The sequence below is a fragment of the Apium graveolens genome, chromosome 3 (assembly GCF_009905375.1).
Source record: "Apium graveolens cultivar Ventura chromosome 3, ASM990537v1, whole genome shotgun sequence".
Lineage (NCBI taxonomy): Eukaryota > Viridiplantae > Streptophyta > Magnoliopsida > Apiales > Apiaceae > Apium > Apium graveolens.
The window spans coordinates 79,825,417-79,897,505 of NC_133649.1; the positions used below are offsets into that span (position 1 = coordinate 79,825,417).

At 34.4% G+C, this 72,089-nt stretch overlaps 2 protein-coding genes across 4 annotated transcripts; both read right to left on the reverse strand.

The window, feature by feature from the left end:
• Nucleotides 1-12,347: 12,347 nt before the first annotated feature.
• Nucleotides 12,348-30,281, reverse strand: LOC141712489 (protein ENHANCED DISEASE RESISTANCE 2-like). Of its 3 annotated transcripts, none has more exons than XM_074515459.1 (22): nucleotides 29,841-30,281; nucleotides 29,379-29,453; nucleotides 29,129-29,182; nucleotides 27,296-27,361; nucleotides 26,636-26,694; nucleotides 26,337-26,413; nucleotides 25,025-25,147; nucleotides 23,678-23,712; nucleotides 23,006-23,106; nucleotides 22,832-22,927; nucleotides 21,626-21,690; nucleotides 20,363-20,434; nucleotides 19,722-19,886; nucleotides 18,220-18,425; nucleotides 17,720-17,786; nucleotides 17,412-17,587; nucleotides 16,946-17,047; nucleotides 15,947-15,994; nucleotides 15,085-15,228; nucleotides 14,686-14,781; nucleotides 13,776-13,877; nucleotides 12,348-12,642 (listed from the first exon to the last, which is right to left on the reverse strand). In XM_074515459.1, exons 1-22 carry the CDS (start codon nucleotides 30,027-30,029, stop codon nucleotides 12,550-12,552), a joined length of 2,211 nt encoding a protein of 736 aa, XP_074371560.1. In that variant the 5' UTR covers nucleotides 30,030-30,281; the 3' UTR covers nucleotides 12,348-12,549. The 3 variants fall into 3 exon arrangements, with proteins under 3 accessions (XP_074371560.1, XP_074371559.1, XP_074371561.1); XM_074515458.1 differs by having other exon boundaries at nucleotides 21,626-21,702; nucleotides 29,841-30,280; XM_074515460.1 differs by lacking the exon at nucleotides 29,129-29,182 and having other exon boundaries at nucleotides 21,626-21,702.
• Nucleotides 30,282-42,879: 12,598 nt separating this feature from the next.
• On the reverse strand, nucleotides 42,880-47,931 carry LOC141712490 (uncharacterized). Its single transcript, XM_074515461.1, has 4 exons — nucleotides 47,648-47,931; nucleotides 45,288-47,020; nucleotides 44,888-45,032; nucleotides 42,880-43,740 (listed from the first exon to the last, which is right to left on the reverse strand). The coding sequence occupies exons 1-4, from the start codon at nucleotides 47,835-47,837 to the stop codon at nucleotides 43,115-43,117; spliced, it is 2,694 nt and encodes an 897-aa protein (XP_074371562.1). The 5' UTR covers nucleotides 47,838-47,931; the 3' UTR covers nucleotides 42,880-43,114.
• Nucleotides 47,932-72,089: the final 24,158 nt, after the last annotated feature.

Genomic DNA, 72,089 nt, shown 5'->3' on the forward strand with positions numbered 1-72,089 from the left:
ATACCGAAATTGTTCGACAAATCAAAGCTCAGGTTCTAGAAATCCCTTGTCTACACCTTGCTGATCCAAATGCTTCTAAAGTAGTTGAAAAAGATGCTTCTGAGTTAGGATATGGCGGTATACTAAAACAAGTAGTCAATGGTAAAGAACAAATAGTCCAGTTTACATCTGCACATTGGAATGATTGTCAAAGAAATTATTCTACTATAAAAAAGGAAATACTTTCAATTGTTTTATGTATTAAAAAATTTCAAAGTGATTTATTAAATCAAAAATTTCTCCTTAGAGTCGATTGTAAATCGGCAAATGAAGTTTTACAAAAAGATGTCCAAAATATTGCATCAAAACAAATTTTCGCCAGATGGCAAGCATTATTAAGCATCTTTGATTTTGATATTGAACACATTAAGGGAGATATGAACTGTGTCCCTGATTTCCTGACCCGTGAGTTTCTACAAAACAGATAAGTTTCATGCCTCGAAAGAGCAGAGGTGGGGGAAAAACCCCAGCCTTTCCCGGACACCTCCCGGCCACTCAACAAAGCAAAGCGAGTACTTCTTCAGGAAAACCGATCACATCCTGGATCGATAAGGTAATTAGAGATGAAGAAGACAATAACTTATTTCTAGCCCTTCAAACCATCAAAGCCCATGGCCTTAACATCCAAAATCCCTCAACAATCTCCCATAGCTCCTCAGAAAAATCAACTAAAGTTACCCAACAAAACACTTCTTCCAGCCAACCTACAAATACTCCTTTTCAAACTACACAAACAGTCAGTTTTCAAAACCCAACCCTCTTAGTTCCTCAGAAATCCATGACAAAACTAGATATAGTTACCCCAACAATGCAAAACCAGGAGGTAGTAGTCAACAATTCAAACTTTTTAAAATCTAATTCTGATTACTATACCAAAAGAAACCACCAAAAAATAATGTCAGTCGAAAGAGGATTTAACAATGTTGATGCCTCCTTAGCAATTTCAAATGTTTTCCCTAAAGGATGGCTGTTCAAACCCTGGGATCTATCAAAAACTAATGACTATTATCAAGCCATTCTCTTGTCTACTGAATCAGTCACGTTCAAACATTTTTACAATGCCCAGGATAGAGAACACTCAACGCCTTCATACACAACATGTCAAATACAAAAGGTCATCCACCCAAGTCAATGGGGCCAAGAACTCCACAGTCCAAAATTTTTTCCTTCGAACTTCAAAAGACAAGTAAACCACTGCTCCTCATATTCTTACTGGGATTACCAGCAAGCATGGCATAATTCATTTTTTATCCAAAATCAGAAAAATAGTCATTCCTGGTTATTTTATTTCAATACCAAAATTCAAGTCCAGGAACTCCCTATTTGGTTCCTTCAATGGTGGGATCTCTTCGGAGCAATTGAAGACATTCTTACTCCAAATGCATCCGAATGTCTAAAACTATTCAAAACACACTTCAAACCCTCAGAATACGAAAGACGTTTTCCTCCTCTCTTAATGTTATGTTCAAAATTCTTCCTTCCATGGGTCTGTTCTTGGGAATTTAAAATTCATTTCAACCAAATACAGTCCTGTATTGTTCGGTCCTTTAAAGTCTTTCTATATTACTCTCCCTATTCTTTCTATTAATATTTGTTGGTCCTATTGCGTCCTTTTGGTATCAGAGCCATAAGGGAGTTGTATTATTGTTGTCTACTGTATCTCTGTTCTCAGTTCTTAAACTTTTGTAGTTAAGCCTTTGCCGAGTCGTTTTGCCTAGTTTATCGGTTATAAGTCCATAGGAGGCAGTAAACCCGTTTTTTCTAGGATTGTAAGCAAAAGCTTAGCTTACGTCTTTTTTGATCTTAGAACATGGATTCTGTATTCTGCAGAACTACATCTCTTTCAAACTCTTCCACTAGTACGTTAGATTCAAGAAATATTACACATAGTGCTGAAACCAACGTCGAAAACCTCCAAAAAGCAATAGAGCGTTGGGACATCCCAAAAATCCCCAAAAGCCAAGTTTATGATACAAAATGGTATAGTTCAAGTTCTTCCATCAAAACCGAAGAAAGGGACATACACCTATCAAAATCATTCGAAACAATTCACCTTCTCACCAAAAGTTCCCTAGAAAAACTAGCAAAATCATACAATTACATCCATATAGGTTTAGTCCAAGTCGGAATTAAGCCCTTAACCAAAGAAGGATTAGACACCTCAATACTAGCCATTTTAAGAGATGCCAGATTCCTTGAGTTCAATGACTCTCTGTTAAGTTCCATGGAATCAAGTCTATGCAACGGACCCATCTCTTTTAGTTGTTATCCAAATTTATCCATTTCTCTTAAAGACAGGAATGTTATCCATAGCATGACACTCCAAGTTAAAACTCACAACTATAAAATGTTAGAAGGATCAATTCCAGTGGATTTAATCTTTCGAATTCATTACAAAGCAATAATGTCCATTGGAGATGATGGACATAAAAATGCTTTCGTCAAAGGAGAAACCATCCTTCTCCAAACTGACCTTTCAAGGTCTAACACAGTTATTCCTCGATCCATAAAATGGCAGGACATTTCCCTTCCCACTGAATGGATTTTAGAAGGAGAAGCCATTCTCTTGTCTACTGAATCAGTCACGTTCAAACATTTTTACAATGCCCAGGATAGAGAACACTCAACGCCTTCATACACAACATGTCAAATACAAAAGGTCATCCACCCAAGTCAATGGGGCCAAGAACTCCACAGTCCAAAATTTTTTCCTTCGAACTTCAAAAGACAAGTAAACCACTGCTCCTCATATTCTTACTGGGATTACCAGCAAGCATGGCATAATTCATTTTTTATCCAAAATCAGAAAAATAGTCATTCCTGGTTATTTTATTTCAATACCAAAATTCAAGTCCAGGAACTCCCTATTTGGTTCCTTCAATGGTGGGATCTCTTCGGAGCAATTGAAGACATTCTTACTCCAAATGCATCCGAATGTCTAAAACTATTCAAAACACACTTCAAACCCTCAGAATACGAAAGACGTTTTCCTCCTCTCTTAATGTTATGTTCAAAATTCTTCCTTCCATAGGTCTGTTCTTGGGAATTTAAAATTTATTTCAACCAAATACAGTCCTGTATTGTTCGGTCCTTTAAAGTCAAATGGTGGAGCAATTTCAAAGAAGACCAAAAGATTTCCAAAGAGATCATTCAAAAATGGTTATCAAGTCAAAATTTTATTACCAACAAAGAAGTTACCACTTTCTTTGCCCAAAAGTCAAATGCCCAGGCATTATTAGCCCAAACAAAAACCAGAAGTCAATACAAAGAATCCTTACTTCAAATCGCAAATTCAATTTATGATTCCGATGACGACAGCAGTCCGGTTCATTTAGGAAATGACAACGAAGATGACTGTCACGGGATATTTTCCCCTGTAGTTTCCACTGATTAGAAAAAAAAAAAAAAGAAAGAAAAAGTCCAAAATACCCCCCAAAAATTTCATCCAAATTTTCATCATTTCATATTGTTTAGTTTTCCTTTATTTAATTATTGTAATCAGTTTGTATAGATACTTTTTTACTCCAAATTATTAGGGGTAAAACGGTAAAAAGTACTTAAAAAAAAAATTGTACATCATTTAAATTTTTATATCAGCATTTCTCCCGAGTTCACAAAAGAAGACACTTCCCACTGAGACTAACTCAGCATTATTCAAAAGAAGACAAAGAGGACACAAAAGAAGATTCCCACTGAGACCAACTCAGCAATATTCTCCAAACAAAGCAACTTTCGGTGGAAGAGGAATCATACTCAAAAACCTGTGAAGAAAGCAGCCTCCCACTCAGGAAAGCAGCCCCTCCACTAAGAAAAAGAGAACCTCCCACTCAAGTCATGATGTCCACTCAGGAAAGCAGAACTCCACTACAAGAAAAACAATGATGCTGTTTCAAGAAATTAGACTCCTCATCCTTCTATAAATAGGAAGAAGAAGAGAGTAATAGACGGAACTTGAAATTAGAGAGCAGATAATATACATCTTGTACCAGTGATAGCAGTTCATATTTCCGAAGTTTATTCTCAAGTTTTCTCATATTGTAACACAAAGACTGGCCGATTGCTTTCAGTTATATAATCAAAAGCGTTTCCAAGTAATTTCAAAACCTATTCTTGTTCATACCATGTTTTAATATTTATATTTCCTGTTTGTGTTAATATGCATACCATGTCTTAGTCTTTCTATATTACTCTCCCTATTCACCTCTCTTTTTCTTAGTGGAGGGGCTGCTTTCCTGAGTGGGAGGCTGCTTTCTTCACAGGTTTTTGAGTATGATTCCTCTTCCACCGAAAGTTGCTTTGTTTGGAGAATATTGCTGAGTTGGTCTCAGTGGGAATCTTCTTTTGTGTCTTCTTTGTCTTCTTTTGAATAATGCTGAGTTAGTCTCAGTGGGAAGTGTCTTCTTTTGTGAACTCGGGAGAAATGCTGATATAAAAATTTAAATGATGTACAGTTTTTTTTATATTTTTATATATATATATATATATATGAATAGTTTTCAAAACTATTATTCGAATAAGGTTTATTTGATAATTTTATGTTATTAATGAATATTATTTTGAATATTCATTGAAGGGCTTATGACTCCGTATATTTTATTAACGAATATTATTTTGAATATTCATTCGAGGACTTATGACTCCGATTATTTACTAATTATTATTCTTAATTTTATTAAAGAATAATGTGTCGATAATCAAACTTACTTTTGATTATTCAAATAAAGATAGTACTTTGTATAAGTATATCTTTGGTTATTTAATATTCATTGCAAGTATAAGTTTTAAAACTTCAACTTCAATTATTTTTATAAAGATTATTCTTTATGAGAATATTATTTAAATAATAATATTCGGATATTTTCTAATAAATTGGGACTGATTTATTCCATTAAATCAGCACTACTCCAAACATTCTTGAAAATGTTTGCGAGCCTTCAAAATGATTTTAAAAGTTAGAGCGGACCCCAAAAATCATTTTTTTATATATTTAAGATCTTCCTTTCAAAGGGGATTTAAATATTCGCTCAAAACCTGAGGGATCCGACTCTGTGGTGTGTTTATATTCGCAACCAGGTTGCTATTTTGATAAAAGAGTTTTGATTACTTACCCAATACTTGGGAAGTAGAATTCTTGGAACAAGTTAATCCATTAACAGGCATCACCTGGGAAATATCGGTGAGTTTTCCTTTCCAACTAGATACGACTTCTTGGTGGAGCCGTATCAACAAGTTTCTACTTGGGGAAAGGGGGGACGAGCTTTACGTTTCAGAGTCATAGATTTCATCTGAACTAGGAGTGGCGTAAGTGGTCGAGTAGCCCCGGCCCAGCCTTATTATATTGGCCCAAATGGCCTGGAAGTTCCGCTAAGACGGTCCATTCCTTAGGAGTCCAGTGTTCGGTTGACAAGTAAATCCGACGGGTTCTCCTCTACATGTAGAAAATGGTGGGGTTGTACTACTACGACTGATCATCGTAAGTGGTCTTCCTGGCGCGACAAAACTCCCGTGATGAGTTCATCATCCAATTGGATATTTCTGCAACACTACCCAGAGCACTTCGATAGGAAGGCTACGGTTGGGCGATTGTTGAGTGTTGGCAGGGTCAAGCTTTCAAAATGATGTTTGCATCAAATGAAGTATCTCGTAACTTCATTTTATTTTGATGATATTTTAAAGATTGATTCTATGCAAGTTTTGTCTTGTAGCTTAATCTATGGGATGAACTATTTATACATTGAACGGTGGTAGTTCAAGTAGTATTCGGAAAAGATATAAGTATATTGGAGTATCTTGTAACTTCATCTTTTAAACTTATATCTAGTTAATGATTGTCTTATGAATGACAAAGGTTTCAGATTAACGTTGAGACAAGGTTAGATATAGGAGATCACCTTGCAACGATTTTTTTTATACAGTTATACACTGGAACTCTGTCTGTATTATGCATGGAAGAGGACTTCCAAGAATTTGAAAAGTATATATGTATATATACTGAATATTTTGCGACTTCATCGCATTAAGATATCAGCTTGGTTCATTTCTTCTTGACCAAGACTTTCTTGAGTACTATGAGAATGCTCATATATTGTTAATTATTATACATATTATTTCGGTGGGCTTGTTGCTCACCCTTGCTTTCTTCTTTCATCACACAACATCAGATAGACAAGATGAACAGGACTAAGCTCCCAATTCGCGAGCGGATAGGAAACGTTCCGCAGTTTCCTATAGGCGTTGATGTCGCTGTAGCTGAGGTAGGAGCTACCAATAGGCTAGGCTTTCAACTTTTGATGTACCAGACTTATGTATCTTTATCAATTGTAATAATGGCAAAGAAATGTAAATTTACTCAGAAACCCTTTTAAGGTGTAATGATATATAATTTTGGAATAAAATGCCTCGTGTTATTTTTGGATATTCATCTCTAAGATTATAACTTGTGGTGTGTGTGTTTATTGTGGGGTCACAGTACAGAGTAGTTGATTGTTTATTAAGATTGTGTGTTATTAAGGGAAATGGAACTCGTGACAACCCGAATCCCCGACCCCGGATTTGGGGGTGTTACATCTGTTGAGATCAGAGTAATCGACACACATTCTCCATTTTCCATTACTTTTCTTAACCATGACAACATTAGCAATCCATGTAGGAAATTTCACCGGCTCGATAAAACGGGCCACTAAGAGTCGATCAAGCTCTTCGTCGATAGCTCAACACTTTTCTTCTGAGAAAGTGCTCCTCTTTTGTCTGACAGGATTCTTTTGGCGGTCGACATGCAGGGAGTGTCTCGCGACGTCGGTTGGAATTCCAGGCATGTCAGATGGTGACCATGCAAATATGTATGAGAACTCCCGAAGCAACCTTGTTAATTCATCCTTTATCTGAGGATTTAAATCTTTTCCAATTTTAACCATTTTACCGAGGGAATTCTCATCTATCGCAACCTCGAATATTTTACCGACAAGTGAGAACGAGGAATCCCTGAGAATGTCGATGATGCTACTGGTGTCTATCTGAACGACTTCGTTGACAGATTGAGAATTATTATCTTGCTTCTTATGCACGACGGTAGTAAGTAGCATTGTCTTGACACCGCTTGGTCGCCACACATCTCTCCCACTCCAACCTCAGTCGGGAACTTCATCTTCAAATGGGGGATCGACGTAATGGCTTCTAATGCCGAGATTTTCGTTCGACCTAGTATGGCATTGTGGCTTGAGTTTGCACTTATTACGTGAAACTTAACTATTTTCCATACTTGGCAAGCCATTGTGCCGAAAAGCACCGGCAAGTCAATTGTCCCGACCACTTTTACCTCATTACCTGTGAAGCCATAAAGAGGCGAATGGGTATTTTCAATCTTTCTATCTCCTGTATCCATTCGCGCGAAGGCGTGATGATAGAGGATATCTACGGAACTACCATTATCGACAAAGATCTTTTTACTGTGTTAGTGCCAATTTTGGCAGTGATAACCAGCGCATCTTGATGACCTCGTATGATATTTGGAGCATAATCCTCATCCGAGAAGGATATGACGAGAGATGGAGATGGTTTGTATCTCTTGGGACATTGGGGATTAGCGTTACACACCTCTCGGGCGTATGACTTACGAGAGTTGTTTGACATGCCTCCAGCGGCGTAACCCCCGAATATTACATCGACTACTCTATCGTCTTGTCTCTGATGAGTCTGGCCTTGTCCTTCAATATAATGGATGAAATGGCCTTTTATGATTTTGGATTCAATGAGATTGCTTAGTTGGTAGCATTGTTCAGTAGTGTGTCCAGTATCTTCATGATAGTCACAATACCGACAACTCGGAGGACGACCCGACTTCATCGGCCTCGGGGGTCGAAAGTCAGGTTCCGTCTTTAAAATTGCCAAAATCGTTGCTTTATCGACTGTGAGTTTGGTAAACTCTTTATCTTTCCTGACACGGGGCTACCATTTTTGGTCTGAAATAGACTATCGCTGATATTCCTGACCTCTCGGGGTTCGATGTTCTTCCTTTCTAACATCTCTTCTTGACGGTGAACGTCGAGGGGATTTGGAGTTATATCTTCGCGATCTCGGAGTTCGGGGACTATGAGTTCTTGACATGTCATACTTGTAACTAGAGCGTCTCAGAGATCTTATACTACCCAATGCTTCTTAGAGTGTCATAAGGTGTTCAACAATTTGGAATTCCGCATGAAGATGTTGAGGATGTTTTTTTTATGAGTTCTTCTAGTAAAATGCCGTGTCGGCTTCCATCAATGCCTGCTGCTAAATAACTCACCGCAAAAGGCTTCTCTAGGTATGTTATCTCAGATATAGCTTGACGAAAATGAACTAAATAGCTTCTCAGGGATTCGCTAGGCCATTGACGCATCGTAATCAAAGATGCTGTGATTTTGCCCCATTTGTAGTTTCTTGAAAATCTTGTCTGAAATTTATTCTCAATGTAGTCCAAGAGTCGATTGACCTAGATGGGAGATTGTTGTACCAACGTAGGGTTGTGCCTTGTAAGCATGTAGATAAGAATTGGCAACGGCCGACTTCTGAGTGTCCGTAAAACGTCGTTCTCTCATCAAAGGTGTTAGGGAAACCCGATGGGTCGGTTGATCCGTCAAATTGGTCGAGTGCCGGAGTTTTCAGAGTCCTGTCTATCTTTGCTTTCCCGATGTTTCGAGAGAGAGGGCTTTCCACCGGGGCTTCGAACCTTGATTGAGTTCGAATTAGATCTCATAACTGAGCCATATCTTCCTGCATTTTTCAGGAACTCCTCCTATGATATCGAGTTTGTTGACATCGACCCTTGCAAAGTTCCCCCTGAAGAGACTATCTCGGGGTGTCGGGGTCTTGAATGTATAGACTCAGTAGAAACCTCATTTTCGTCATAATTGTAATCCTCATCATCCTCCGAAAGCTCCACATAACCGAGTTTCTCATCACCACCTTCCTTAATCGATGCATGTTTTAACTCTTGCTGCAAACGTTGAATTTCCCTTATTTTCTCCAGTTTCGCCTCTAGTCTTTGGGTTTTAGCCTCTAAATCTTGAGCTCCTCATCCGAACCTTCCACACCCTCTATCTCTTGCTCTCGTAAGAGCTTCTTCTGCTTCAACTTTTGTAAATGCAATCTAGCATCACTGGAGATCACTTGTTTTCCCTTTTCTGTTAAAACACGAGAATGAGTATCCTTAACGATTCTCCTCTTGCGTTTGACTGGTGGTCTCTGTGCCTGAGATCCTTCATGTGGGGGGTTTTCCTCCACCGGAAACAACCTTTTTGGCTTGAGGGTCGACGGTACTTTATCATTTTCTGCTGGAGCAACATGTTCTGATTTTTGAACAGTCTGGATCTCAGTCGTATTTCCGCATTTCTTTGGATCTGTTTCTTCAATAATCATGTTGGAGTATCAAATTTAAGAGCTCCTTCTAGAGCCAAATGATGACCCTAACTATGAGCCATATTTATGTAAGGAACAATACTCTTTATTGATACTTATTTTTCCAACCCTTTACAAGTAGGACAATTAGCCTATATTTATAGGGAGCCTTTAATGGCATTTTCCCTTACAATTGGACCCCTATTGGGCTTTTATTACAAACATATGTACTAAGGTTCTAATTTCCTATTTTAAGTCTTCTTCTTTCCTTGGCCCATCAGAAATAATCCTGACAAAATGAAAGATACGGGAAAATATATTGGTAGTTCGGAACATAAATTTTATTTTTGTTAAAGAGCGTCAGTACAACGGTACCATATTCTATTTCTCATTACGAACGATATCACATATTATCACTAACTCGAAGTTGAGGGTTTAAATATTAAATTAGTTATATAACCCGTGCAATTCAGGTGTATACTCTAGATTCTACTAATTGTTGATGATATATTTATGTTGTTAATTAATGGGTAAATAATTTATTTGTTAGGGATATAATTATGAGTGACTGTGGTATGTTTGCAATGATGCATTCGCATCAATGGACAAATTATGTTAGTATCATTTTTTGCTAATTTATAATTAAATGATATTTGTAATATGTTAATGTTTTGAAGTAAATTAAATACAAGTAATTATGTACGTCTGATGTATATTAATTACTTTAAATATAAAATAATTAATAACTTGTTTGTAATTGTTTAATGTGTTTATGTGCTAGAAATGTGATTGAGGTCAAGCGATATAGCCAATTGATGTAGTACTGTAGTTTGTAGTTTGTAGTTTGCTCGTTGAATGTGATATGATATTCTCCATCCCAATAAATTTCTATTTTGAGATGTTCAAACAAATTGTTAACATTTCCTATAATAGCATATTATCTTTATAATGGATCCAAAATATACCCCCATTTATTTTTTACTCTACATGTCTAACAATAATGGTAACAACGTATGGGTAGGTAGAAGTATATGATAAATGTCATAAAATAATTAATAATGAAGTATAAATCGTACATAATATTTTACCATTTTATTATGTTGGAGGACGAGTTAATATATATGACAAATAAGAATATATGAGTATATATGTGTATGCGCGACCTGTATTAATTTATATTTATATATATGTATATTTATCGTGTATACATGTATGTATATGTATGCATGTATGTATGTGTGTGTGTGCGCATCTATTAATATATATATAAGCATATATTTATTTATATATGTATGCATGTATGTAAACATTAATGTATGTAACTAATTATAAAATTATTAATAATTTTTAATAAATGAATGGTGAGCTGGAATAAATATTATATAAATATTAATACAGAGGTATAATTGTCCTATTAATTAAAATGCTTATTAATCCATGTTGTTATATTATATATATAATATACTCGCTCCGTCCCATTTTAACCGATATTTAATTTTTTTAACACGCATTTTAAGGCGACAACAAATATTACTTATACTTGATAAACAAATATAAATTGTATATCAAATTAAAGCTTAGATTCTAAACTTTAATTTGATATAAATATTAAAAATAAAAAATATATGTAATTATGATTTTTTTAACATCTCAATTTATGTAAGTTTAAGTCAAAAGCGGATGGAGAAAGTAATAGATAATGAAAATATACGTGGGGAGGTTAATTAATTAAACCATTTTTAGCGGTTTGAACGTCTCTAAGAACCTAAGACTGTTGGCCAAACTTGAAGTTTAGCTAAAATTTTGTAAATCTTGTAAGAGCATTTCCAAGGCTAATAACTAAAATGGTTAGTTAAATGATTATTATCTAAAAATTTGTTGAATCTGTAAGAGGTTTTACTCCAGTGGTAATAGGTATAATGGTTAGCTATTTTCAATAAAATTATTTTTTTACTATATATATATATATATGAAAATTTTATATGTTAAAATAATTTTAGTATATATTTAGTTAAATACACGTGAAAATATAAATAATATATTCAATGAAAATATATTAAATATAATAGTAATTTAATATTATTTCAATTGAAATATAATAACATATTTAAATATAATCAAACATAATTAATAAACATTATTTATATATCTATTATAAAATATATAATTATATTATATTATATTATTTCTATTTGTATTCATAAAAATATGCATTGTATATTAAAATAAATATAATAAAGTTTAAAATATTAAATATAAAATAAGAATTTTAATATATTTTGATTTATATATATATATTAAGTGTAATATAAATATATGTATATATTAATGTGCAGAGTATGTTAAGTTTTAAATAAGGCACCGTGAATATTTTAGCTAATGGTTAGAGGGTATAGAAGAAGACGGGATGAAGGATATTAAAATTATTGCTGACAGGTCTAATGGTTGAAGTGATATATTTTTTAACTAATATCTAAATCATACTGCCGCCTAGACTTTTTACGTAACGGGTGAACATGGTTGGAAAACACTTTTATTTTAGTGGTACTCGTTATAATCATTAGCTATATTCAAATTTTTTATTAAATTCAAATATATATTAGTGAAAATAAAATTATAATATTTAATAAAATATATTTAATACTTATAGTAGAACATTTTTATATTTATTTCAATATTTTAAAATAAAATTTATAAAAAAATATATATAATTATTAAGATTGATTGAAAATGTAATAACATACTTAAAAATAAATGGAAAAAAATAAACATTACTACATATAAATAAAATATATGATGACTAAAACATATCTTTTATATTAATTTTTTTATAAATTTAGTTAACAATAAAATAACATTTTTATACTTCTCACTTTCCAGTGAAATTCTCTTCAGCACAATTAACATCACATAATTTTCCAGTGAAATTCTCTACCTTTTATAATATGTATTAATAAAATTGTAAAAGTACAAACTTCTCACTTTGCTAAACTTGTAAGAATTACTAATACTGGAGTCTACATGTAACTAATTTTCACATCTGAATCTATAGTTTCTCATCGGTATTATAGTTGCAAATCCGCAATGGAACTTTTGTTGGACTGGAGCTGTACTGAATATTGTTTTATCTACTAAAATCTATATGCCGAACGGCACAGCAGAGTCGGGTTTCACACGGTTTAGCCTCACAGTGCCAAGAAGGTATTCTGGAAGTTCATTCTCTTCTCTTCCCTGTAACAGTAGTAAATCAGGCGGGAAAAAGGCAGGCAATATATGAGTAAAGTGTGCATGATGAGCTGCTGAACAAATGTTTAATTTAAGAGAAGTAGAGGCACAACATGAAAAAACACAAAAAGGAGAAACTATAGGACAAGGCGATCTGACTGTCTTCATGTAAAAATAAGCAACTAATTATGCAGTCTGAGACATGCTTTCACATTATCTTAACGTCTACCGCAAGTTCAGTTCAAGGGCGTCAGTAGTGTAAAATTTCAACGATGAGCAAATTCCTACCTAGAAACAGAAAACCAATCCATCGTAATATGGATCTATCTAATGACAAATTTCTCCTTCTACTCCGCATGAAGCATACATTTATCACTCGTGCATTCAAAAAAATAAAATAAAGGAATAGCATAACATCAATATTATGCTCTTTCTTGCTCTTCTATAGAACTTCAAATTTTACATTTTACTTGATTCTGTTGCCTACCAATCCTTTTTCCTCGCAGAAAACCTCTTGCTTAACAGCCATGTTAACAGCCATGTTAATACATAACCATGTCAGCTTCTCGATTACTTAGCTAACAATACCCTATTCTTAAATCTTGCCGGCTCATTATCTACTTAACTAATATTACCTTTTTCCCTACAACTCTTGGTCATTGTTCAATCTTACCTGGTCATGCCTCAGTTTAATCTCAAAATTAATATTCTAGTCTTACTTGCATCGTAAAATTTCAAATTTCACACCCTTATTCTCCCTGAGAAACTTTTTCTATAAATGAACACCCTCCACATCCTAACCTGTTTCTATATCTCATTTATGACCACGTTATATCCAACCTACTATTAATATTATATCTACATACATCAGCAAGCACTCTCAACCTGCTTGCTCAATCTTCATACGAGGAACATTAAAATAATTCCATATAGGTATCACAATCTGAGCAAGCAAAAACAATCTGTTATAATCATCTACCTATCCTACAACAGGCACCAAATTTCCCAAGTCAGCAAAAATAACAAAATGAGCACGTCCATATCAAGGTGAGAGCACATGATGTGCATTGATGAGCACATAGACAACAACTGCAAATTTGCAATAGAAATAAAAAAGCACGAGAAAACAAGATGTTGACCTCTATCAGTATTGCAAGATCCACTACGATACTTGTTACATATCCGAGCACCAGACCAATGATGCTCCTTGCAACGGATGATGAGCCAATATCAACATCAATCTGCACATGTGATGTCAGTATTACAAATATAAATAAAGAGACAATTACTTGCAAACATCTTAGTGCTGGTAGCCCATTTACCTTTTGCAGAAACACTATCAACTAGATATGAATTTAATCATATAAATGTCAGGACTAATTAGCCAAGGAGAACAGTAAATACTTAAAGCTCTTTTTAACCTAGCATAATCATGATAGAAATATAACTATAGAGCATACAATAAATTTACATAGTGTTGCAATCGATTTGAATAGTAATGCAGCAATATATGCAACCTTATACAACATAATATCAGTTCACCACATAAAAATGAGCAAGCAAGTAACTTTATAACCAATGTACTTCAGTGTCCAGGACAAGGTCAAGAGAAAAGCTTAAAAAATAACACACTGATTATTTTCTTTCCCCAACAGAACCTGGTAAACCAGATCCCCTCTTGTAATACTAAAAATTCAATAGGTAGCTGGAAACTAAATATGTTAGTTATTTATCTATGTATATACCTAGTAAGTAGTAACACTTCCCTATCCCTTCGCTTTTCAAATTTTATAAGTTCCAAATATATACTATATATAGCTAAAGGATGATCTCGACTAGAGTGTGATACTGAATTTCACCACATTCCAGATAATGAAGCCCATTTTATGGTGCTTGACATGTATGTAACAACCAGGTGTATACTAAATGTCATGTAATTATAAAATTTTATATTCTAGGTAAGTAGTGTCTATGCATAATTTACCATGCCTAGCAATCAAAGATCAGAACATGTCTAGCACAAGGAATAACGATACTTCTGCTTATTACCTCCAAAAAGTTGTCCTGTCTAAGGTATTTGCATGTTACCGCTTTCCCCAACAGACAAGCTTTCGTTCCAACTGCACGCTTGACCATCCAATATCCCTGTCAATAAAATACACAATTAGCACAACAGAATACATAATACTTGAGCAGAGAAACAAACAAAACTGGTAATCCTCAAAACTAGTAATATAATGGCAGACTAATGTAATATGTTTAAATAGCATAAGGAGATAAGAAATTTATTTTATTGTTCATTGTTCTTTGGTCAAGAAGTATGATACTTTCATCGTGATTTCATAAATTATTACAGAAATTGATCCCAAGTTAAACCTTTCTGTGTTTTGCAAGTCCAATTGATCATATGTGTAAAAGATCAGTCGTGGTTTAAAATGCTCATCCTACCTCTTTTATACTTGGAATGAGTTTGAATCTTGAATCACGAAACAAGTCAGTCCCGTCCACAAATTGACCTAGCAATGAACTTCCATTTATAGGCCTGTTGGCAGCAAAGTAGAGTACCAGACTGTAGTTTGGTTTAGCAGGAACCTGAAACAAGCAAAACTGTAACTATCTTCTTTCGTACTGAAAAGTTAACAGCAACATAATAACGGAATAAAAACCTCAAATTTTACTTTCCTCCATAGTAGTTCACGCTTGTATAGACTTTCACAGAAAATGCCAATCGAACTGGCTGCTAACTAATAAATCATTCTGGTCCTTCCAGTTTTATCGAGGAAAAACAGTTAACATATATATATTGACATTAAAATTCCCCAACTATTATTAATGTCATTCCATAGAAGCTCAGATACAGTTAAATCTCTTTAAAGTAATATGGTTGGGACCAAGTAAAAATGTTACTTTAGTGAGTGTATTACTTTATCGGGAGTAAAAATATAATTTGTCCATTATGTTGGGACTAGAGAAAAATATTATTTTAGCGAGGTCATTACTTTATCAATTATTACTTAATCGAGGTTCAACTGTATACATGACATAACATCAGAGAAATGCAAGCCAAAATTAACTAGATAATTCAGACATAACTCTGGCTCCCCAATAATATGTTACAAACTAAGACTTTCACAATAAATACATGTGTCTGCTGTGAACTAAGGTCTATCTCGTGCACCTTGCCCCTACTAATAACAAAATCGAGCATTATTTAAGAGAAAAGTACAATATCGTAAAATATATTAAATGAGTCAGAGAGCATGTTAAACATCTCAAATGAATGACAGGAGACTAATAAATGACCACATACCTGCAGGTTAACAACAAGAACAAATGGAAGTTTTCTGCCAGCTTCGGACTGCATATGGGAAAAGTAGTATAAGATACAAAGAAAGCCAACTTATGAAAAAAGTTGGATATCAAAGCAATGTCAAAAGACATAAGATGCTCCATCTGTACAAAATAATATTGAGGAATATAATAATGTCGACCACGTTAGCGTACTGAAGTCTCTTTGGAAAATTATGAAAATAGAAAATACTGGAACAAAAAGAAAGTTCAGGAGATGCAGAATGCAATTTAAGTACTTAATAGCAAATTCAAGGGCCTGGAAATATTTTGCTAGCTTTTCTCACCCAAAAGTCTGGAATACTTAATTTAAGAATAAGGAGGAAAAAAGTAGTTTATGTCAAACAAGTTTAGCTTCTGATATTACTATTTAAGAAGATATCTCAAGATAAATGCGTGTTACAAATTTGACAATTAGTCTCCAAAACTATCTCATATAAAATATTATTTCTGCATTTCAATTGGCTCACTTTCTTTGCAACCAAGATGAAAATAATACAGAAAGGAAATAATGCTTATAAAAGTATTAATCAGCTTGCAACAAATATTCTTGAATTACTCTAGTCCCGTTGAAACAGTTCACAGGTAATTGCTTGCAAGTCCCTGTTAGAATTAGATGTAATGGTCTTTAGATGGATTGTTCAGGTTGAAGGCAAAGCAAGTCTGAATCTAAGAAAAATAATATTAAAACAGTCCTTCGTGTTCATAACCAAAAAATATGTGAAAGTTGATCATGTTAATAGGTCATCAAACCAAATTACTCAATCCATGTTCACCCAGTATCAAAATCAAAGGACAGTGCAAGATATTGCAGTATGTGGAATTAATTATTATTAAAATAAGTGAACTACATAGGCAAAGCTAATTTCACCTGTACATTCATTCGTCCTTAACGTATTAAATTTTCCCATGATTGCTTCACTTGAAACAGATAAATTATAGATGTATGCATTTAAATTACCTGAACAAGACAACTGGGATGTAATGCAATGTTATTGATGCAGCCATCATCCTTGAACCAGTCGACGGCTATAAGTTTAAGAAGAGGTTCTCCTCCTGCAATCTGGAAAGAGTGCACATACTTAAATGAAGTCAAGTGGTATCGGGAAGTATAAACTCGCATACATGAGTAAGAATCATAATAAAATGACACACGATCACCAAAAAAGAATTTACTCGACAAATACAAAAGAAAATTTATTATGTACAAAAATCTAGACTCTCCACAGCTTAAATACCAGGTGCTAATTTGTTCTTGGGAAACTAATAAATATACATACACATATATATAGATGCTCTTCGTCAGTTATAACAATCATTTTCAAAATTTTTGGCAGAACTGCTAGGTCTTGCTTTGATTACTGTATTAATAATTTAGTACAGATGATAAACATTGAGTAGTGTAATTGTGTGGTATATAGATCAACCTTAGTATTATCTTTTAAGTACGTCTTCCCTCTGATCTTAAAGCCAGCACCATCCGGAGATGTCCAGCAATCACCATCAGCCCCATCCTTCCCCTGACGCATTGAGCCTTGGTATTGTGTAGGATCTAAAGCAATAGGATCCACGCTTGTATCAAGTTCCTTACTGGCAAATGGATCTACACAAATAAAAAGCGGAACAGTCAGTCAGATAAGTTTAGGGAGAAAAGAATAAAAAGCAAGCCAGTTGTAATAAGATATATCTGGTAGTGATAATAGTTCTCAAGTGGTGACACTTAAGGATCAGGTACCTGCAGTTCGCTTCCTTGAGAAGCCTGCAATAGCCCAAGACACATTCTTCAGCCTCATTTTTCTCACCTGATAGAATATGCAGAGAAAATTCAAAACATGAATAGCAATAACAAATTACCTCCCAGGAAATAAAAATTGGTATTATGAAATGTTTTAGACTCATACGTCGACCAAGTTTGAGATCCAAATAGATTACTGTTAAAAAAGTGGGAGGAAAAGGATAACAACAGAATAACAATTCCAATCACTCATTAGGTTGTTACAAAGGCAGATGCATCTGATTTCATGAACATGAAATGTTCGAGTACAGAATTAGACTTGCAATACTATATGTCGGGTTAGTAAACTTAATATTTTGTCTTCTAATTCATTTACAGGCTTCTATCTACTATTCTCGAAAAAATGATATGCATTGGGTAGCAGCAAATTTACTAATGCAAACAGTCTAAATTAACATGCTTGCTATCTCAATGGAATAAAAAGCTAGAAGTGCAGATACCTTCTTATCACATTCTACTTCTTTATCGCTATCCTCGTCGGACGACGATGAATCAGAAGATAAAGCATCATAGAATTCATCTGTAGCTTCTGCTGCATCCACGAATTCACCATCTGATGCAGAGTAATCAGAATTTTTCGAGCAGAGTAACATACTGGATGATTCATTGCTGAATGCGGGGTTTGCTCCAATGTATGCCTTCAGACCTGAATGATACATAATAGCGCGTATAAGGACACTAGAAAAACAATCAGATTGTATAACAACTTTATTTTAATATAATTAATATGATGTGCTCTTTAGGTTAATACTTTGGTAATATTTTAGCTACTTTCACCCATAAATGTACCAAAGGAATTCTGAAGAAAAGACAGGGCTGCACTTCTGCTAAAACTACACCCTTCTCACTTACAAGCTGCAATACCTACGTACATCTGATTTACTCAGCATTATGCGGAACATTTTCCTCCTCTTTAAGTACAGGCTTTCGCCTGTTCATCATACTTACAATTTAAGTCTCAAATTGTCACTTGATATAAGAATAGAGGGTACAGAGGGTCAGACGAGCATACATGCCTTTGGATAGCTGAAACACCATTTCCAGCATTCCCAACATGTGAGGGTCCCTGACTCTCCGGCCAGACGAAACATGAACGCCAATACCAATAAGTCCAAATTCGTCTAAATTCTTCACTCATGTTCTTCCACATTTGTGAAGGTGTCATCTTTCCCAACACCTTGTTAGTAGACATATATTCAGATTGCAAAATTTGCTTCTGGGTTTGCCAAAAAAATATTCTTACTCTCAAATATTTATAATAATTTCTTTGGTCTTCAAAGATTTTTATTTTGACATTGTATTTCCTTTTCTGGCTGCTTATATTTTCTTTTGGACTAACAAATATGTCTTAATCTGTATTTATTACCTTTCTAGAAAGATATTACATATACTTCTGCCCAGAGGCGGATCCGGGGGGGGGGGGGCAGAGGGGTCCTTGGCCCCCCTGAAATTCTGAATATCAGTAGTCTAGTATGCAATTTGTCAGGGTTCAATTCCCATCAAGAACCATTTTACTCTTTTTCACCCTGATCTTTACTTTATTTTTATTTTTTGGGTTTTTTCTTAATTCTCTCTTAGTTATTTTTCTTTTGGTTTCATATACTTTAACATATTCTTAAATTTGGAAACCTTTTAATCATTATTCTAATAAATCTAATTGTTGATAAACAAGTGATATAAGTTAAATTTCTTATTTTTTGTTTTACAATTAAAATTTTAAATTATCTTTTAATTTTTAAATTGTATGGTAAATTTGGCCCCCCTAAAAAAGTTTTCTGCGCCGCCACTGCTTCTGCCTACGGGTAGTTTATGCTGCAATAGTTTATGTTTATTAAATAACAGATATATAAACTAAAATAGTTAGGAAACATGTCCCTCTATTTTCAAGAAATAAAGGGAAAAAAGAAATAGAAAGTGTAAAGACTAATCGTGCTTCACCAACCTGCAACTTGGCTCAACAATGCATATGGAACAGTTTTTTCAAACTTTGATCTTTGATTCTTCTTCCACCCACGCCAGACTTTAGAATGTACCTCCAACATATGTGTTACAAGACATTTGGAATTGCCTGCTGTTGTATTTAAAATTCTCATCTCCCAGGTAGAAGCTACATAAAATAATGTAGAAAAGTTAAAATTTGTAGCACCAATACTGTACAAGAAACACAACTAACAATTGTAGAATTTCGCTATTTAATTTTTGGTCGGGCATGCAATTTAATCTGTGATGTATACAACTGACTGCGCCAAAAAAAGTAAAAAATATGTATCTTCTTTCTTCGATACCAACTTGAAATTTTAATTTGAGAATCTACAACCTTCATCATAGTTGGCAATAGCATAATATATGTATTTATATTTGATAAATCTTTTATAATTCAAACAAAATTAGAGTTTAAAAGTATTTGACATCATGAATTAGCGTATGAAACATTAAGCATGACTATGTCATGAGTATCCTTATAAAAGCTTTAAAGTTGAGACATATTTCAGTGGCAAGAAGTTTGTCAATAACAGTATCTCCACTAAATATAAAAAACTTACTGTAGAGATATAAAACAGACTAGCATAAACTGTTTCTTACGGTTAATTTTTATACGCCGATAACCCGCTTTTTTGGGACGCTTCTTATGCATAGCAGGAAACTGCAATATTGCTGCATCAACAAATGCAAAGTTTTCATCAGCCATAGAAGAATAGGCAGCATGTTTAATCTGAGACATTTATATATTAAAGAACTTTACAATGTTAAATGTCAGCACAATCATTATGCAAAATGATGCAAAATGCTCAGCTATTGCATTGCAAGATATATAAAGAATACACACTCCCCCCTCCCCTTCTTTTTGCGCCACGTAAGACAAGTACCTTGGCAGGGCAGCACCAAACTCACAAAATTACGGTAAATAAGCCCACATCAAATTTTACTGGATGAGACCAAGTCTGGTGTGACCGAATTGCATGACACATTGACACTGATGAGGAATTAATTGTTAGATTAGATTAAACCTAATAAGGAGGACACTAAAACTGTGAGCTGCACTGGATTATGGATAAAGGTCTCAATTTTGTGGAGGAAGAAATTAATATTCACATGCAAGTAGCAAGCTTGTGGTTGTTTTCAGAAACAAAACTTGGAAACTGCCTTTTGCTACCCAATACATTTGCCACCTCAGCAAAACATGGGATACATAGGAATTCTGAGACAAACAGTGGTAAGAGCTCTCCAATGTGAGAATTCCTTAGCAAAAAAAAATCCTAGGTGGCAGGTATTATAGATAATTTGTATAAATTTTGAAACTCCAACCATACAAAACCCTTAGCTAAAATTATAGCCAACCATTTCATATTGGCTAAATTTGTCGAATCTCTTAAGAGCAGTAACAAATCTGTAAACATAAATTTAATATTATAGCTAGCCCCATTGGAGAGCAACACCTTACAGGTTCGGCAAATTTTACATAATCGTTATATTATTTTATTTAGCCAGCCATTTTAGCTAATACCGTTGGAGATGCTCTAAGTGGGTCAAAATCACATGTCTGACATCTAAAAAAGGTACAGTTCAACCCAATTTGATACATGTCAAATGAAGTATGTACAGAGACGCAACTCTGTTGACCAATAATCAGAAAATTTTGAGTGCACTTGTTATGGACCAAATTGCTCTTTTGACAGTTTGCTAGAACTCTTGATATTTGATAACGTTGTTTAGCATGACATACAAAATCCTGAGCCAGCATTATCATGAATCAGCACTTGACAGCCCATTCACCAAAAGTTTATAGAAGTAGACAATAACATTTCACACACAGGGCAGGTGATATGAGAGTCTAGAGTTGCTTACTATAAGTTCCATCTTGCCCACGAAACCATTGTCTAGAGAAGACAAAATCACTCTTGGATGACCACCTATTACAAATGCTGAAAAAATAAGGTTATGGAAACGCTAAATTACAGATATATATGTGCACTAAACAAAACCATGAGCGAGAAAAGAAATATTCCATATTTCAGAAATGACTATTTGACTTTGGTAATAGATTAAATTGGGTAAGGTTCTAAGGAGAACTCATATACATGGAGAACTTGGGGAACTATCTAATTATTAGCACCCAAAGATGGGGAACTCGGGGAACTATTTAATTATTAGCATGTTTTGTGATGTTAGTATGTTCCTTACTATGTTCTCTACTATATTGTCAAACATATGTTCTTTATTATGTTCTCTACCACTATAATTTTTCAGAACCTATATTAATTATTTTTAAGTCATCACTAACATGTATTTATCCTCAAATAAACATCCTAGATAATTGAACCTTAATAATTGATCGGGTCGAGTTGGATTGGAGGAATTAGGCGATTTGGGACTAATTTCCAGAGTCTTATGACTAAAAATGAGTTCTATTTGATCTTAGCCAAATTACATATTTTATTTTGAACTTCAGAATATTACTCTGGTTTGTAGTGTTTTTTCCCGCTTGATAAGTAAAATTATTAATCTAAATTATCAGGCATTAGCTCCTGGTTTTTCTAATTACTTCGCGATGCATAAATAATATTCCATTTAAACACAGATTGCAAAGTTGCTACAATAGAAGTGCTAGGTAGGAGGATGCTGAAAAGATTCTTTTACATGTGCAATACGAGTATGCCTCCAACAAACAAAAATCTCCATTTCGAATAAAATGAACGGGTAAAGGGAATTTATTTAGTTCAGTTGCTACTTTAAATCATACAGACACAACTGAGTGCTGCTTAAATCCCCTTGTTAGCATTAATTCTGCCAAACCAAATACCCTAAAATTTGAGCTTCAAGAATTAAAACATCATTAGTACATCAACGAGTGTTTGTCTCAGTTTCAAAGTGATGGTTCTTAGACTTTGACTTCACCACTGCAACATATAACAGGAAAGAGATAAATATGAAGGTGGCATGCAAATTGTTTTGATACTGATTTTAACTAAAAAGGAAACATAAAATTTTAATGAATAAATGAGGACTGGGGAGCACAAAGTACATGCTATTAGGCATCTTAAGCAGGTCTACCTCGTCTGGTAAGCAGCATCAAGTGTGCCATAAACAATATCATAGTGTCCATCCAGAGTATCAATCAACTCCAAGTCCTCTGTCAATACATCCCACCTACAAAGGTTATAAATTAGGTTATTGAAATTAGCATAACATAGGTATGTGCAAAAAGAAAAAAAATTAGCAACATACTCATATCTCCATTGTCGATCAATGTTAAAAATCACTTCAAAAACAGTATCCGCACTTGCATCAACAACGCCAACAGCTTTGACAAGAACTACTTTACCATCCTATAGCATTTGCAAAGAAGCTAATTAAAGTTTATTTACATTAATTAAAAGGCAATAAAGGGAAATGGTGCTATAGAAATGTTTGTGTCTGTGTATCACATATATGGATAAAAATCTAAGACAGCAGGCGAAGGGTTTAATATTACAACTGCAAACAGAAAGTTCCTAGAACAATGTGACATCTCACACCGGGTAAATCTCAGCTAAGTCCTGTATTATCTTGTTAAACTTAGTTGTACGAATAGGATAATAGGTAGCTCTCAGTTCGAAAGCTGCTGAACTTTCTTTCTGCATAACATCATTCCCTACCTGGATAGATACATCTAATGATCCTTCTCATATGACAATAAACAGATGGTGGAACTTACTTTTTGACACAGATATAAATGGTGAAATGATGAATCGTTGATACAGATTTTTTACTTCCATGTCAAATTTTAAAGTAGTTACACTCAATGTTATAGATTTTACAAGAATGGGTAAAGTTGAGCAAGGAATGGCATGTATATTGTTCAAAAGTTGCTCTTTGCTAGCGAACTCAAATATAATGTAATACTTCGTTAAACGATACCTTGAATCCAGCAACATCCTCAAATACTCGAACTCCTGCAATCCAAAAGATAGGGGAGTTGTTAAATTATGACGGCCAAAATCCGAGCCTAACGAATTCTTAAACAATGGGAAAATACATTGTCACTTGTATGCACCATTTAGAATGGCTAGTGTAAGTATTAGCCACCCGACATATACACATAAGCAATGACCTTCTTTTAGTTGACTGTCAAACTAATCATGTCCAAACACAATCGATAAGCATGCCAGTGCTACTTCCTAAGATCTAAATAAGTGTCAACTAGATATCTTCTTGTAAGATTAAGAGCCAACATGTTAATTAAAATGTCTTACTGAACCAGCTACCTCATACTTGCCTAAAAATAATACCATTATAACATTCTATAGATTGTAACTACATAGTACATAATATACGGTTTCCTAGTTTTTAACAGCTTTACAAGGGGTGTCTGTCTTACAAATACTCCACACCACGCCACAAACTCAGGTCCAAATTTTTATTTTGTTTATTGTAAATTATTAACTCATAGATTTAAGATAGGCACCAACATACAAACGGTATTCATCATATTTTCAGAAGATACAAAAGTAGCTATCCTTGTTCAAGATTGATTAGTACCAAAATACAAACATTTGAGTACCTTTGTTGGTATAGCTGGTTACCCGTGTGCTTAAAACCATCTCCAACACCCATGACACCAAAACGTTGCAACTTCTACACTATTTTTATGCAAAAATTACATTATCCCCAAATCAACTCTAACCCATTTACAGTATATTCTACACTAATGAGAACATTCACTCTGTCCTAAATATAAAATAAACATTTTTTGTAATTTTTACAACAACAATTATCATACGTTTGATGACTATAGTAGCGTATTCAATATAAGATAAAACAAAGTATTGTAATATATATTTTCAAAAATAATATAAATAGAAATTTAATCCTAGAAGCAACAATTTACTTGCTTTTGAAATAAAATTTCTAATGTACTTTAAACATATGAATTTTTTATCGAGTGAAGTTAATTCATTTAAAAGAAAAATTATATATTTCGGAAATGACATTGCGCCTAGTTGCCAAGACTACAATGTAGATTTCAGTGTATCTTCTACACCAAATTTCAGTGCAACTACAGCAATCTTATAGCATGGCATACCTACTATCAGAAAAGACTTTACACCAAACTGGTGCAAAAGATTACACAACATTGGTGTTATAGTGTCCCACTGGAGTTGCTCTATCCAAGGAAGAGGTGTTGGTCATAATGATACTACCCAGTGAAGGGAAAAACATCACATAATTATTTAATTATAACAAGGTAAAAGAAGAAAGTAAAACCATTTACTGTACGGACACACTTCCACTCATGTCCTTCAACCACATCTCCAGCATCTCCTTCCAAGTTCCCTGCAGTTTGTATGTTGACATTCAGTGAGGATTGGCGCAAAAGAGTCTCCGGACCTACATAAACATTTTAAATGAATCACATCTGGAACACCGCCTTAAGAATTTAGAATCAGGATCAGCTCAAGTTACATAATTTATGTATACTTCAACATATCATATTCCTGTTAACAAATATTTTGTGTGTGTGTGTAACTTCTCCAGAAAGCAGCGGTAGCATCTATTTTTTTTTTTTTAAAAAAAAAAAATTGGTCGTCGTGGCATATAGTAAAAATGCAAGTAGTGAGGACAAAAAGGTATAACTTCCGGAAAAGTAAAGATAATGACAATGATGATGATGATGATGATGATGATGATGATGATGGCAACGAATCGACAACATAATCATAATAGGTATGGTAGAAATTCTGGAAAGGCTGTGACTGTATAGACAGAGAAAGATACCTACGCTGACTAATATTATTTATCATTGTGTAATGTGTTGTCAGCTTGTCACTATAGAGGGGGAACTAGCACTATGTCAGTGCAGCTGATTTTAAGATCTCTTTTAAAAGAAACAAGGTTTTGAACTTTAGGTCGCATATAATTGTTTTGTCTCGAATCTTTAGCCTAAAAAGTATTAACTAAATTTAAAAAATGATAAAAATGGGATACAATGATATGTTCCTGTAACTCTATGCCATCTTAAAATAGAATTCCAACAAACTTGCATGGTCCAGTAAGAAGTTCAATGAACAAAAATTAATACAAAGTCATGACCCAAAAAATGTGCCACTTGTCTGGAGTGAGCTGGAGCAGCAAATCACAGTAAATTAGTTTTACCCCAAGCAAAAAGATTATGTTGACATTCCGCTTTTGTGGGAATTTTTAATATTTTCTACATTTTGGCTATTTGAAATTCTGTTTGGCATAAACTTTTTCATTTTTTACAGTTACATCTAGTGTATCTAATATGCAGAAATTCACTTTGATACAAGATAGTTTGTATTTTATATATCCTAAGACACACTAGCCTCCTTGGTTCGTTTTGAATAATATCTTGTGGTAAGAATCTTTATTTTGCTGATGCCACAAATACAACATGGTAATTATGAGGCCTTGCCACAGACAGATGGTACCTGATATCTTATAGGTTTCTGCCTTTAGTTAACAAATTAGATTTATTGATACATAAATAAGACAATCCAGTCGACCATAGTTGACGGCAACATGAAATATAGGTGAAAGCAAGATCATGTTTACTAACCTTGCCCTATTCTTATTAGCTTTTTAAGACCATGTGCATAATGCCTTACTCTTCGCCGATGCCCATCAAGATCAATCCTGCATTAACCAAAGAATATTAACACAAGTGCTCAGAAATACTGTTTTGAACATAAAATATGATCCAATGTATTCTATTATGGAGTATTGAGGAAACTAACATTTGTACTCAATAAATTTACATTGTCATTAAAAAAAATAACTGTCAATAAATGCAATATTAATAAACATCAAATCATTTATGTAAACTTCGAGAATTTATTAATTGAATTTTTAGCATACTCCGTTTCCTTGTTCAGTTTGTTTCTGGTACTACGACCTCTGGTCAGCTCATACTCTGCCTGTTGAAAATTAAGATAAATTTCAAAAAGATGAACCATTAAACTATTAAATAAAAGATGAAAAACATATATGCACCTTGTTATATACACATAAAAATACACGTGTATGTGTAAAAAAGAGAAGATAATAAAGTTCCATTAATAGAACATGTGAGTAGAGTAAGATATATTTGTCTCGTAACTTAAGCATAACTAATGCTCAACATAGTCATCAATTATATAAAATAGATTTCAGGCATTGAATCTGAACCTGGTCTCTATCAGAAGGAATGAAGTAAATGATTTAACAAAAAACTTTTCATTAAACAATTTAAAAACAATTATACTATTAAAGGAAATGCAAGTAATGCAAGTAATAAGTTCATTCCAGGGAGCTATACACGAGGAAAAGAGGCTCCTCGTCCTAGTTAAAGGTAGCTTGTCTTCCCATGGGCAGGTAAGATATAAGAACAAACAATACAGGATAGTAACGCAAACATAAGAGCCTAATGTTGGCAATCAAATGTGTAAACTGGCTAACTATTATGACATTGTTTAAAGTTAATAAATATATAAATATATATAGTTCTTGAAAAGAGAACCTCGAAAAATGTTATTGTACCTGTTGCTTCGCATGATCAAATGCTTCCATCCATTTTCGAGCTTCTCCAGCAGTAGCACAAGCAATCTTCCAGAATTATACATAATGAACCATGAGATGTTGTTCAATTCATAAAGTCGTACTTCAGATTTCTATTATAAAACAAAGTAGATAAAAAAAAAATTGGCTACCTATAGACAAAGTAAAGCTTGAAAGCAAAGTTCCAGATAAAAAAAATAAAAAAATAAATCTACTCTATACTTGAAATTGCCGATTTCTAGTTTGCTACTAGTGTACACTTGTTTTAACAGTTACATAGCTTACTTTAGTTTCATTGTTACAAGATCGCCTGATAAACTAAATTCTCACAAGGTACTTGAAAAATTTTGAAAATCATATTTCTGCTTTCCGTGTATCCTTAACATTTGATTGTCTACAGCATCAATGTAAAGCAAGTCTATTCTATAAAGTTAAGCCTGTTTTTATGTTAAGAAAACAATAAGCTTTAGAACTAACAAAGTTTTGAGGCATGTATAGAAAACTGGAAAGACCAAATAGGAACTTCAACATCTGACAACCAAACCAAAACCCAATCAGCAACAATGACAATAATTAACTGAAACCACAAAAGAAACACCCATCCGAACAAAACTAAAACAGAACCACGAAACAAAGGACCAATAGCTAACAACCAAAACACAACAAAAAAGCAAAACCAAACTATAAACTAAAACCAATACATATCAAATGAAACCACAAGCACCTAAAACTAAGGGGAAAAGTCATTTGAAATAGGAAAAAAATATCAAAAATTAAAAGCACAAATTAAAGAAAAAAATACACACACCAAACTGGAAATACATAACAGCAAATGCAGACACAAAAGACAGGTAACAAAACAATAGCAACTAATTTTTTTTTATTACACCTGCAATATTTCAATTTTGTTTACGCAACACTAAAACTGCCAAATCTATACTATATCAATAAAACTGAAATATTAAAAATTTTGGTAACTGGCCGGTCACTGCTTGGACTTTGATTAATCATTATCCTAGATCATGGGCCTAATATATTTTTAAAAAAATTAATATGTAAAATAAAAAATATATAGAATTTTAAGTTATATAAAGAAACTCGTGCATTGAACGGGATCTAAGCTAGTATAAGTTTACACATTAAATCAGTACAAACATATTGTAAATTAATAATAATTGCAAATCGGATAAAGCTTTCCTAATCATTAAATTCCAAAAGAGCATGTCCGCTGGAAGTGCTAAAAGTGATACTATATATCTATAACATAGCATCCATATTAAAAAAAAATTACTCCAATGCAATGCTCAACATGAATTCAAAATAGTAAAGTTCTATACCGGTGCTAAGCATGTAAAGATTCAACATTTTCCATATAAACATGCCAATGGAAAAATGGAGGGAAATGAATAATTAAAGTAATACTGACATACATTATTGTGTATTTAAAGATTAAGTGGTTGAAATATATCAATATTTATATATATTCGGTGTCATTCTAAAACAATATTTTGGAGCAAAAGTTCTATATTAACATCAATAAATATTTATTATTTAATTATATAGCAATGGTTTTAGCACTACCATTGGACATATAGACAATAATTCAAGAGGAACCTATAAACTAAATGGGATAGTATGGATAGTACAGGAGAAACAATTAGTTTAGATTAAAAAGATATCTTCTATGTACCTACATATCCACATAAATTACTAATTTCCTTACAAAATATCCTCCTATCTTAAATATGCACCTGATCGGTTTTTTGAAATTTTTTTAAACATAAGCAAACAGGTGATAGAGCTAAAAATACTTACTTCTCCCTTCTTCGTCTCATCCAACCGGTTGTATAACCTTAGAACATAAAAATCCTGGGGGAAATATATTGAATTAAAGGCAGAGAAAAGGTTGCAACCTATAATTCTTAAAAGAAGAATAAGACTGATGCTAATTAAAATCGTTTTCCTTATGTATTTCAATAATAACTAAATAATAACAATAACTACTGCAAGTTAAAAATCCAGTGAACAAGTAAGATGCATATTATATCACCAACAATGTACTTACACTCTCATTAACTTTCCGACGCCCTGATTCCTCCACCATTAGCGTGTGCCCAATAGCACCTCTCCTAATTGGTTTCTGCGAACAAATATGTCAAAAAAAACATTATCTTAATAATCTCGTCCTAATACACATCTATCATCTATCAAACTCCCTAAACATAAAGTTTGGACTATAATGTGAATAACAGTTTATTAATTAACCTAGTTATTTTACTGTCGGGACTAAAATGTGAATATCCGTTTATGTACTAACCGTGTTATTTCACTATTAACGTGAACAATTGTTTGCTAAATTAAAATTTTAATTTCATAGACAGCATTTTCGGTAATTACTCTCAAATCTCAACTCCAAACATTTACGCGGAAAGCAATGACAAGCAACTAATTACAATTAACTACGCCATTCAACAATAAAAATGAAATTGAATACATAAAAGGCAGGAAGGGGAAAGGGGGACTATACAATGTCGGGATGCTCATGAGGATCTCGCTTGTACATAAAAAGGCGACTACCGCGAATGTAAAGAAAGCGAAGGCGACAAAATTCATGACCAATTTTATTAACGCCTAAATGATACACCCATCCGAAATACTCAAACTGACCGCCTGCTTCGCTCTCCGGCGATCCTTTTACCGGCGACGACGATGTCATCCTCGCTGTTGTTCAGCTCTTCTGCTGTATGAGTGTGTATTGTTGCAGAAGAGGGCAGGAGAGACGATCGCCGTTAGGATATACGTGTGTCTTTACTGTTATTTTTTATTAAATAAAATATAGGGGGTTAGGTGAGTCGTGATTGCCTTGTTGTTATTGTCGTGACAACTAAGCACAAGATCTTCATCACAGAACGATCCGTTGTTAATTGTAATGGAATGATTGATACACCACTTCACTACGTGTCTGCTTAATTTATTCTTTTTTCTGTTTTTTGTCGGTCGGATGCCATAAACAGAATTTTAAGATATCCAACCAGATTAATTTAATCCATAAATTTCCCCACAAAAAAATTGAAAAATATAATAAAATAAACACTTTTTTTACTAAGCCACAGTAGTATCTATTTTGACCGTTTTTATCAACCGTTTTTATCAACCGTATATCCATTCTCAAACTTGGTATATCAAATAAATTTATTTTCTTGTGTAAAAATGCATTTTTCAAAAAAAAATAGGTTGAAATATCTATTCTGAAAATGAGTATTCGGACGTATAACTGTTTTGAGAAAGCGTATCTCATATATCTAATCCCATAAAGCGTATTTCAAGTTTAAAAAATAAAAAATTAGATTAAATACACATTCTTAAATAGCGTACTTCAAATATCAAATTTGAAACAACCTATTCCCCTCGTAGTTTTGGCTGCATATCTCAAATTTAGTATCAAGGTCACCAATTTCAAAAAATGTGATATTTTTGGCCATTATCCATATATTTTTTACAAAGAAATTAGTAATGTCTCATCGCATTATTTTTTTCCTTTTGAGAAAAAAATTTATTTTGAAAATGAAAAGTCATACTACACGTATAGTCGAAAATGAATAAACGTATAATGGTATTGCTGTTGAATTTTTTTTTCTTGGATAGGCAAACAAACGACATGTATATGTTGTAATTTTTTGAAAATATATGTTATAATTCTCCAATTGTTATTTTGATAAACTAACTGTAAATGTGTCAATAAAAAAACTCTTATTACTGAATAACACCATGAAAATTTCAAGCATATAATCCCCGACATGTTGAATAGAAAAAACAAAACAAAAACAAAAATCAAACTCTCACAAAGATAAACTAAACAAAACTCAAATAAATTATAAATGTATTGAAGAAAAGCCGGCACTACACCATATATGGCCTCTAGCAACACTGAAAAAATGTAAAAATGACCAGAAAGTGTTATCTAAAGCAAAAAATTCGCCTATAGTTACATTTGTTGGAAATTTGTTGGTGTTGGGTTTGCTCCTTATAAAATAGGGGTATAAGGTAATACTTTTTAACCCGTGATAACACAGGAAAAGTGTTACATAAGACCACCTATGATAACACCATACATGTGTAATAATTGTTTAATTGCAACACCCTTAAAGTTATAGTAACACCCAAAATTATGTTACCGTAAACACTTTTGCAACAAGATATTTGCTATTGTAACACTGAATGATAATATAGTTCAATCTTTTGGCAATATGTTATATCTTATTTTAATATTCTTTCATAACACTTGTGTTTATTATAACACTTTTTCCCGTTTGTACAACATAAAAATATCTATAAGTTATACTTGCAACATTAAAAACATAAATAAATACTAAACTTAAAAACTCTCCCTAATACATTTACAACACATCTAAAATCCAAATATCAAATGTAGATAAAATACATCTCAACAGAAAATGCAAACTATTAAAACAATACATAAGAAACTTGGTGAAATTGAATTGAATACTACATTGATAATCAACAAAAACAAACTTTCATTCATTTATGATCTCAATTTATACAAAATACAATGTCGTTATCTCTGAGAAAAATTTCATTTCTTGTTCTCAATTTAGTTGTTCGCCTCTTCTTTTAATCTATAAAGCCTCCACACAATTTTTTGTCAATATATCAGTGCTATATTGTATATGCATACAAAAACCTTTGAGACGGTGATATTAATCTGGACTCTTATAACTTGTTCACTAGTAATCCATCAAAGAAAATTTGATAAACACATACCATTAATTAGTTGACCAATACAAGGCAAAACTTGTTCTACAACTTAGTATTCTATATTAACTTCAAAGCGCAACTTATTCTACAATTCAGTGCAAGAAGGAAAGACAATCTTATAAATAAAGACAATTACCGAACTTAGATATTAAATGTGCTATTTTTGTAACTAAACTAAATAAGCTGTTTAAATCAAGAATGACAAGCTAATTAGAGTTTACCTTTAAAGCTTCTAAGAGACTCGAGCACAGTTTTGTAACCAAGAGTGTGTTTACCACTCTTAGTTACAAGAGCTAGCCTATTTTTATGTTATCGTGAGTTTTCTTCCGCAATCATATACATACACGTAATTGTTGCCTTCCTGCAAGCATGCTACCTAAAACAGCCGGAGCAGTTGTGGCAGGCTGGAGAAGTTATACATAGAACAATAAGTTTGGCTCTCAAAATTTTCACAACATCTAGGAAATCCCTCCTATCATCAAGTTTAACTACAACATTAATCAATAATATGATATCACAACTCTATATAAGAATAAAGGTATATGTAAGAAATTTATAAGTTGTACAAACTCACTCAAAACCTATATTATAGCTTCTATTTTAAGTGACACCAAACTTACTTAAATTTCACATGATAGCTAATTTCTTACCGGGGTCTCCAGTAACTTGTAACAACAAAACACAGAGAACTTAACTTGTTAATGCTTTGGTGGAAGGTTACATGTTAGAAGGTGAGTAAAATAATATGTTCTACATGTTAGCTAAAATGAATAATAGTAAAATTAATATATTATAGCAATAACAAGAATATAATGTATAAGAACTACAACCAAAACAGAGAATCATGTACTTGGGGACCTTTTTCCGGAACATACACATTTAACGAGATATGTAAAAAAGTGAAAATGAGATATTTGCATATGCTAAATAACTAATTTCAGCCGCCTCCTTCCTCTCCTCTCCTCTCCTAGGGTTTGTTTATTTTCAAGTAAATCAAGGGGCTTCCGCTGGTTTTCACCGGTGGAAAGCCCCAACCCTTCATTCTCTTTTGTCCTTATTAATTTCCCTTCAATAAAATCCAATTTTTTGGGTGTTTGTGTGTCTCTCCTTTTGGAGTGTGTGTTTTGTCTCTCCTTTTGGAGTGTTTTGTTATGTTTTTGTTTAATTATGGTTGGGTTTATTTCGTGTTGAATCGGTTGAGAATGAGTTTATTGATATTCTTGGTGATCTGCAAAGCCTGCGTCGAATCTGGAGCGGTGTTGATTATTGCAAGAGCTCACCTTTCACAACCAAAGATTGTTCATCTTTCACGTGTTTACACTTTCGGCATGTCTATAGCAGGTATCCGGCATGTAGATAGCTGGGGTGTTTTCGGCATGTCTATAGCCGGTGTCCGGCAAGTAGATAGCTGTGGTGTCGTTTCTCCAATCTCAGTGATTGGTGTTTTTGAACATTGGGCTAACAATGGTTTTTATGTGATATGGTCAATTGCGATGTTGCTATTTTCAGAGATGTTGGTACAATTTGGATTGCTCGGGATGTCTTTGATTTCGTTTTTAATTTCAAGAATTTTTAAATTCTATGTGTTAAACGATCAGGAAACAAATCATCTAATTGTTTTTAGTATGATATTTGTTTTACCACCTGGTTGTATCGACGGTTGGGGGTTTGTCCCGACTGTATTATATTGAAGTTAATGAAAGTTTTCTGCATTTGTCAAAAAAAAAATAAAAAATAAAAAATAAAATCTTCCATTGTATAAGTCTTATTATTTAATATTACATCCTTAGTATAAGATGTAATTAAAAATGTAGCAAGCACAACAGTTACACACGTTCCACATATTGGGTAATAGTTTCGCGCCTAACAAATCTCCATGATGGAACCATATAGTAAACATGCAAAACACCTACTTTGATATATTAGCCCGTAAGGGTTGCCTCAGTTGGTTAAAGAGATACCTGGACACATGTTCGAATCCCATTTGAGGAGAATTTATGATTATGTATCATGAGTCAGAGTATGTCGCTTAAATGCGGTTTAACTTAGTTCACGTAGTTTGCAGGCTATTGCGTGAGCCCGTGAGGTTTATCTAGTGCGCACCCAATGGGTAGCGGCTGCGGGTTACATACGATAAAAAAAAGAATAAATGTATTATAATATTTTTAATTGATCGTGAAGTTACGGTAACACTTAAGACAGGTTGATACTTTTGGATCTAAAAAACGATATTAAATTTAAGATAGATAAATAATATTAATTTCAAAATATGTAAAAGATATGTCCTAAAAAAATATGTACAAGATATTTAATATTTTCATTGCCAAAACTAATAATACCTATAAATCATATATCAAATAATTAAATTTCTTGTAAATAAACTATTATTATTGCACATGCAACTCTCTAAATTCTTATTTTAAAGTATTTTCTAATTACATTCGAAGACCTGACATGCTTCAAAGAAGAGTCTAATTGAAGCTCAAGATGCTCAAGCTCATTTGTAAGAAGTGGTGTCAGGTCTTCCCCAAGAAGGTGCATACAAGATAGAGGTTTCAATCAAATAAAATGGCGCGCGATAAATAGATCTAAATTGCAACAATCAAGAGATTTAACCAATATATCACATGAAGTTAAATTCACATCGATATCGATGTAGGGATTCATACTTGTCTTTTTGATTAATGTATTCCATGTATCTATCCCTTGTGTTTTAATTGACCTAGAGGCTAGACATTAAACTCTTCAGACTTTTTTTACCAAATGGGATGGGAAACAAGTGAATTGCATTACGGAATCATTAGGTTAATATTGTTATGAACAATTACACATTCAACAATACACACCTAAGCACACATTCGTACACATGAACCTATATTGTCAAAGACATGAAGCAAGTTCTTTACATAAATATAACTACATGCTAAGAAATTTATACCTTAATTATCAAAACCCAATTTAAATATAAATATGAATTATATGCTCTACAAACATATGCCTATTTGGAAATTAGACTTTCTGTATTTTACCAAGATCCTACACACACATATATATATAAATATGTAAAATGTTATTTTTCTTTTTTGGAAAGTTAAAAAAAGTGTATATTTTTGTGTTCACTCAATTGAACAATTAAAAATTATTTTAATTTTTCCAAAAGAACATAATGTTAACTTAAAAAGCATTCGGTTCTTTTTTTTTTCTCTTTAATAGTCCACACGCTTATATATTATAAGCATTTATTTTAGAGATATAAATTTGTGGCGTGGAGTGGTTCTTTAACTAATATTAAACTATTATATTTAGTTAAGATAGTTTTTAGTTTTGTATGTATTGTAGATTTTGAATTTTGAATGTTCATAAATTATAAAAATTATTTAAAATTTGTAATTTTCATTTAAAATATTAATAATTTATTCTATTTTACAATTTAAACCAACCATGCTACAAGAAATATTGTTTTATCATGTTGGTAGGGAGGAGTTAACTGGAGTGGAGGTTGCTCAAGAAAACAAGTAATTTTAATATGGTCCATATATGGTCGAAATAATCTTGTTTGTTAACCAATATTATGGTAATAATGGATTGGGTTGGGAAAATACTAACAGAAATCGGTTATAGATTGTTAATTTTTAAGGAGGTTGTTTCTCGTTTTTTTTGTCCAATTTTATAGGTAAGAATATGCAGGTGAAAAAAATCATATTTTCTTGTAATAAAGCCAATATAATATTATTGAATATAGTTTTATATATTCTATTTAAAAAAATGTTACGTACACTTAAACATCTGAATGAATCATACTAAGACAAAACCAAAGTCAAACATTATCCTGCCTCATTAGCAACCTACACACGAAATATATTGAAGTCAAATATGGTGACAAACAAAAGAGAAAAAAGATTATGTAGAAGTTATATAGGATTTACTTTTGCAACATGATCCTTTGTAACATGGAGCAGTTTTTCAATTACAATCTCGACAAAATCCCCCATTGGATCTTTCTGTAAAAAATAAAAGCGTCATTATAACTTTTCCAAATCCGGCATTCAAAAATCAAATCATAAAATTTTAGACGATATAAGACCTGATTCTTCAGCATCTCAACTACCAACAAAAGAGCAAACTCCCTGATAGATGAGTCTAAGTCATCCAAAATCTCGAGTACAACTGTCAAAATTTGATTAAAGTACTGTAAATAAACCAAATACAATTTAGCTCTCATTTCCAGCCAGAGCATATTCTACAATCTACAAAACTTTAGTACAAGACTACAAGTGGACAAGATTTTCAATACTAGATCTTCTACAAGCTGATAGATACAATACAACCGCATGAGAGAATGTACCGAGCTTCAGCATAGAAAATGATTATACCTTAGTCCAAACGAAATGATCATTAGCCACAGAAGTCTCAACTAGTTGCTGAAGTGCATCGCGCTTGCTTGCGCTAGAACCTTCGTCATTCCCATTGCATATCTTCCATATAATAATTTATAGATGTCAGTATCTTCAGTTAAAGATTAAAAAGTGTTTGTGTGTGTGTAAAGATATAAATATGTGTATGTGTGTGTATATATATATATAGGATCCTCCTTACTTCATTGTCTGCCACATCCAAGGTCATTACCAGTTCTTGATTGTGTCCGACATCCAGTCCCTCATAGTTATCGTAAGAGAAATAAATCGGCTCATCTTCAAAGGGTTGGATCATCATGACGTCATTGTCCATGTATGGGCTCTGAGTTGGTGAAGAAGTGCCGCCCAGTACCACATTTACCACGTGCTTTCTGCCTCCGGGGGCTTTGTCCTTGTCAGCTGGCTTTCTGTGGACATACTGATTCATGTTTCCCTTCTTGATCTGCTCTTCGATAAATATTTTGAAGGAGAAGCAGTCCTCATTCGTGTGCCCGTGGTCTTCATGGTACCCGTAGTGTTTGTCTCTCGACCTGTTCTCCGGAGGGGCGAGAAGGGGCTTGGGAGGGTAGTAGAAAGGCTTGCCCTTGACTTCCTTCAAGATGTCAGCCCGGGACCGATTAAGGGTCGTCCACTCGGGCTCAGGTTTTGGTTCTCTCTTGTTCCTTGGTTTTCTTTGATTCTTTTCAGGTCCATAATACTCAATCCGGGGTGGGGTTCCCTGGGAGTGTTGAATGTAGTGGTTATGTCTATCACTTTAAAACTTTTATCTCTTTTGTATGACGAGCGTCTCTCTGTGTACTCATCCTTCTGTTCATCTTCATTGATTTCAAAAAGTCATTTTCCTTTATGAACTTCGAAGTTAGCGCGTAGGCTGAGGCGAGGCTCTGGGGATCCCTATGGATTAGGTCTTTGACATAACCCTCGCAAGATACCGGGTTGAGGTTCCTCCAGGAGATATTGACGACTTCTTTTTTTCAGGTTGGAGAGTTGGTTGACTGCTTCTTGGAATCTTTTGACAAAGTTAGGGAGTGATTCCTTGCTTCTTTGCTGGATGATTTCAGATGGCACATCTGGAGCTCATTCATGCGGTTGGACCGAAATCTCTTTAGAAATATCTCTCGGAAGTCTTTCCACGAGTCTAAGCACTAGGACGACAGTGAGATGAACTGGTCCAGAAACGGTTGTTTTACTCTTCCTTGTAGTCATTGTTTCCAAGATAAAATAGACAAAATACTACAAATACAATACTAAGTGAGTCGAAAAGTTAACCTCACAGGGGTGTAAAGTTTTGGCTTCGTGGGTGGAGTGAAATGGCTATAATCGACGACACCACTGAATCGGAGGTTCGGCCTCTCCTTCTAGCGTCAATGATAACTCCCCTTTCTTCCCCGGATCTCCTTCTATCCTTATCCAAGCTCGAGCTCCGTCTATGCAGAAATGATGATGTGAGGTTGTGCTGTTAGGTGGGTGTGTGCAAAACAGAACCGTAGGGGGTGGCGTCTTCACGGAAACTCCGACGTAAAAATAAGAAAAAGGTTTCTCGATGAAGGAGAAAAAGAAGAAGAGCTATTCAAATATGTATTTGTGGTATGTGTATAAGTGTAGAAAGTAAGAAAGTAGTAGTAACCTCCGACGCCCGTTTTTTGGGGTCTTTTACAGGCTCCCAATTTTTAGGGTTTTGTGGGTTTGTACATTTTCATCCCAGACATTTGCGAATATTAGTTGGTCGATGATCGAATGGTCAAGATGAGCAGCGGGACCCAGCTGTCCCCTTACAACTGGGATAACTTGAGGTCTTGACAAATGAACGGCTGAGATGTTTCAGTACTATTCTCGGTAATATGAGACCGTTGCTTTTTTGTTTGGCCACCACGTGTCCGGGGGACCATCCCTTGTTGGGCCTGGGGTCTTTCTCCCCTGAGCTTTTATAATGTTCTTTGGGTTTAGTAATATTATGGCCTATCAATTTGAACAATTGTTCGTCAAAACCCGTGAAATCATAACACGTTCGTGCAAAATGAACATCTTGTTCTTTCAATTTTTTGGGCAGTTATAATATAATGGAATGAAGTGTTACCGTCGGATTCTGGATCCATGAAATTATAATTTTGGTGGTAGACTTAAATGAAAAATCTGTTTTGAAAAGACAATTACTTTTGATCTCCATTTTTTTATTACCAGACTTTACATCAGAAAATTTTGATGATACACAGACAGTGATAATGAAAAAACACTTTATTAGTAATTAATCATGTATACAATATTTTATTACCCACAAAATTATGCGGTTATCATCATGATGGGAGGGTGAACAATACATAAAATTTGAGATTATCCCATGAATATAATTAATCAGGATATTAAGCGGTAACGTAAATGAAGTTTAAAAATTTGAATGATAATTTTGAAAATATTGTGCCAAACATAAATATTTTGAATATATTATTAAATTATATGTGAGGACCACAATAATATGTTTCGTATTTAAAATTCTTGTCCAAAATTTGAGATATTGATCCATCTATGAATTAAGTTCAGTTTTTTGTTGATAGGTCGAGTTATCTAATTTTCTTTATAAAGGTCGAGTTTCCTAAATTTAATTTCATAATAATTTAATAACGTACTCCAAATAATTTAAATTTTGAAACAACTAAACGTGTTCGAATCATTGAAGGGCACCGCCCAAGATTGTACGAATTTTATATTCGTGGCGGCAAAGAAAATTTATAATACAGGCCCTCCGCCTCTCAACATTTCCATCTTCAATCTTAACATTACATTACACTCCACAAAACAATATGACAACCACCCCCTTTCTCCGAGGTCATCTTCGCAACACTCATTTTCATTCCCATTCACAAACCTTAATTTCCCCTCAATCAAAATCTCAATTCAACCCTAATTCCAATCAAACCCGTTCTCGCCGCCGCAAACGAAGCCCTAGCCTCACCGATTCAAACAAATTTCAAAATCGGACGGTCGATTCGAGACCTGGACCCAAACAATTGGTCAACGGTCAAGTCAAGATCCTCAAACGCGGCGAGAAATTGGATGGTTTGAAATTAGGGTTGGGAAATGATGAGTTGGTGTTGTCTTCAACGGATCGGTTAGGACCCGACCCGGAAACTGTTCAGAAACAAATTAGGGCTTTTAATGGTTTGTATGCTGGATCTCCTTCCGTGCTGGCGTCTCCGCCGCCTAGTTCGTTGCCGTTTCCGGCTTTTTTTACGAAGCGTAACGACGTGGCGACCAGTGATTTGCGAAAACTTTTGCGTCTGAATTGAACGGTTTGTGATGATGGTTGGTGATTTGTAGGTTTATTTTGCTCAGAGTTAGTTTCCTTTATTTTTTCAAGAGGAAATTTGAGTGAAAAAACAAATTATAATTTAAGTTTTATGCTTAATCATGATATGTTAGTCTGGTAGTATTGCTATGTTTATTTATGTATTAGCTGTTACAGTACGTGTTTTGCCTTGCAAGACCCGATGAAGTTCTATGTAAGGTCATTTCTATGAATGTAGGTTCGGTGTGTTCTATCTCCTATGTAATGTTCACAATATCATAATGAAAATTGACTAGATTTATTATGAAAAATTTGAATCATCCCAGTTGTTTATAGTGTCTTGACTTATATAAATGCTTATGATTTTAATTTGAAGTCATCTGATTTTTTCTGTTATATACTTGGAAATTGAAATGTGAACATCAAGCTGATAATACCATAGTTATAGTTATCGTACTCAGGAACGCCTCCTATTGTTTATTGTTTAGTGATTTTGTTACAATCTACTAAGTATGCACAAGTACCCGTCATGTTTATGAGATGTGTGCCATTACAGAGTGTGTAACTGAAACCTTATTCTCCTGTTGATCTCTCCTATGCATTACAAAGTTATGTACTCATCAATGATTCTTTATTTGGAAAATGGGTTGTTTAAAACCGAAGGTATACTTATATCCGGTGATTCTCAATCAAGTGTTCTGATCATTGTAGATTTCTGTTTTTATGTTGGATATCTGCAAGTGTCTGCCTTTCAGTGGTAATACTACTTCTCCAGGATTTTTCATTTCGGAAGAGGGAAAATATTCTTTGTTTTTAACTATATATTATAATTTGTCTTTTTTGGACTGTAATAAGTCACAAGCAGATCTATTCAGTATTGATGTTAATGCATGATCAGGCAATTAGCATCAAGTCATTATATTACTGCGAGCTTGATCTTAAAGGTCCCTTTAGTTCAGACCTCTTGTGCATATGCATATATCATCAATATTTAATGGTATGATGCTTAGCATCGATACGATATCCTGAGGGAAACTCTTTTTGTTTATGTAGTAGGGAAATTTAGACGTCTAATTCGTCACCACAGTAAGGTCTGGCAGGCAAAAATAGAAAGAGAATAAGCAAACAAGAGAACAAGGAAAGCCAGGGTATGAGCAAACCAATCAATGGGGTAGTGTAGTATTCCGTTAATCAAAGAGCTAGTGTAGTATCGAGTAGAATGTTATCAATGGATTTATTTTTAATACAGTAGTAGTCCAGTTTGAAAAGGAGAAATTTCTCTTTAAAGCCGACTCTTGACCCATCTGAAGGCTGCTTCTGGGAATCAAGATTGGTCATTTCCAAACTTGAGACCCGCAAGAAGTTATCCTTGGCAAGAATTTCTACTGTAATGTAATCCGTCCAGACATTTGGGGTCCATGACATCTGAAGGCAGTAAAGGAAGGCATAAGACAACAGCTACTAACATTGAGCGAAAGCTTTTGACAGTTTTCGGTCATTGACAAAATCCTTCATTAGTGTGTTACCGACTTTATTGTTCATTACCATAAACTAGGACCGCGAGGTTGCTAATCTCTTTCTTGTTTTGTGGGCAGATCATCATTTGCATTGGTAAGTTTGCGCATCAAACTGTGCATTGCATTATCATACTTCATTCCCCTTTTCTCTCCCTCCTGTCAACCGGCCCTGGAACATCAATTTCTTTGAGCTCAATTCTAATCTTTATATAAAGTTGTCCTGTTAGCATAATATCCTGGGAACGATTTCAGTTGTTGGTTTTGATGTGCTGTACATTTGTACCGACATGAATACCAGCCGTACACCTACATGAACTGTTAATCAGCCGGGATTTATTTTGAGTTTTTATGATCTGATCATTTATTTTTTAAAACTATTACACAGGGATAACTATTCTGCCAATATAATGCGAGTTGCAGGTTGATAAATAATTTTAAACTAGCTCTTTAACCCGTGCAAGGCACGGGTTTGTTCAAAATACGAATAAATTGTGTAATTAATAAGTTACATGATTATTAATCTTGGCGGAAATATGTGTTGTGAAATTAATGACTTTCGAGGTACGATTAATGACCCTACAAATTTGCTCTAACTGTTTTCCTTATATACATGAAAGTTCGATATTTTTTATATATAAATACATTTAAAACTTTAAACATTATATTACATATCTCTTTCGATCTAATATCTAATATTTGTGTATGTTTAGTTTCAATGGCATCATAAAAATTATGCTTTCTTTTAATAGTTTCTTGTACCATTCGCACAAAAATAATTTGTGATCTTCACCCTAAAATTTTCGTATTGTGGGATTAATGATCTCCTATGAATATGTGTCGTATGATTAATGACCCCTTAAATTTGCTCAAATGTTTTTCTTATATACATGAAAGTTCGATATTTATTATATAAATACGTTTAAAATTTTCATCATTCTATCATGTATATCGTTCGATCTAATATTTGTGTACATTTAATTTTAGTTGTACGATTTCAACTATGCTTTCTTATAATAGTTCCTTATACCATTTGTATAAAAATAATTTGTGTTATTCACGCTGAAGTTTTCGTACATTATCCTGTTTTTTTTCTTAAAAACAGTCTTTGTAATTAATATATTCACTCAAAATAATAAATTATTAAAATTGTGCTAAAATCATGTTCAGTTTGAAATTATATTAAGATAGATGTAATCTATATATACAATTATAAATTGTTTTAAATAATGAAATAAAAATAAATATATGTAATAATGAGTTAGACTAATTAATACATGCATATTAGTTGTAATTAATACGTGTATATTAAATGAAAAGTTATTAACCTATATAATTATGAGGGGTGTTTTAGTAATTTTATAAGGAATAAAATGTTTCAATGAACCTAGTTGCTCTATTATATTATATATATATAATAGATGAAGAACGTATGAATTTGCGTCTTGTCATGAAATTCACATAGTTGTAGAAGAGAAAGATCTAATTCTTCTTCAGGGTTGAAAATGTTATTCTGAAAATGAAACTGATAAGTACCATATAACTATGAGTTGGCCCAAAAAAAAGTGCCTCCAGAAAGATTGGAACAGCACATGTCATACTCATCAGAAAAGTGAAATTGTGAAAAATGTTCCCTAGCTTGCACCATTATATTTAAGCGTTCTTGGCAAGCACGTAACTAATAGTCATACTAATGCCATGGTCATAATTTTAAAACAGTTGTTCTCTACCAAGTAATAATCCTTCTTTTTCAAGATTGATTAGGCCATAATGATTCCATCTGTCAATGTACATACCTATATCCAGATGAATTCTAATTTAAGAATTCTACTTCATTCACAAGTTCGGTCAGTAGTTCTTCTTCGAGCAACTTCTCAATATCCGTACCAATTGCATCAACAAAATCTCTAGAACCCACCCAGTTCATTTCCTTGTCAAGTAGCTTTTCTAGCACATCCTCATATGCTTCCTTTTCTTGACCTCTGAGTAGCTTATGCAGTTCGTCTGTGATCTCATATTTCTGCCCCTTGAATCCAATCCCCACTGTGGATGGTCTCACCCACGGGCATGTCTCCATAATCGTTTTAGGGATCTCTAATAATGCTGAATTTATGCGATCAAACAGTAATCTCCTCTCATGTTTCAATCCAGTTACCTCACCATAAAGCTTATTCTCAATATTGTCAAATACCCACGGCCCCAAAGGACAATCAGGAGAGTAACATGTAGACATGAATGCGTCTATGTCACTATCCCGAAAACCCGACTCAGTTAGGACATCAATAATGTAAGCTGATTCCCGGCGTTCATGTGTATGTATTCCTTCGTCTTCAAATGATGTGACCGGTTCTTGCATAGCATCGCAGTCATTTTTAAGTGTAGGATCCCCTGTAAATGACTTTGATTCTCTCTTGAGTAGCTGAAGCTGCTTTTGAAGCTCTGATAGAAGCACAAAAAGACAGAGCCAAAAAAGGGACAGAGAGGATTATAAGCATAACTCAAATGAAGGGGTAGAAACCAATTTTGTAACTCAATTAGTGTGAGCAACAGTAATTTTGGTCATTTTTTACAGAGTGTAGAGTTTCGAAATTTTGCATCGTCCATTACTTGCAACCCAGTTTCACAGAATATCAGTGACATTTAAAAACTTGGCATATTGAGTCATTTCAAAGTGATTTAGGATATATTATAGGGTATTTATATGATATGTCCCAAATTAATGTGCTAGTTTATGGATATGTCCTCTTTTATTCAATATTTATAAATATGTCTGATAAATTAATTTTCAACTCAGATATGACTCATAAAGATATAATTAATTTATAAATATATACATGTGTAACTAGAATGCCCCTGTTACAATACAAATTAGGAAATAATACAATATATATAATATAAGAGTAAATATATGTATGAGATATCACATAAAATATGATATAATAAGGAATTAACACTTGTAGATTATCGAATGCAAGTACAGGTATATTCATTGTAGTTAAAATACAAAATAAAAATATGATAAGCCTGAAAATCATGGTTGTATAATCAAAAAGAGAAAACAGTGAGGAATACAATGTTGATGATTTGATAACGAGAATATTTTATAGCAAATTATAATACTCTTAATTTTTGTAAGCAACCGTGAATCAGTATTCATACTGTCTTTTCAGTGCCCCAAGATCAGTGCCAACCAAATGATGCACCAATATACTATAAAATATCTTCAGGAATGCAATTATAAAACACAGGTAAAGGTACAGACACGAAACTTTGCTGTGAAGTTGATATGGCTTCATTTTTTGATGCACAGTTACATGAAAGGTTAAATATGTCTTTTAGAAATGTAAAGTAGCAAAATTAACCATGATTAACTTAAATTTGTAACAAAAATTGAATATGGGATGTATTTATAAATATAACTATAAATAGGATATATTTGTAAACCAGTTTTTAAAATGGGACATTATAATAAAAAACCCATTTAAAAACAAACCATCTTTTTTCAAATTGCATTAGCTAGTATTGATGTGAGTTCCACAATTTCCGCAATCAAGAAACTCGAAATATGTTAGTGGCTGATAGATACCTCGAAGGTCAGCGCTGACTTGCTCAAAGCTCCCGTTACATGATAAAACATCGTCTTCTCTAACAGTAACTTCCAGAACCGAAACAGGACTTGGATTATTAGCATCTTTAGAACTCTCGGTGGATTCTGCCTCAACTTTAGTACACTGCAAATTTCAACGTCTATTAGATATCTCAAGAATGCTACATTAATTAATATATTTATGACAAACATATAACATAAAGTTACCATTTAATACTGATATCAATTACATACAAACTGGACAGAGTATTTTATATAGATATTCCATCATTTAGCATAATAACAGAAGGAATACAAGTGCTTTATATCTATCAAAACAGCAAGTGTATGTATATACATCATAACCAAAAAAAATCATATATAATTATATATTGTATACCTGTGGAGTAAAATCCTCTTGATCACCAACAAAGGAGTAATCATATTTTTCCATGCATAATGATATTTTGGGGGAAAACTCATAAAAAGATACAAGAGACTGGGTTCTAGACCCATCCTGAATGTTTGCTGCAGCCTCAACACTTGCAACACTATTAGGTGTCTGGGGAATTACAAGCTGCTCATCTGTAGAACCTTTCTTGTTGAGGTTTATCTCCATCTGGTCCTGATTAGAACGGCTTTCCAGCAAAGAGTCACTATTATAGGCATATCTTAAGCGATCAGATTGCGAACTTCTCTTGCTAGACCTTGAGCTGTTGGATGAGGAAATTTTTTTCTTCTTACAGTTTCTATTTACTGCCTTTCTTTGGTACTGATGTGGCACCACTTTAGGCATTAGCAACTTGTCATTGACGCGATGTTCACCATCTGCATTCTGTTTCTCACTTCTTATAGACAGTGGACGAACAGATCTAGAATTTGATGTCAGTTTGGAATAAATGTCATTCACACCATCCCTGCTACTTTTACGACTCATGTTGGCCTCCAAATTCCTTATGTTTGCATCGGGAGTAGAGAGCATTTCACCAAGTGTAATTTTCTTACTATCAAGCCCAACATCTTGATACATTTCCCTTAGAATGCTTTCTTTACTGTTGACTCTAGTATCCTTATTTTTCTGTGCCTTTTTCAACCTCTCCAGCAATCTCTTCTTTGCCTCACTAGTGACGAAGGATTCTCTCATATCATAGGAAGTGAAGTTCATCCCCTCTGATTCACACGCAGAAACATTTCCAGAAAAGTCATAAAGGTCTCTCACGTCAGGGCTTCCTCTAACAGAAGATGAAATAGTATCCATCACGAGACCAAAATCCTCTCCGCCTTTCTCATATAATTTATTAGCAGTGTCTCTATTATTCATCATACAACTGGAAGTGTCTCTCATTTCTCTAGTAACTTTCTTGACTGGTTTTGTTGTTTTCCTAGACCTGGGCTTTGTGAAGTCTAAGTCTTCACGAATCTCCATATTTCTCAAATAGTATTCTGACTTCAAAGTATTTGCATACTGTTTATGGTTCCTATAGTCGGAGAAATTAGAGTCTGAAGAATCAGGAGACGAAAGAGAGTTTGAAGCACTTTGCACCTTTGCATAGTTTGGCTTTAGAATAACAATCCTTTTAGGCAAGATTTCAGACTCGTCTTTTCTGTCTGCCGAACTGGTTGACGACTTAACTAAACTTTGAGAGCCATGATTACTGTGAGTGTGCCTTGGAAAGTCATCCTTCACTGGACATTTCATTCCAGCTTTCCATCCCCTAGCCTTGGTCTTTTGTTTTCGAGGATTTAAAGGCTTTAAAATCGCTATCTGATCGTATGTATAACTGGGAGGTGATATATGCATATGCAGATGCTCTGTAAACAAATAATCTGATGGCTGATGAAGCTCCACTGATGCGTTGTTTCTGTTGCCTGATTTCTTAGTTGTGTCTTCAAACACATCCTTAAACTGTGGCTGCTCCACATAGCTCTTCTGATTAGACCGGGCCTCGCAGGGGTTATCATCTCTTTGTGACCTTCTCGGTGAAGTTTTCTGCCTATGGTTGACGACAGGTGTATCTTGTGGTCTATAAATCACCTGCAGCGATGGCAACTCATCGAGACCCATCAATCTAGCAACCACATTGGGTGACGTCATATTCGAAGTACCTTTTTCTTTTGAGATGTTTTGATTTCCTGGTATAAATTTGTACCAACATTAAAAAATGAGCATTTGGACATAAATTATAGCGGACCAAAAAGAGAATTAAGAAAACGGTCTATCCTTACTCTACGAGAGAACAAAAGGAATATAGTATAGGAGACACCAAACTGATCTAAATTATTTCATATTTTTCAAATTTTACATTGAAATATCCGTGAACTTGGACTGGTCCAGGATATTGAACTACTTATGGACTGAAAACACAAATGGGAACCTAGAACAAAAGTTTGATGCCTCGAAATACTTCCAAACAAAAGATATAGCAGCTAAATGTCGAGTTACAATTTAAAAATATCATACAAAGCTCCAGGCATACAGGAAACAGCACTTCACCCCATAACTTACTAAATCGGACCTTAATAAAATCATATTAGTAATTTAATTTATCACATTAATAATGATTAATTTGAATTTATACGGAATGTAGACTATGTAGTGGAACTGAACAAGCTAAAATTGAAAATATGATGAATCCATTTACTCAAAAATTGAAAGTACGTTGAATGATTATATGCTTAAATTTATCAGCTGACATACGGAAATCGGAGATTATATAAGATAGTATAAATACATAGAGAGCGGGGGGGGGGGGGGGAGACCTTGAATTGATTTGCCGAAAGTCATGGAGTTGGGTAGTTGTTCCCTAATCCTGTCCATTTGTGCTACCTGATTTAATCTAATACACACATATGAGAGAGAGAGGGAGAGAGGGAGAGAGAGAGATGGGAGAGAGAGTGGGGGAGAGCTGGAAGGGAGAGAAGTGTGTGTATGTATTTGAAGCTTGAACATTCAAAATGGGGGAAGGTGGTAGCGTAGACAAAGTATTGAAAGTACTACTTGAATAGTAGAGATGGGAGCAAAGAGGGGGGAGTAAATACGAGGGGAGTGCCCCTATCACTGCGTGCAACTTTTTAAGGCCATTTCATAGTGGGTGGGTCCCGCATTTACATCAGACGATATTCGAGCTTCCACGTATTTTCACAGTTCTCGAATATATTATCTCCACAATAAAGCAAGCGGGGGTTAGTAGGATAAATGGATCAAAATATAATTTTGGCTCAAAAAAGATCCAAAATATTATTTTTGAAAGTTATATCTTGAATGTAGACCTGACAAAGTTTCGTGTCAGTGTATCAACCTTCTGTGTTTTTTTCTGTTTTCGTGCATAACCTTAAATCCCAACTCGATCTGAATTTGCATCCGTGTACCAATTTTGTGACATTAATCCGGAACTAATATATTCGTGTTTACCCGCTTTAGTACACTAAAGTACAAAGATTATATATGAAAAATATTAATTGTTAAAAAATGTAATAAATAATTAAATGGTGAAGTGCTCACTCACGTATTCAATGAACAATAAAATCTCTTCTATATATAATAGGAGAATAAGGGGATAAATTATGAGATTAAAAAGTCTCATTGAAATGACTAATTTAACATTGTCTTTTAAATTTATATAATAAATTATGAGATTAAAAAGTCTCATTGAAATGACTAATTTACCCCTGTCTTTTAAATTTATATAAAAAAGGTTGTTGGGAGGAATTGAACCTGTGTTAAGGTTCACAAACACATCACCTTAGCACTACACCACACTGTTACTTAAGTTTTTTATCATACACATAATATGTGAGTGTCGTAAATAACGATAATTTATTTAACTTTAAACATGATTACTAATATATTTGTAGAGTTAATTTTGAACAATTGAATTTGAGATATAAAATTAAGTACAGTATATAAACGGATCATTACCTTATTTATTAAATAATTTAGTTTGAAAAACATATCTCATATTTTTAATAAAAAATAAATTGTACATAAAATTAATTTTTTTATTTGTTAAAAAGAGATACACTTATATAAATTATATATATGTACTACATATGTAGATAAGTTATAATTAGCATATTTCGATTTATTTCGAATTCAAAATTAGAATTTGACTCATTTTTCAAAAAATACTCGAAATCTGATTAAATGGTCAGCCCGTAAAAACCATGTCACTGCATAGGTTTAATTTGAATTACGAGTTTGACGAGAAAATCTTACCATCAAAATTAATATCATTGGGATCTTTATAAAATCAAGTCAATTGATTTATGTATCAAAATTATTAGCTTCAAAATCAGAATTTTACCCATTTTGAAAAATACTCGCAATTTGAATACATGACCCGGCCGAAAATATATCATCACTATTTATATTTAATAAATATAAATTACGAGCTCGACGAGAATATCTTAACAATAAAGATATATTTTATAATATCTTATATTAATAAAAATTAACATTTTTGAGCTCTTTATACGATCAAGTCAATTGATATTATGTATCAAATTACTATTTAATATACTATTTTACTTGCAGAATATATATGAACTCCCTTACTGAACTCAAAACAAGGACTCTCATATATATATATATAAGAAACTTGTAAAATTATATAATTCAATATTTTGAAAAATACAAATTAAATTAGCAATCATAAATTTACAAAAAAATATATTTAGTGTTGGAAAATATTGTACAGCTATTTTAAATTATTTGAAAAAAGGTTAAAACTATAATGTATTGTACTTTGATTTAATCCATGTTATGTTATCTAAATAAAATAATTAATATTAGTCGATATTTTGAAAGGATTAACAAGTTCAAATAATCTTTAAAAAAAATCATCAAATTGAAAATATTTAATTTTAGAAAAATAATAAACAATGTTATAAAGTTACTATAAAAAAAATATTAGTATCATAAATGAAAAAACTTTAAAATGATTTGAATGATGATATTAGTACAAATTTATCTTCAGATTCTTGAAAAAAAAAACTTCTTAATATCAGTAGTTAGTCTTGACGATATATGAATTATTTTTATGTCAGATCCATGACTCATGCTCTGTTGAGTAAAAATAGATATTGTTTGATTTTCGGTGCTACCACGACTACGATATATAAATAATTGTAATTTATTTATTAGATAATTATAATTTTTGAATAATCATAAATACATGTTATTTGAATAATTTAATGAATAACAATTAATATATATACATGACCAAGATATATAGAATATAAATAAACGAGACCAACATAATTTACTCAAAAATATAATAAATAATAATTTACATACATAAACACACATGTGACTTTATCTTAACCAATATTAAAAAATTCAATTTTCATGTTGTATTTCAGAGTTATTGATATATATACTATAAAAAAATAAAAAAAGTCTTTTAAAAAAATAAAAAAAGTCTTTTATGTTCTGAAAATAAGAATGATCAATTAAATTTAGGTTTTTTTTAATGTGTTAAAAACTAAATAGATTATGTCAATTTTAATTTATGAATTGACAATAATCTGACATCTTATAAAATTAATTTTGTATAATAGAGATGATTAAAAGCTAAATACATGGCCGAGATCAACTTTAGTTAATTAATTAAGACATTAGCAATTAGCAATGATATTAAATTAACATAAATGTTGAATTAAAGAAATTATAATTCTCTTAAAAAACTAAACTTATATTAATTGAACTGTAAATTGTACTTTGTTACGATTGCAACTCTTGACCACTTTAATTATGCATTACTGATCCTATTAAATTAAGCAAAATAATTGTAAATTAGTAATAATTTTAGTAATAAAATACCTCATTACTCCGGGTTTATTTGACTAAAACTCAAAAAAATTACTCGACTTTGTAATATACATATATGTTAATTTTTAGTTTCTTTTTATAAACATATTGACAATATTTGATGGATTAACTACAATTTTTTTTACACGTACAGTACAGTGATTACCCTGCTTGTATTTATTTAATAAATACAAATTACACGACACAAATAAGAAAAAATATTTATTATAGTTAATGAGATATATTTAAAAACGTTATGAAGGTTGTTATAGGGAGAAGGTGGTTGATCATCTTGCTTCTGCTTCTTCTCATCCTGCTTCTTCTCTTTGCTATCAGTTGCTCTAGAGGATTGACTTGGATTTGAACCAGAAGGTGGTTGATCATCTTGCTTCTGCTCATCATCATCCTTGTCATACTTTAAGTTATATTGTGAGTTTGGCAACATGGTATCAACATTCAGAAGGTATCCATCAAGAATTCTGATGATCTCTTCATCTTTAGTTTTCTTGTACTTCTTACATTTCAGATCATATTGAAGAGTCATTATCAACCTCATATTTTCTCTTACAGAATTCTTAAGAACATTGAAAATTTTTCATCTTTCAGTTTGAGGACAGATGTAGGCCACCCATTTGCTTGGATAGAGATAGGCTTCAGGAAAAGCATCTACCTGAGCCTTCTTGAGTTCATATAGCAATTGGGTGTCCTCTGGAATAACTGCATGTACTTTATAAATTACTACATCCAACTCAGATGCTCTCAATTTTTGAATATTGGAGAGAGACACCTGTAGATACCTGTCCAATCCACAATCATTCACATTAGCTACAATCATCTTTTCTCGAAAGTTATCAACTTTGACAATCACCACTATAATAAAGTTGATATTTTTGGCCAATGCTCTTTTGTAAGTGATGTAGTTGTTCTGCAGAAACACCCTTAAAACTGACAGAAGTTTATTGAATTCTTTATCCTGACAGGGTCCTCATGTAGCTTTTAGAAGTATGTCCTTCCCAACATCTTTAGAAATTCAAGCTTTTGAAGAACTTTGACCATCTTGAGTAGTTGATGTCAATTTTCCAGTCTCCCTTGGTTTACCAGCATCCTTGGATTGTTGGATCCTAGCTTCTATCTCCCTCTTAGTCTTGGGAACATGCATGATTAGGGGAGTTGGTATTTCTGGCCTCACAGTCTCAGGAAGTGCAGACAATGGAATGTTAAGTTTTCCCATGATGGCTCCCAAAGCTACAGAGTTTTGCATTTGTAAATGCTTGTGGGAGTCCACCAAGGTCTGTATATCTGCCTGTTGACTCTGCACTAGAGTAGTGAGAGCTTGCACTTGATCAGTGAGTGAGTCACTGCAAAGTTAAAACTTGTTCTTGAATATCTTTAATTTGTAGATTTGTTGATGTAGAGATTGGTTGTTTAGAACTTGAGGGAAGAGAGGTACCAAAGGTGTCTTGAACAACTTGCTTGATTTCTTCCATGAGCAATGCAGAAGGCTCATACCTACTTTGATGAAGCTGGTTCAACTTGATCTTTGTATCTTTGGAGTTAACAATATGTTGTTGAACCACCTCATGCAAAGCTACAAAAGAATGTCTGAGGTTTTTGACATCTTTTTCCATAAAAGTCAGTTCAAATTTGGCCATTTGGTCAGCAAAATGTTGGAATTTGGTAGGGATCTTTACTTTAGAAGGAATAATTTCATCCATCTTATCTCTCACCAGCTTCCCGATCTTTTTTTCATGACCAGTCAATTTGATTTCTATTACTTTACCAAACAGGTGAAAATCTTTGAGTTGAGCCTTGTGAACCTCATTAACTGCATTATAGACTTCCTCAGGAGTTAAAGCTTTTACATTGCTTCCCAGTATGATCAAATAGTTTTCCCTGAATTTTGCCAAAACAACTTCCATCTCAAGACTGTAGTCTTTGTTCATCCAATCATCACAGTTTCCATCATGTTCAGCTTCATTAACAATTTTAGCTTGTTGATCTTGGACCTCTGTCTGATATGTGAGCATTATGGCTTGATAATCCTAGTTAGACAAATCTGAAGTTAGCAACTGTTGAGAGATTTATGCAAGTCCAGACAACTGATCAACTAGAAGATCATCCACAGTTGTTGGTTGAGCTTCAACTGCCTATAACCATTGAAAGATGAGGTGTGGTTGTTGTGGTTGAGAAGTAGAAGTTTGATCTGATGGACTGGAACCACCTGTGACTGAAGTCACAGTTTGACTCACAAATTGCTCTGTGGTTTTGGCAGTTTGTTGTTCCTCACTTATGGTGGGAACCTCCATTTGAATTGGAGGGGAGTTAGCTAGGTTACTTTCATGTACTCTAGCCTCAAACCCTTGATCATTTTGCAGTGAGCTTTCACTTGAATGTGCTAAACTTTCCCCCCTATAGCAGGATCATTGGCAATTGAACTCCTAACTTCAATTGTTAGTGCAATTTCAGCTAGGGTTTTGAGGGGAGTTGTTCCTGTAACAGGAACCTCTAATTGAATTGGAGAGGATTTAGATAGCTCCCCCTCAGGAGTACTACCCTCAAACCTTACAGTTTGTGAAGGCTGATTTGCATATAAAGGTGCATCTGTAACTACCATGGGGTCTTCAGTGAGAACTGATGGATCCCCCATATTTGTGATGGTGTCATCAAGGTCTACCCCAGCTAGTATCCTTTCCCCATCTAGATTTGGTGTCTGGGTGGCGAGCACGGGTTCTTGAACCATATCACTTGAAGTTGACAACATTTGAGGATTAGATTCAAGTGCTTGATTATAAGATGAAGAAATTTTAGAAATTAGATTTTGAATCTCATATTGGAGTGTTGGAAGTTCCCCTGAATAGAAGAGGGAGCTTCAAGTGATGTGCTCTCCTTGTGTGTGCCATCCTTATGTCTCCTTTCATAAACTTGAATTGTTTCAAGTGCTTGTGCAGACTCTTTATAAGGTGCATTAGGGACAATGCTCTTTTCAATAGAGACACCCTGTTGAGAGGATGCCCCTAGAGTCTGTTTTTGTCCCTGTTTTACAACTACATCCTTTTGAGAGGATGCAGAGGTGGCTTGAGTAGTCAACTCAGTGTGTTTATCCTTCTTTGTCTTTTTGACCAATGGTGACTCATGTACTGTTTTTCCCTCACCACTCTCATTTATGATTGACAAGTTTGCCTGCTTTCTCTTCTTTTTACTCACTTCACCCTTTTGAGAGGATGAAGTGGTTGGTTTCCTAGCTTCTAAAGGTACATAAAGAAGGGTCTCAGCATTGGTAGGTCCTTATTGGTGTGCCTGTGTTTGTACTTCCACAGGTTCATGGACAATTGTTGTACTAGATTGTGCAATGCTTGACCTCATATCAGGCATGGGGTAAGGATAAATCTTAAATCTCTCCAACATAAATGGAGTTAATTTAAGGCCTACCTGTACCTTATTCTTTGTAATAAGTGATCCAAATATAATTTTGGATACATGTTTACAGTTGCCTATTAATGATCCATCTATACCTTCTAGCATGTGTATGTCATTAACTTTATGATTTAAAGCTGACATAATAAAACTAGGAAGACAAATTTCCTTACCTCTTGTTGCTAATGGCATTGTTAGCCCCGTGCTCAATTCCTCCAAGATATAGTGTCCTACATTGACCTGTTTGTTGTGAGTCATTGAGTAGACCGGATTCTGGACAACACTTGAAATGTTCTCAAACCCTGACTTTCTGCAGGTGAAGGCCCTTATTACCGAATCAAAAAGAAAAGACCATTCCCTCCTCATGTTCTTTTTGTTCATGCTTGACAGATTAATCTTTTCAGAATAATTGATAAATTCCACAAATTCATAAAACTCCTCCTGAGTTGGAACCTCCTCCAGCCTGTCAGTAGGTATGCTCAAATCCATGTTGACATCATTCTCAGAAATCTCCACCTGTTGACCCTTGATTGTACAGTTTATCATAATTGATACAACCTGATTCTCATGCACCACTGTTCTTGTCACTGCTATAGTCCAGAAATCCCTTAACACATTCAAGTAGAGTACATGATTAGCAGTAAGAGCCTTTATAAAATATGTTTAAGACATAAACTTCATAAAGCTTTTGAAAGCTTCAAGAGCTTGATTTGCATCCAGAAATGCAAGAAAGTTGGTTTCTTTTGGGATAAAGGGTACAATAGTGTTTGAGGCTATTGAAAAGAGTATGAAGTTTAGTGGGTAAGAAAAACTTGAAGAGAAAGAGTTTGAAACGAGAGAGAAATCGGTTTAGATTTGAAAATTCTAGGTCACTTAGAGTTCTCGAAGGTGTAAGGATGTTTATGTCGAAATGTCAAGGTATTTATAGTAAAAGGTAAATGACTTGTCGAGACCTAAAAATGGACGTTTGGGATTTGTTTATCGAGAAGTCATTTTAAAAGAATAAATACATATCGATATGTCATTTTCCTGACTCTTATCGAGAACTAGAAAATGACTTGTTGAGATGTCTAATACATACCCAGTTTGTCCTAAATGTACTGAATTATTTCCAATTTTTATTTGGGTAAGTCGAAATAAAATTAGAATGATTTTGTCAAAAGTATTTTACCAAAATAATTTATTAAATTAAATTATCTCAGTTCCGAGTTATGTATAAGTCTAACAATATACTTATGGAGAACTCTGTGAGTTAAAACTTATATAGAATTCTACAATTACATATCGATAGGTCATAATAAATCTTATCGAGAAGTCATAAAATTGACTTATCGAGAACTCACTCGAGAAGTCTTAAAATGAATTGTCGATAAGTCAATTAGACTTATAGAGAACTCAGTTCTCTATATTCTTTTGATCACTTTGATTCTACCTTGTGCTAATTTTGCATATTGAAAATGTAAATTAATAATATGCCTACTGTGATAGTTGAGTCTGTGAATAAAGAAAAGCAAGAGAAACCAAAGCAGACAAAAGTACCAAGACAGAAATTTAGAGCAAAGAGGAAGCTGTATTTTGATGAAGAAAAGGAAGAGTACATGCCAACCCAATCTACCACTACAAGTCAACCAACCTTGCCCATAATGGAGCAGGCTGAATTCAAGGTTTATTCTGATACAAATTTCCATGGTGAACCCATAATTCCAAAGGATGAACCTATAGATTGGGAAAGCCTACCAATCCCTGATCTAAACATCCCAATCCCAACCAAACCAAAGATAACAAAAAAAGAGCACTCAAACAAGACAAACATGTCAGACTTCAATCCAAAGCCTTAGCCAAACCCAAACCAACTGTCAACAAGGGAGATTAACTCTACCTCTGTGACATCAAGGAGCTTTCAGACCTCAATCTCTATCTGGATGAGCTATTGATATTTACAAGAAGCTTCCAGAGAGATTGGTGTTTAGGTACAAGGGTGTAAAAGGGGTAACTTGGCCTCTTCACAGAATTCTCAATGAAGGCTATTATGTCTTAGTGAAGATATTCTACTTAATAAAGAAGAACTCTGGGTTCAATATTGTTGCCAAAAAGATGATATTGAACAAAATTGAGAAGATAAGAAATAGTTGGAGAGACCCAAATGCACTCCTAAGAGTCTTAACTATTCCCTACAATGGAGATAGAGTGCATTTGAGGCCATACTGGATAATGAAGTTTAAGGATGAGAAGAATACCAGAAGATTCTTCAGATTAGAAGACCAGCTAAAGATTTCAAGCAATGAAACTCTTATGGACATGCAAGAGATGCTGGATCAGACTAATGAATATGAATTCTACAGGCAACTTCAACACCAGATTGAAGAGAAACACCTTAGTAGATTTAATTTAGTGTTTTTGTAGCTCTCAAAGAAGACTAGACACTAAAGGAAATAAGATAAATTTGCTCAGTCTAAAGGAGCACCTTGAAAATGGCTTGTGAGATTTTCTATGAACCTTCCTATATATAATTTTCAATAAACTGCAGCACTTATCAATTTTATCTACCATTAATCAGTCTGTATTTATGAGGTGTTTTATTATCATCAAGTTTCTCTTAATTTATGCCTACAATTTCAGTAGACATAAATTAAGGGAGATTGTTAGGAATATGTCATAGGCTTGATGATAAGTTCACCGAAACACCTTAGTTGATTTAATTTAGTGTTTTTGTAGCTCTCAATGGATGATTTACTTTAACATCCGTTGAGAGAGTAACTTATACATTAATATGTTTTGTAACACATTCCTGCATACTACAATACCTTGGAGATCTAAAAGTTGTAAGATATTCAAAGTCATGTTGACTACTAGATTGATATGCAAAATAGGTTGGCCAATTGTATATATTAGATGCCTTGTAATTTTGCATAAGTGGAATGGAGTAACTGCTATGGAAGACTTTCAACAAGGTTTCAACAGATGATCCAAGTCACATTCAAAGGATGTGTTGTGTAAGACATGCCTGTACTTTAACAAGACTATGTCAAATTGACAATCCTAAGTAAGTTATATTGTAGTCTTGGTTTGCATTTTGTATTGTAACATTTAAAGTCTGTTGATAGGGAATAAATAAATCCTGATTACATAGTTAAATATTGTATTAATTACACATGATTTGGGCTACAAGGTCCAATAAAAAGATATATGACATTCAGACCAAAAAGGTTAACACATTGATCATGCCTGATGGACCAGATCAGGCCTGATGGAACAAAGAAGACCCAAAACCCTAAATATTAATTAATTTTGTAATTAATTAATAAAGGAAAAATCAGCTATTAAGAAGAGTCCCAATAAGGACATGAATCCTTGTAGATTAGACTCCAAGGGACCTAGAAGGATAAGGAATCAGTTTCCCACCACTGATGGACTCCAACGTCCATTCTAATTCTGAGACTTGCCCACTAAGTCTCCTAACCCAAGTCCAATTAAAGGACTCCCAAACATCTATATAAGGGGCCTCACCCCACAAATCAGAACTACGTTTTTTGACTTGATCCTTGGCAATCAGCAAGGTACGTAGGCATCTTGTTAAGGCAGATTGAGTCACGAAACACAAGAGCAGTCAAATCGAGCCTTGAAGCTCACGTTCCTTAGTAATAAATACAACAATCATATACCCTAGTTTTTAATCCATAACATTTGGCGCCGTCTGTGGGAAAGTACAACAACAACCATGGCGAGAACACGGAGAACAATCAGGGTCATTGAAGGAGGAACACCCGCGGGGACAACCCAAACGATTTTGTCAACCGTGGAGGTACCTCCTCATTCGATCTATGCTATCACCCAAGGAGGAGCCCAGGTAGGGGCAACTGAACCTCAGCCACAAGGGACGATTCCCTCGGCTACTCAAGGGACGAATTTCCAACCTCAGCAGCTACATACACCTGTTAATTCTCGACCCGTTGGGTATGAGTATTCAACTGTTGTGACTACTAATCCTCCATATGGGATGCCCCTTTACCCCAAGGTTGGAGGGAGTGGACATGCTGGACGGGGTGGAGCTCGAGGGCGATCACCTCCCTACATACGAGGATTGGCTCCTATCCCTGAGGATCAGGAATTCTCTGGTCCATACACTGAGAGAGACTCTGAGTCTTCAGAGGATGAAGTGGCCCCAAGAAGGAGGCGTGCTGGAAAATAGCCGATGGCTGATAATAGCCAATGTCCTAGGAGCACCCAAGGGATGAATCCCCAAGAAGTGCCTGATGCCCACATCAGCTAGCAGAACAGGGATAAAAGGATGAAAGGGGAGTCTGATACCTGCCCTTAGGGTATCTTTGTAGATGCATATAGCGTCTTTCTTCCATTGACAGGCCCTGTCGGCCAGACCCGCAAGAACCAGCTTGAAGGGTTCCTTGATCTTGAAATAAGTACTCAACTTATCCAGCTCCTTTGGATCCCGGAAGATACTAATGTGGTCATGCGTGTCCAGATGCGCGTCAGACGGGTACTCATCCCCTCGGGTGTTGATCATATCAATCAAGGAAGTGTACCTTGATCAAATGGGGAACTCGTTACACTTTGTGGCCACGTTCATCTTGGCCAAACGGGTCATTCTCTTATCAGCCAACTGAAAAAGGGCGTAAAAGAAAACAATTTTAAACACAAACTATGCAAAAACGAGCACAAGAAAAGAAGAGGGAAAGGTATTTACCTGAAGTAATGCCGCAAAAAAGGGGTGGCTTGCTAAATGAAGGCTTTGGGGCTCAAAAACTCCGACTTACAGTTATTTCTCTGAGATCTTTAAGAGAAGAGAAAAGAAAGAGAATTCAGAAATGAGAAAGTGAGAAATGAGTGACACTAGTTACTCCTTTATATAGGCGGAAAGGGGAAGATGAAAGGGCAAAAAAGCCCATTAAGCTGAAGCCCAAAGGAAAACCCATATTCTGGAATGTTCCAGAATATCTTTGAAGTTATTAATATCTTTGGAGTTATTAAGTTCTGGAACCTTCCAGAGTATCTTCAATAATTCTTAAGGCCCGTCTCAAATCTAAACAGGATTTGGAAAAGTGAATGCCCAAAACGAGGCCCAAATCTAAAAAGGATTTGGAAAAGTGAAGGCCCAAAACGAGGCCCAAATCCAAAAAGGATTTGGAAAAGTGAAGGCCCAAACGAGGCCCAATTCCAAATAAGATTTGGAAAAGTGAAGGCCCAAACGAGGCCCAATTCCAAATAGGATTTGGAAAAATAAGCCCAAGAAAAGGCCCAATCCAAGTTGGATTAGGAAAAGTCCAATAAAGACCATAGATCAGGAATGAGGTCAAATTTGAGGTCGTGAATTCTATTCGACTTCTTTCGAACAAAAGCCAGAAAAGCACCTATCAAAAAGACCAGGATTTAGGTCGAAATCCTGGTCGTGGATCAAGCTCGAAATTTTTCGAACAGAAGTCAAAAAGGGGACCAAAACTTCAACCAAGATCCAGGTCGTGGGTTCGACTAGGATCCAGGTCGAAACCCTGGTCGTGATTCCTAGTCGAAACATCACGAACAGAAGCAAAAAGAGGACTAAAACTTCGACCAAGATCCAGGTCGTGGGTTCAACTAGGATCCAGGTCGACACCCTGGTCGTGATTCCTAGTCGAAACACCATGAACATGAATCAAACAAGGACCGAAATTTCGACCAAAATCCAGGTCGAAGGATCGACTAGGATCCTGGTCGAAATCCAGGTCGTGGATCCTAGTCGAAATTCTTCGACCATGATTGAAAAGCTGGCCCAAAATTCGACTAGGATCCAAGTCGAATTTTCTACTAGAATCTTGGTCAAAAAAGGGCTGAAAAATTGGAAAAAGTTTCTGAAAAATTGCAGAAAATCAGGAAAAATCCCAGAATTAAGGGGAAAATCCAGAAAATTAAAGGAAAAATCCCAGAATTAAGGAAAAAATCCATAAAATTAAGGAAAAATCCCAGAATTCAGGGTAAATTCCTAGAAATTAAGATAGTTCCTAAATAATAGGGATTAAAAGCAAATCATTATGAATGTGTAGGTCGCTCCACACTTTACGCAAAACGATACCCTGTAAGGGATCAAGTGAACTTAACTTTTGCGAAATCTTTTACGGTTTCCCAAAAGTTGGGGGGCAAATGATAGGGAATAAATAAATCCTGATTACATAGTTAAATATTGTATTAATTACACATGATTTGGGCTACAAGGCCCAATAAAAAGATGTATGACATTCAGACCAAAAAGGTTAACACATTGATCAGGTCTGATGGACCAGATCAGGCCTGATGGAACAAAGAAGACCCAAACCCATGAATATTAATTAATTTCGTAATTAATTAATAAGGGAAAAATCAGCTATTAAGAAGAGTCCCAATAAGGACATGAATCCTTGTAGATTAGCCTCCAAGGGACCTAGAAGGACAAGGAATCAGTTTCCTACCACTTTGGACTCCAAAGTCCATTCTAATTCTGAGACTTTCCCACCAAGTCTCCTAACCCAAGTCCAATTCAAGGACTCCCAAACATCTATATAAGGGGCCTCACCCCACAAATCAGAACTACATTTTTTGACTGGATCCTTGGCAATCAGCAAGGTATGTAGGCATCTTGTTAAGGCAGACTGAGTCACGAAACACAAGAACAGTCAAATCGAGCCTCGAAGCTCACGATCCCTAGTAATAAATACAACAATCATATACCCTAGTTTTTAATCCATAACATCTGTAAAAATGTCAAAGAGCTGACTGAAGTTTTTTTTTAAATATTATCAAGCCTAAGGATTTTATCTGGAAGAAGATAAAGAAGATCATGCCTCAGAAGAATTATGAGGAAGCTTGGAGTTGAATAAATCTATTTGGATAAAAATATTCTAAGTCAAGATCTCTACAAGTCATAAATTTAGTGTTACAGAGAAGTCACTCGAGAACTCCAAATGACTTATCGAGAAGTCAGGAAAGCTACTAGGGAATTCAGAGAGATATCGACAAGCCAATTAAAGACATAAAGATTGGAGATATCGACAAGTCATTTCTTCACTAGAGAACTCTAAAGACATCGACAAGTCAAATATCACTTGTTAGTCCCTAACAATGCAACAAGAATTACAGTAGGGGAATTGAATGGAATTCTTGAAACTTTTTCTGAATTAAAAAGTGTTTTATCTTAATAATATATAAGTGTTTGATTTGCAATGTGCGGAATACGAAGTTAGTAGAATCAAAACACAAGTAATTAAAAACACAAGTCTTTAAAAATTTTCTGGTGGATTTGAATGTATTCACCAGAGATATATATTATATCAAGAGAACTCTGTGTAGCAAGAATAGCTCACAACTACATACACATATGAACAACTAAGTTTATAGAGAAATGCTAAAGATGCAGCTTACAATTGTTTCTCTGAGAATATTTTCTTAGTCTTGTTGTTGTTCTATTTGCTACTTCTTGGTTTATATATCACCAAGATTACAAAGTAATAAGACAAGATAATAAAACAAAACTTATCAGGTCTAATACTATGCTACTTCATTACTCTAATCCAGCATCTTTGAATATCGTCATAATAGCATGGAAATGACAATGCTTCTTTGTTCTCAAAAATCCAGTTGAATAGGCTTCCACATTCCTTTTGCATACACTCGACGCATGTGACCGTGTTGTCACTTTCAACTGATATTTGAATTGATCATCCGCCGAGTACATGATCATCCGTCGAGTTGCCTTGTCAATCATCCGCCGAGTAGCTTTGTTGATCATCCGTTAGGTAGCTATTTGGCACTTGACTTCATTTCATTTATGCAGAATTACAAGACATCATCTATGTACAATTAATCAACCTATTCTGCATATCTAATTAAAGTCAACATGACTTATATGCTATTACATAATCTATACAAAGGTGTTTGCAGAAATGTGCTATAGGACTTATCTTTACATAAGCTACTCACTCGATGGATAACAAATCATCATCCGTCGGGACTATATTGAGTCATCCGTCGAGTGCTACATTTTTCACTAAGTTAAATCTACTAAGGCGTTTTGTTAATGAAATCATCAAGTTCACTACATATCCACAACAATCTCCCCCAATTTATGTCTACTAGAATTCTAGCCATAAATTAAGAGAAACTTGATGATAACAAAACACCCTAAAAATACAACTTTAAAAGGAAGTAGATAAAACTGTAAAGTGCTTCAAATAACAAAATGCACAAAGATTAGCTCATAGTCATTTTCAAGATGCTCCTCTATCCTGAGCAGATTAATCTATTTCCTTGAAGATCTGGATCTCTTTATAAGCTTTCTGTTGTTTTCTTCTATCTGATTTTGGAGCTGTCTGTAGAATTCCAGTTCATCAGATTCTGAGAGATTTAGCTTTTCTTGCATTTCCAAAAGAGTCTCATTGCTAGAGATGCTCAAGTGGTCTTCTAATCTGAAAAATCTTCTAACTCTTTTATCATCCTTAAATTCCATCAGCCAGTAGAGACTTAGATGCACTCTACTTCCTGTGTAAGGAATAGTTAGAGTCTTTGGGAGTGAATCTTTGGCTCTAATACTCCTCAGTTCTTCAATCTTCTTTGGAACAAGTCTTCTTGCTATTACATTGAATCCAAAGTTCTTCTTGAATGATGAATAAACCTTTATCAGCACATATTAGCTTTCTTGAAGGATCATGTGAAGTGGCCATTGTATCTCTTTTCCTCCCTTGTACTTGAAAACTAACCTTTCAGGTATATTCCTGTAAGCATCAATCCCTCTAACTTCTTCCAGTTCATCTAGATAGAGGTTTAGATCTGAGAATTCCTTGATGTCACAGATGTACATGATGTCTCCCTTGTTGACTTTGGATTGAGCTTTGATTATAGATTTAGATTTGAGAGGTGATAGCTTCACTTTCTTGAATGCCCTTGATTTTGTTCTTTTTGGCTTGTTAAGGATTGGCAAGTTGAAATCAGGAATTGGTAGACTTTCCCAGTCTATTGGTTCATCCTTAGGAATAATAGGTTCACCATGAATGTTCCTGTGAGGATCCACTACCTTAACGTCTTCAAATACCACTGAGGGTTTTGATGCTTGAGTTGTAGTTGGAATGGATTCCTTGGGAAACTGATCCTCCAATTCCTTACCAACAAAGTTCAATTTCCTTTTGGTTCTTTTGGCCAATTCCTTGTATCTGTGAGATTTCTTCTGTTGTGGTTCAACTTGCTTCTTTGGATCTTGAGATTCAGTGATTTCAGATGGCTTGGCAGAGATTTGTTGAGTGGTTTTCACAACTTGCAATGGATCTTGACAACAGTTTCTTCTCATCAGGCTTTGGTGTCTCATACACTGTATCCAAAGGGTTCTTTAAGGAAGATTTTGAGTAGTTCACCTTTGGTTTCATGATGAGATATGCCTTTGGAGATTTAATGCAGGATGTCTGGCCTCTTTCCAGATAGTTCATGCTCATTTCATTCACAGATATTTGATTGACTTGATAGTGATGAATGGCTGATTTTTCTGGCTTCTTTGCTAGGCCAAACTTCTGTTGAATATCCTCATCAATTTTCTCCCAGTTTATTGTACTAAACTGCTCCTTTTCAGCTGCTCTTAATGTGGTTGCTGCTTTATTTATCAGATCAATGCTGTTTGTGGTTGATGGCCTGGTGAATGTAACTGTAGGCACAATTACTTTACTGACTTGAATGTTAAGCTGTTTCTCCCCCTCACTTGATCCTTTCTCCCCCTTTTTGTTATCATCAAGTTGTGTGGGAGGGAGTTGAGCTGCCACCAACAGTTGGAGTAATGCAGTCTGAGCTTCTTGATTGTCTAGTATCATGGCCATTGATTGCTCTACATCAGATAATCTTTTGTCCATGGCCTCAACTTTCCTGTTTAGATCAGCTTCCTTTCTGAGTTTGTGAGCAATTTCAGTCATGGTGGTTGCGATTGAAGTCTTTTTCTTTAACATTTAAAGTCTGTAAAAATGTCAAAGAGCAGACTGAAGTCTTTTTCTTTAAACATTATCAAGTCTAAGGATTCTATCTGGAAGAAGATCAAGAAGATCATGCCTCAGAAGAATTATGAGGAAGCTTGGAGTTGAATAAATTTATTTGGATAAAAATATTCTAAGTCAGATATCTACAAGTCATAAATTTAGTGTTATAGAGAAGTCACTCGAGAACTCCAAATGACTTATCGAGAAGTCAGGAAAGCTACTAGAGAATTCAGAGAGATATCGACAAGCCAATTAAAGACACAAAGATTGGAGATATCGACAAGTCATTTCTTCACTAGAGAACTCTAGAGATATCGACAAGTCAAATATCACTTGTTAGTCCATAATAATGCAACACGAATTACAGAAGGGGAGTTGAATGGAATTCTTGAAACTTTTTCTGAATAAAAAAGTGTTTTATTTTAATAATATATAAGTGTTTGATTTGCAAGGTGCGGAATAAGAAGTTAGTAGAATGAAAACACAAGTAATTAAAAACAAGTCTTTAAAAGTTTTCTGGTGGATTTGAATGTATCCATCAGAGATATATATTATATCAAGAGAACTCTGTGTAGCAAGAATAGCTCACAACTGCTTACAAATATGAACAACTAAGTTTATAGAGAAATGCTAAAGATGCAGCTTACAATCGTTTCTCTGAGAATATTTTCTTAGTCTTGTTGTTGCTCTATTTGCTACTTCTTGGTTTATATATCACCAAGATTACAAAGTAATAAGACAAGATAATAAAACAAAACTTATCAGGTCTAATACTATGCTGCTTCATTACTCTAATCCAGCATCTTTGAATATCTTCATAATAGCATGGAAATGGCAATGCTTCTTTGTTCTCAAAAACCCAGTTGAATAGGCTTCTATATTCCTTTTGCATACACTCGACGCATGTGACTGTGTTGTCACTGTGAACTGATATTTAAATTGATCATCCGTCGAGTACATGATCATCCGTCGAGGTGCCTTGTCAATCATCCGTCAAGTAGCTTTGTTGATCATCCGTCGGGTAGCTATCTGGCACTTGACTTCATTTCATTTATGCAGAATTACAAGACATCATCTATGTACAATTAATCAACCTATTCTGCATATTTAATTAAAGTCAACATGACTTATATGCTACTACAGAATCTATACAAAGGTGTTTGCAGAAATGTGCTACAGGACTTATTTTTACATAAGCTACTCACTCGATGGATAACAAATCATCATCCGTCGGGACTATATTGAGTCATCCGTCGAGTGCTACATTTTTCACTAAGTTAAATCTACTAAGGTGTTTTGTTAATGAAATCATCAAGTTCACTACATATCCACAACAATCTCCCCCAATTTATGTCTACCGGAATTGTAGCCATAAATTAAGAGAAACTTGATGATAACAAAACACCCTAAAAATACAACTTTAAATGGAAGTAGATAAAATTGTAAAGTGCTTCAAATAACAAAATGCACAAAGATTAGCTCACAGTCATTTTCAAGATGCTCCTTTAGCCTGAGCAGATTAATCTATTTCCTTAAAGATATGTATCTCTTTCTAAGCTTTCTGTTGTTTTCTTCTATCTGATTTTGGAGCTGTCTGTAGAATTCCAGTTCATCAGATTCTGAGAGATTTAGCTTTTCTTGCATTTCCAAAAGAGTCTCATTGCTAGAGATGCTCAATTGGTCTTCTAATCTGAAAAATCTTCTAACTCCTTTATCATCCTTAAATTTCATCAGCCAGTAGGGACTTAGATGCACTCTACTTCCCGTGTAAGGAATAGTTAGAGTCTATGGGGGTAAATCTTTGGCTCTAATACTCCTAAGTTCTTCAATCTTCTTTAGAACAAGTCTTCTTGCTATTACCTTGAATCCAAAGTTCTTCTTGAATGATGAATAAACCTTTATCAGCACAGATTGGATTTCTTGAAGGATCATGTGAAGTGGCCATTGTATCTCTTTTCCTCCCTTGTACTTGAAAACTAACCTTTCAGGTAGATTCCTGTAAGCATCAATCCCTCTAACTTCTTCCAGTTCATCTAGATAGAGGTTTAGATCTGAGAATTCTTGATGTCACAGATGTACACGATGTCTCCCTTGTTGACTTTGGATTGAGCTTTGATTAGAGATTTGGATTTGAGAGGTGATAGCTTCACTTTCTTGACTGCCCTTGATTTTGTTCTCTTTGGCTTGTTAAGGATTGGCAAGTTGAAATCAGGAATTGGTAGACTTTCCCAGTCTATTGGTTCATCTTTAGGAACAATAGGTTCATCATGAATGTTCCTGTAAGGATCCACCACCTTAATGTCTTCAAATACCACTGAGGGTTTTGATGCTTGAGTTGTAGTTGGAATCGATTCCTTGGGAAACTGATCCTCCAATTCCATACCAACAAAGTTCAATTTCCTTTTGGTTCTTTTGGCCAATTCCTTGTATCTGTGAGATTTCTTTTGTTGTGGTTCAACTTGCTTCTTTGGATCTTGAGATTTAGTGATTTCAGATGGCTTGGCAGAGATTTGTTGAGTGGTTTTCACAACTTGCAATTTGGTCAAGAAAGCAGCTTGCTCTTTATTTTGTTTGAGCTTTTTAGCATCTAGAGCAGCTTGCTTCTTTTCTTACTTTAATCTTGCCTTTTCCTCCCTTTTTGCTTCAACAAATTGAGGGTGGCCAGCTACCACACAAATTTCCTTACCATTCCTGAAAACTTTGGCAATTCTTCTTTTCAAAGCTGAATCAGCTGGATCCTTGTAGAATATAATGGATCTTGATAACAGTTTCTTCTCATCAGGCTTTGGTGTCTCATACACTGTATCCAAAGGGTTCTTTAAGGAAGATTTTGAGTAGTTCACCTTTGGTTTCATGATGAGATCTGCGTTTGGAGATTTAATGCAGGATGTCTGGCCTCTTTCCAGATAGTTCATGCTCATTTCATTCACAGAGATTTGATTGACTTGATAGTGATGAATGGCTGATTTTTCTGGCTTCTTTGCTAGCCAAACTTCTGTTGAATATCCTCATCAATTTTCTCCCAGTTTATTGTACTAAACTGCTCCTTTTCAGCTGCTCGTAATACGGCCGCTGCTTCATTTATCAGATCAATGCTGTTTGTGGTTGATGGCCTGGTGAATGTAACTGTAGGCATAATTACTTTACTGACTTGAATGTTAAGCTGTTTTTCCCCCTCACTTGATCCTTTCTCCCCCTTTTTGTTATCATCAAGTTGTGTGGGAGGGAGTTGAGCTGCCACCAACTGTTGGAGTAATGCAGTCTGAGCTTCTTGATTGTCTAGTATCATGGCCATTGATTTCTCTACAGCAGATAATCTTTTGTCCATGGCCTCAACTTTCCTGTTTAGATCAGCTTCCTTTCTGAGTTTGTGAGCAATTTCAGTCATGGTGGTTGCGATTGAAGTCTTTTTCTTTAACATTTAAAGTCTGTAAAAATGTCAAAGAGCAGACTGAAGTCTTTTTCTTTAAACATTATCAAGTCTAAGGATTCTATCTGGAAGAAGATCAAGAAGATCATGCCTCAGAAGAATTATGAGGAAGCTTGGAGTTGAATAAATTTATTTGGATAAAAATATTCTAAGTCAGATATCTACAAGTCATAAATTTAGTGTTATAGAGAAGTCACTCGAGAACTCCAAATGACTTATCGAGAAGTCAGGAAAGCTACTAGAGAATTCAGAGAGATATCGACAAGCCAATTAAAGACACAAAGATTGGAGATATCGACAAGTCATTTCTTCACTAGAGAACTCTAGAGATATCGGCAAGTCAACTATCACTTGTTAGTCCTTAACAATGCAACACGAATTACAGAAGGGGAGTTGAATGGAATTCTTGAAACTTTTTCTGAATTAAAAAGTGTTTTATTTTAATAATATATAAGTGTTTGATTTGCAAGGTGCCGAATAAGAAGTTAGTAGAATCAAAACTAAAGTAATTAAAAACACAAGTCTTTAAAAATTTTCTGGTGGATTTGAATGTATCCACCAGAGATATATATTATATCAAGAGAACTCTGTGTAGCAAGAATAGCTCACAACTGCTTACAAATATGAACAACTAAGTTTATAGAGAAATTCTAAAGATGCAGCTTACAATCGTTTCTCTGAGAATATTTTCTTAGTCTTGTTGTTGCTCTATTTGCTACTTCTTGGTTTATATATCACCAAGATTACAAAGTAATAAGACAAGATAATAAAACAAAACTTATCAGGTCTAATACTATGCTACTTCATTACTCTAATCCAGCATCTTTGAATATCTTCATAATAGCATGGAAATGGCAATGCTTCTTTGTTCTCAAAAACCCAGTTGAATAGGCTTCTATATTCCTTTTGCATACACTCGACGCATGTGACTGTGTTGTCACTGTCAACTGATATTTGAATTGATCATCCCTCGAGTACATGATCATCCGTCGATGTGCCTTGTCAATCATCCGTCAAGTAGCTTTGTTGATCATCCGTCGGTAGCTATTTGGCACTTGACTTCATTTCATTTATGCAGAATTACAAGACATCATCTATGTACAATTAATCAACCTATTCTGCATATTAAATTAAAGTCAACATGACTTATATGCTACTACAAAATCTATACAAAGGTGTTTGCAGAAATGTGCTACAAGACTTATTTTTACATAAGCTACTCACTCGATGGATAACAAATCATCATCCGTCGGGACTATATTGAGTCATCCGTCGAGTGCTACATTTTTCACTAAGTTAGATCTACTAAGGTGTTTTGTTAATGAAATCATCAAGTTCACTACATATCCACAACAATCTCCCCCAATTTATGTCTACTGGAATTGTAGCCATAATTTAAGAGAAACTTGATGATAACAAAACACCCTAAAAATACAACTTTAAAAGGAAGTAGATAAAACTGTAAAGTGCTTCAAATAACAAAATGCACAAAGATTAGCTCACAGTCATTTTCAAGATGCTCCTCTAGCCTGAGCAGATTAATCTATTTCCTTGAAGATCTGGATCTCTTTCTAAGCTTTCTGTTGTTTTCTTCTATTTGATTTTGGAGCTGTCTGTAGAATTCCAGTTCATCAGATTCTGAGAGATTTAGCTTTTCTTGCATTTCCAAAAGAGTCTCATTGCTAGAGATGCTCAATTGGTATTCTAATCTGAAAAATCTTCTAACTCCTTTATCATCCTTAAATTCCATCAGCCAGTAGGGACTTAGATGCACTCTACTTCCTGTGTAAGGAATAGTTATAGTCTATGGGGGTGCATCTCTGGCTCTAATACTCCTTAGTTCTTCAATCTTCTTTAGAACAAGTCTTCTTGCTATTACATTGAATCAAAAGTTCTTCTTGAATGATGAATAAACCTTTATCATCACATATTGGCTTTCTTGAAGGATCATGTGAAGTGGCCATTGTATCTCTTTTCCTCCCTTGTATTTGAAAACTAACCTTTCAGGTAGATTCCAGTAAGCATCAATCCCTCTAACTTCTTCTAGTTCATCTAGATAGAGGTTTAGATCTGAGAATTCCTTGATGTCACAGATGTACATGATGTCTCCCTTGTTGACTTTGGATTGAGCTTTGATTAGAGATTTGGATTTGAGAGGTGATAGCTTCACTTTCTTGACTGCCCTTGATTTTGTTCTCTTTGGCTTGTTAAGGATTGGCAAGTTGAAATCAGGAATTGGTAGACTTTCCCAGTCTATTGATTCATCCTTAGGAACAATAGGTTCACCATGAATGTTCCTGTAAGGATCCACCACCTTAATGTCTTCAAATACCACTGAGGGTTTTGATGCTTGAGTTGTAGTTGGAATGGATTCCTTGGGAAACTGATCCTCCAATTCCTTACCAACAAAGTTCAATTTCCTTTTGGTTCTTTTGGCCAATTCCTTGTATCTGTGAGATTTCTTTTATTGTGGTTCAACTTGCTTCTTTGGATCTTGAGATTCATGGATTTCAGATGGCTTGGCAGAGATTTGTTGAGTGGTTTTCACAGCTTGCAATTTGGCCAAGATAGCAGCTTGCTCTTTCTTTTGTTTGAGCTTTTTAGCATCTAGAGCAGCTTGCTTCTTTTCTTGCTTTAATCTTGCCTTTTCCTCCCTTTTTGCTTCAACAAATTGAGGATGACCAGCTACCACACAAATTTCCTTACCATTCCTGAAAACTTTGGCAATTCTTCTTTTCAAAGCTGAATCAGCTGGATCCTTGTAGAATGCAATGGATCTTGACAACAGTTTCTTCTCATCAGGCTTTGGTGTCTCATACACTGTATCCAAAGGGTTCTTTAAGGAAGATTTTGAGTAGTTCACCTTTGGTTTCATGATGAGATATGCCTTTGGAGATTTAATGCAGGATGTCTGGGCTCTTTCCAGATAGTTCATGCTCATTTCATTCACAGATATTTGATTGAGTTGATAGTGATGAATGGCTGATTTTTCTGGCTTCTTTGCTAGGCCAAACTTCTGTTGAATATCCTCATCAATTTTCTCCCAGTTTATTGTACTAAACTGCTCCTTTTCAGCTGCTCTTAATGTGGTTGCTGCTTTATTTATCAGATCAATGCTGTTTGTGGTTGATGGCCTGGTGAATGTAACTGTAGGCACAATTACTTTACTGACTTGAATGTTAAGCTGTTTCTCCCCCTCACTTGATCCTTTCTCCCCCTTTTTGTTATCATCAAGTTGTGGGGGAGGGAGTTGAGCTGCCACCAACGGTTGGAGTAATGCAGTCTGAGCTTCTTGATTGTCTAGTATCATGGCCATTGATTGCTCTACAGCAGATAATCTTTTGTCCATGGCCTCAACTTTCCTGTTTAGATCAGCTTCCTTTTTGAGTTTGTGGGCAATTTCAGTCATGGTGGTTGCGATTGAAGTCTTTTTCTTTAACATTTAAAGTCTGTAAAAATGTCAAAGAGCAGACTGAAGTCTTTTTCTTTACACATTATCAAGCCTAAGGATTCTATCTGGAAGAAGATCAAGAAGATCATGCCTCAGAAGAATTATGAGGAAGCTTGGAGTTGAATAAATTTATTTGGATAAAAATATTCTAAGTCAGATATCTACAAGTCATAAATTTAGTGTTATAGAGAAGTGACTCGAGAACTCCAAATAACTTATCGAGAAGTCAGGAAAGCTACTAGAGAATTCAGAGAGATATCGACAAGCCAATTAAAGACACAAAGATCGGAGATATCGACAAGTCATTTCTTCACTAGAGAACTCTAGAGATATCGACAAGTCAAATATCACTTGTTAGTCCCTAATAATGCAACACGAATTACAGAAGGGGAGTTGAATGGAATTCTTGAAACTTTTTCTGAATTAAAAGTGTTTTATTTTAATAATATATAAGTGTTTGATTTGCAAGGTGCGGAATAAGAAGTTAGTAGAATTAAAACACAAGTAATTAAAAACACAAGTCTTTAAAAATTTTCTGGTGGATTTGAATGTATCCACCAGAGATATATATTATATCAAGAGAACTCTGTGTAGCAAGAATAGCTCACAACTGCTTACAAATATGAACAACTAAGTTTATAGAGAAATGCTAAAGATGTAGCTTACAATCATTTCTCTAAGAATATTTTCTTAGTCTTGTTGTTGCTCTATTTGCTACTTCTTGGTTTATATATCACCAAGATTACAAAGTAATTAGACAAGATAATAAAACAAAACTTATCAGGTCTAATACTATGCTGCTTCATTACTCTAATCCAGCATCTTTGAATATCTTCATAATAGCATGGAAATGGCAATGCTTCTTTGTTCTCAAAAACCCAATTGAATAGGCTTCTATATTCCTTTTGCATACACTCGACGCATGTGACTGTGTTGTCACTGTCAACTGATATTTGAATTGATCATCCGTCGAGTACATGATCATCCGTCGAGGTGCCTTGTCAATCATCCGTCAAGTAGCTTTGTTGATCATCCGTCGGGTAGCTATTTGGCACTTGACTTCATTTCATTTATGCAGAATTACAAGACATCATCTATGTACAATTAATCAACCTATTCTGCAT

Bases quoted from the DNA above. Each gene is read 5' to 3' on its own strand.
- LOC141712489 (XM_074515458.1), bottom strand. From the start codon at position 30,029: ATGACATCGTCGTCGCCGGTAAAAGGATCGCCGGAGAGCGAAGCAGGC. The intron at 17,048-17,411 runs GTTGATCTATAT...CACTCTTTCCAG, and splicing joins ACTTAAAAGATAATACTAAG to ATTGCAGGAGGAGAACCTCT. The intron at 12,643-13,775 runs GTCAACATCTTG...CTACTGTTACAG, and splicing joins ATCTTGCAATACTGATAGAG to GGAAGAGAAGAGAATGAACT.
- LOC141712490 (XM_074515461.1), bottom strand. From the start codon at position 47,837: ATGTTCAAGCTTCAAATACATACACACACTTCTCTCCCTTCCAGCTCT. The intron at 45,033-45,287 runs GTATACAATATA...TGAAATTTGCAG, and splicing joins AAGAGGATTTTACTCCACAG to TGTACTAAAGTTGAGGCAGA. The intron at 43,741-44,887 runs GTATCTATCAGC...TGCTTCTATCAG, and splicing joins AGTCAGCGCTGACCTTCGAG to AGCTTCAAAAGCAGCTTCAG.